At 36.2% G+C, this 72,089-nt stretch overlaps 3 protein-coding genes across 4 annotated transcripts; 2 read left to right on the forward strand and 1 right to left on the reverse strand.

Annotated features, from left to right (window-relative positions):
- The first annotated feature begins 4,980 nt into the window (after window positions 1–4,980).
- Window positions 4,981–8,764, forward strand: LOC110879242. The gene is made up of 5 exons (XM_022127668.2): window positions 4,981–5,116; window positions 5,228–5,618; window positions 6,325–6,574; window positions 6,829–6,906; window positions 8,624–8,764. The coding sequence occupies exons 2-5, from the start codon at window positions 5,314–5,316 to the stop codon at window positions 8,672–8,674; spliced, it is 684 nt and encodes a 227-aa protein (XP_021983360.1). The 5' UTR covers window positions 4,981–5,116; window positions 5,228–5,313; the 3' UTR covers window positions 8,675–8,764.
- Window positions 8,765–27,752: 18,988 nt separating this feature from the next.
- LOC110879228 (eukaryotic translation initiation factor 2 subunit beta) lies at window positions 27,753–32,606 on the forward strand. 2 transcript variants are annotated; one of them, XM_022127648.1, is made up of 10 exons: window positions 27,753–27,828; window positions 28,961–29,083; window positions 29,885–29,993; window positions 30,104–30,159; window positions 30,688–30,727; window positions 30,822–30,916; window positions 31,006–31,151; window positions 31,524–31,666; window positions 31,785–31,870; window positions 32,347–32,606. In XM_022127648.1, the coding sequence occupies exons 2-10, from the start codon at window positions 29,036–29,038 to the stop codon at window positions 32,422–32,424; spliced, it is 801 nt and encodes a 266-aa protein (XP_021983340.1). In that variant the 5' UTR covers window positions 27,753–27,828; window positions 28,961–29,035; the 3' UTR covers window positions 32,425–32,606. The 2 variants fall into 2 exon arrangements, with proteins under 2 accessions (XP_021983340.1, XP_021983348.1); XM_022127656.2 differs by having other exon boundaries at window positions 27,763–27,828; window positions 29,008–29,083.
- Window positions 32,607–39,344: 6,738 nt separating this feature from the next.
- Window positions 39,345–46,013, reverse strand: LOC110879217 (casein kinase 1-like protein HD16). The gene is made up of 17 exons (XM_022127639.2): window positions 45,652–46,013; window positions 44,670–45,124; window positions 44,411–44,536; window positions 44,249–44,322; window positions 44,090–44,159; window positions 43,948–44,003; window positions 43,801–43,872; window positions 43,631–43,725; window positions 43,438–43,504; window positions 43,224–43,353; window positions 42,927–43,145; window positions 42,702–42,832; window positions 42,126–42,300; window positions 41,917–42,007; window positions 41,127–41,284; window positions 40,827–41,015; window positions 39,345–39,777 (listed from the first exon to the last, which is right to left on the reverse strand). The coding sequence occupies exons 2-17, from the start codon at window positions 45,066–45,068 to the stop codon at window positions 39,718–39,720; spliced, it is 2,112 nt and encodes a 703-aa protein (XP_021983331.1). The 5' UTR covers window positions 45,069–45,124; window positions 45,652–46,013; the 3' UTR covers window positions 39,345–39,717.
- Between the last annotated feature and the right edge of the window lie 26,076 nt (window positions 46,014–72,089).

The following is a 72,089-nucleotide window of genomic DNA, read 5'->3' on the forward strand; positions in this document are numbered from 1 at the left end:
TTATGTTTACACAGTAATTGTTGCCTGACACCTTAGCAACGATAATACTATGGTTTGGACTCAGCACCTGTCGTGGACAGGGGTTGTTAAGGGTATTTCTTCACGTGTCACTGTGGTGATATGTGTTGCGCATTCTACAACTCGCAGTCATGTTTGTGCATATTTCATTGTCGATAACCTACTTGCTTCGCATTACTACGTGTTACATGTTGGTTATGCGTAAACTCGCTTTCGCTACTATTATACTATTAAACTTGTATGCTCACCTTTACACTATGTGTATTGACTTTTATTTTAATGTATGTGACAGGTGTTTAGGATGCTTGTGCTATGCTTTGCTTTTGTGGAATCAAGACTAGGGGAGTCTAGAAACAAACAAAACAATTTATGAGTTGTCGAAACTATGATTTGTCTTTGAGAACATCTATGTCTGTAATAACTGCTTTTATTTGATATGTTATGGTATGGGACGTAACGTTGAATATCTGGTAATTTTAGCTGTTATGGATTCTCTTGGACAATCTGTTTCGCTCAGTGCCGCGCCCTGATGTTTCCGCCATCGGTTGGGGTGTGACAAAAGACACTTAACAAGCATGGTGAGAGAATCTTGAACTCTAAAGTCTCTTGCACGTAAGAACTTCAACAGGATGACGTCAGCTTTTTCAATACTATCGGTGGTTGTTGGTGATGGTGGTAGCAATGGGATGCCCCACATGGATGCATTATTGTCGAAAGTGGTGGTGAGTTTGTCATTGAGTTCTTGTAGTGCGTTCTTTTCGGAGGGTTTAAGGTAGTGGAGGTGGTAGGTGTCTTCCTTAAACGGCGGCGTACAGTGGGGAGTGGTGACGGAATCCATTAACGGTTCCATTTCTTGAATTTTTGAAGATGTTTTGGAGATCTGAGAGACAACCAAATGGAAATTTTGAGATTTGAGTGACACCTAGATGGAAATTTTGAATCTTTTTGAGATTTGAGTGATACCCAGATGGAAATTTTGAATCTTTATGAGGTTTTGAGAGATATTTGGGGATTTTAAAGAAGGAGAATTCGGGGGTGCAGTTGCCCATGGTGGTGGTGGTGGTTTAGTACGGTGGTGTGTGATGGATTAGGGTTTGGGGGAAGATGATAATCTTTGCATCAAAGAGATTATTTGATTTTATTATTTTAATTAATAATGTGTTATAATAAAAATTATAATGACCATTTTGCCTCCGAGGAAAATGACAAACTACCAGGATTTTATTAGACAAATATGAGTTGATTTTACTTTTGGATCAAAATGGCAATAAAACTGAATCCACAGGAACCCAGATTTAAAAAGTTTGAGTTTTGAACTAAAGTGACAAAAGTGACCAAAAACCACAACGACCAAAATGACAGTTCTTACATCCTAGTCATTGAATATCTATATATATTCTAAAGTTTAGTTATATGTTCTATTTTAAAACCAAAATTTATGGTTGTTTTAAATGCATCATCCTATAAAAATCCTATTAATTGCATTTAATTTATATTAAATAAATAAGAGATAAGATAAAAAATAAAATAAAATAATTATATATCAATAATCATTAAAATTAATATCATCAATAACACATTATACTAAATAATATATTATAGATAAAGGTAGATTAGTTTAAAGTTAACTTTGATCTTAATTTGTTTTAATAATTGGTTTAAAGATAATTATTCCAAACTTATGATTATTCTATAAAATGATCTTTGACAAGGTAACCATAAATTTAAATTTCGAAGTAACTAATATATTAAAAGTAGCTCAAATATAATTCGTAATAAAAACACAACAATATATTTTCAAAGAAAACATATAATAAAAAAATTGGGCAGCAAACTTTAAGGGCTCGGATGTTTTCAACCCGCGCAAAAGATTTAAATTGATTGCGTTTATCTATACTATCGTATAAAGCATTTCACAAGGGTTCCAACCATATTTAAATAATTGCAACATATTATGCTTACAGTACAACAACTCAATGAAGTTAGTAAAGGCAATTAGTCTTTCTACATGAGTATAAATTGATAAATACAATTAAATTGATAAATTGATAAATTAAGTATTGTTAAATACTTGATAAAGAATTAAATCATTTGACTTAGTTGAACATCATCACCTTCCTCATATTTACATTGCTTTTCCATTTCAAGTTCTCCGTAACCGATTACTTGATTGAATTTTATAATTAAGTCATTATTATTTGGTTTAGTAATTGCTAAACATCATACAAATAAGGTTACAACCTTTTTTGCAATTTTATCAGATAGTTGATGAACATCATATGAAATAAAAATAATAATAATAATAATAATAATAATAATAATTAAATATAAAAAAACTTAATCAACGTTATTATGAATTTAATTATAACTATAAATGGTTTTAAAACTTAAAAGATGCTAACCAATTAGAAACGAAAATTACTAAAAGGTAATTTCATGGGGTATTATTATCTATAATACCTAATAATTGCAACAATAATGATTAAATAATGAACTTAATTACAGATGGTTTAAAACTCAAAAGAATGCTCTTTGCATCTTACCTCAAGTCTCATGGAATAAGGTTCAAATGATAACCATTGCATAATTAGGAACCACTTTTTAGCCCTTGGATCGTATTTTGATGGTTGAGACCTTTAAGTGCAATATCTATATCTCTAAGATGAAGATAATGTATGGTAATGAAGATTTGGAGCAGCAAGAGGTAAAAACAGCCCGAATTTTTCCTTTTATAAATTCGATTCGATTCGTGAGTGTTAGTGTGTGTGTTTATATTGATTAGGGTTTCATCAAATGCAATGTGAGGGTTTCCAATCGGTGTTTATACAAATAATATAGAACCCAATTTTTATGTATGTGTATGTAGTGTGTAGTATGGGGTCTTGCTTACCTCATTCAAGGAATAACAATGAAAGACAGGGGTCATTGATTTCGAAAAACTCCGCCCCTTTGTTCGCCTTCTTCCTGATTTTAAGTTACGGTGAGTCACTTTCCTTTTTTCTGATTCTAATCGATTAAGAACTATACGTGATTAACCAACGAATTGTGGTAGATTTTATGTTTCTATTGCAGTATTTGGATTGAATTGACTGTTGCAATTTAATAATCGTCAGTTATAGTTCGTTTTTTGAATATAGAGAAACACTGACTTATTTAAGGTGCTTGATTTGGGTGAATAGTAGCAATATAAACTGCTATTGTAATTTGGTGTGATATTCAATTCAATATCAGCAACCTAATTAAATTGTTCCCTAAACATAGAGTAAATGTGTTCACCAGCAAGGTAATAATATGTACTAATTTTCAATTATAAGAGACTTCTAATAAGGAAATATAGCTATTAGGTTATGTCAAGGTAAGCATAGTTTATAAAGAATATGTTGCAGAATAAAGTTAATACAACATTTTAGTAATAAATAATAAACTGCTTTCTTATCTATAAAAGGGAACAAAACCTGCAATTTGACTTTTAGATGTCAAAACTGAATTTATATGTATATGTGTATGTAGTATAATATATATATTTAACATCTATTTTACACCATCTAAAATAATGAAAAAGAAAAAATAAAAATAAAAAAATTTGAAAAGTGTGACGTCTTTTGAAGAGGGTTGAGAAACCACACGTCCATAGAATTGAAGTTTTGTGAGACCACATGTGGTGGGGCGCAAACCTCTCTCAAAGCGTCTTAAAAACGCGGGGGAACACTGTACCCTCGGGCGTTTTGGGCCTTTTTTTGACTGGTAGTGCTACCACAAAGCGCCGAACGAGGAGTGGACTTTGGTCAAAATAACCATGGTCAAACGGCTAACTTTAAAAAAAAACGGTTTTTGTTTTAAAAATCTATACTATATTCGCACTTTCGTACCGTGTCACGCACTATCTATATCAGTCGTCGTTCCAGGAAAAAACAATAACTATTATGCATGTCGTGCATCGCACGGGTGTTCCCCCTAGTATATAAGTAAAAACAAGAAGTTTTAAACGTTTTTATATCCTAGTCATTTAGTATATATTAAGAATTTGTTATCCTCGCCTACGTCTTAACTAGTCATTGAATGTTGAATATATATAAGTAAAAACAAGAAGTTTTAAACGTTTTTATATCCTAGTCATTTAGTATATATTAAGAGCCTATTTGTTATCCTCGCCTACTTCTTAACGTTTTATTTGATATTATCATGGACGACCCTTTGTGGCACCAATAGCGATCTTCAACTAAGCTCTAACACATAACTTTAACATATAAAGAAATCAACTCAATCTCAAAAATGGCACAAACATATAAAGAAATCAACTCGAATTTAAAAAAAGGGCTCACGAATGAAGATCGAGCTTTTAAAAAAGAAATTTAAACAAGTCGAAATGGAACCTGAGTTCCATTAAGTTAAACGAGACATATCAAATATATCAAATATTGACATTTGACAAGTCCGGATTTAACTCGACTCGTTTATTCCATACTCGTACACCCACTTTAATGGTTAAAATACGTATACAAATGTGGTGGAGTGGTAAGGGAGAGTCTTGGTGTTCTAAGGGACCCAAGTTCGATTCCTGCCCTTCCCATTATTTTCTGTGGCACCTGGTGATGATGGGAGACTAGGCGAACAAGTGTGGAGATCGCTAGTTCCATCCTTGAACTGATCGGGTTTTATCTCACCGCACTGTCGTGCCTTCGGTTGAGTGTTCACGGGCTTCAGCCCTAGGTGAGAGTTTTCCTCGATTCAGAGATGGGTGTATTCCGATATTATGAATTTCGCGAGTAGCGTATTTGAAGGATCTATTGAACGTTAAATAAAAAATACGTATACAAACGTAAAAAGAAACCCAATAAAAGAAGAGAAAAGCTAGCTACACACCCAATAAACCGTCTTTCACTCTTTCCGATGCCAAAACGACGTCGTAACCACCATCCACCGTTGATCAACAATCCAAGGGTCAGAATTCATCACAACTTATCCCAGAGCTTTAAATACCAAAAAACAGAGCATTCATCTTCACAAACCCATTTTTTCTTCACAATTCTCTCCATCTTCACACAACACACAATGCTTTTCAACCAAATTTCACAATAATCAATCCTATCAATCCTCAGTAAGTTCTCCTCTTCACAATAATCATCACAATCAGATCTAAACTTCTTCTTGTTCTTCAACTATTCTTCAATCAACACTTGTTTGACTAAATTCCGTTTCAATTTTGCAGGTTTCTCAACAATTTATTTTCAACAAAGAGTTAACTAATTTTGCTACTGGTTGATGAACCTGTTAGGGCTTGTATCTTGAGAAATTATGGATAGATTAGAGAAGAGTGGAGTTGTAGGGTTTAAACAACCGGAAACAACAACAGATTTGTTTCTAAAATGGGGGAATAAGAAGAGGCTTAGGTGTGTAAGGATGAGAGATCCGGACGATGCTGCAGATCCGTCGTATGCCGTTTCCGGCCGCCGGAGGATTCGCCGGAGAATTAACTCCAGATTTGTTACGTTTCCGTCCGATAATAACAACAACAACCACAGCCACAATAATAATTATAATAACAATAATAATATTAAACAACAAGCTTCTGTTCCATCACAACATACTCGTCTCACAAGGTAACACTAATTTTCAAAAAAAAAAAAAAAAACATTCACAGAAACTTACAAATTTCCGAAAATCTGATCTTAATTTTGATATTTTATTGAGATCAGATGCGGATTTGTTTATAATTTGTAATAACATTTGATGGTTTTAGTAGAAACAAGATTTTCCCCAAATTTTCAGATTATTTGATCTGGCTTTTGTTTTTTATTCAATTTTGACCTATTTTTCTGATACAGATGATGATTCTTGTAAATTGTACTCGCGGTTGAAAAATTTCAGTAGAAGCAAGATTTTTTTTCCAAATTTTCCGATAATTTGATCTGGATTTTGATATTTTTCAATTTTGACCTGATTTTATAGTGTTATGATGATTCGTTTGTAAATTTCAGTAGAAACAATATTTTTTTATTCTTCAAATTTCTGAAAATCTGATCTGGATTTTGAAGGTTATTCAGTTTTGACTTAATTTTATGATAATTTCTGGAGTTCAGTTGATGATTTGTTTGTAACTTTCAGTAGAAACACTCTTTTTTTCCAAAAATTTTTGATAATCTGATCTTAGTTTTGATGTTTATTTTGACCTAATTTTCTGATAATTTATGTAGATCAGATGATGATCTGTTTTAAATTACACAACGTTGAAAATTTTAGTAGAAACAAGAATTTTCCCCAATTTTTTCGCAAATTTTGACATAATTTTGATATTTTGGATGACAGGAATTCTGAAACGGCGGTTAATCTGAGATCGGAGAGTCACCGGAAACCGTCACCGGAGAAGGAGGTGAGTAGGCCTACTGTATCTCCGGTGGACGGTGGTGTAGGGGATCAAAAGGTGAAACACGTGTGGCCAAAACTGTACATAACATTATCAAGCAAAGAGAAAGAAGAAGATTTCATGGCAATGAAAGGTTGTAAGCCTTCTCATAGACCTAAAAAGAGACCCAAAGCCATTCAAAGAAGTTTGCTTGTAAGTTATTCAACAGTCCGGATGAGCTCGGTATCAACCGGTATTGGTATCGAAAATCTTCAAAAACAGGTACCGGTATCGAAAATACCTGGTATGATTTGATACAGCCTTACCAAACCGTTAAATACCGGTTCGATACCTGTATCCGGTACTATTTGCTCATCCGTGTTTATCACACACAAAACACTATTATTTTGTGTTTTTGGAAGATGTTTTTATGGGTTTATGATTTTTGTTTTGTGTTGTTGTTTCAGTTGGTGAGTCCTGGAGCATGGTTGACTGATATATGTCAAGATAGATATGATGTCATAGAAAAGAAGAATACCAAGAAGGTAAGTTATTAAATCAAGCTGGTGGCTTGTAACTTGTGCATTAAAAGTTGTACTCTTATACTCTTTTTGGGATTAAATTTTTATTTTACAAAAAAATGAGTAATTTTTATAGCAAATTTTTGTGGCATGCTTTGATCACTTGTAACTTGTGTTTTAAAAACTGTACGTTCGTCTCGGGTTACCGTTCGTATCTTCTAAGAAAAATGGGTCTTGTTTTTTACGCTACGTTCTCGAGTTTCATTAAATGAGAGAAAAGAAAAGATTTGGAAGGAAATAATTTTTTGTTGTGTTCAAGAGTTTCATTAAAGGAGAGAAAAGAGGAGAAAATGAGAGATTTTTTGTCTAAAATTTATCTTTCTAATTTGGAAAGAACTAGAGAGAAAAGAAAAGAAAATGAAAGAATCCTTTCTTTTTCTCTCTTTAATTTAACTTGGGAACACATTGTTAGAGTAAACTGTGAAAATGGTTCCTGAGGGTTGGTCACTTTTGTTATTTTAGTCTAAAATTCAAACCTTTTAAATCTGGGTCCCTATGGTTTCAATTTTGTTGCAATTTTCATCCAAAATCAAAATCTAGTCAGGTTTATCAATTAACATCTAGTTTTTTTTTTGTCTTTTTTTCTCCATTTTAGTGAAGAACAAAATGATCAGATTTTTTTTAATTTGTTATAATAAAACATTAAAAGACCATTTTGCCCTTCATTAAAAAGGGGAAAAACAAAAAAAACTGGATGTTAATTAAAATATCTAACAAGATTTTGATTTTGGATGAAAATGAAAACAAGAATTGAAACCACATGAGCCAGATTCAAAAGGTTTCACTTTTGGATTAAAGTGACAAAAGTGACCAAACCTTAGGGACCATTTTGTCAGTTTATCTGTTTTTTATATTAGATCTTTGTGTCATGGTTTGAAGACTTGTAATTTGTGCTTCAAAAGTTGTACGTGTGTCCAACACTATACACTCGTTTTGGGTTTTTTTTTATTTACCTTTCAAGATAAATGGATTCAATTATTTATAGAAAAAAATTGGGTCATGTTTTGATAACTTGTTCTTTAAAAGCTGTACGTTTGTGTCAAATTATACACTTATCTTGGGCTCCATTTTTACATTCCAAGATTAAAAAAGCTGTACGTTTGTGTCAAATTATACACTTATCTTGGGCTCCATTTTTACATTCCAAGATTAAATGGGGTTAATTTTATATATCGACTCTTTGGGGGTATGCTTTGATAACTTGTAACTTGTGCTTTATATTCTGTTGCTCTACATTGTCATTTAGTTTTTTTTTTCTTTTTAACTAATTTGTATTTTATAAGGTTACTTTTTTTTTTATCTCTTTTGACAACTACATCGCGTATCAGGACATACCGCAATGCCCTATGTTTTTTTTTGAGGGCATGCTTTGATAACTTGTTCTTCAAAGCTAGTTTTTTTGACACGGTGTGAAGAGTCAATGAGAAGTGGCTTGTAACTTGTGCTTTAAGCGTAGTACTTCTTACCTAACTTAGGTATTTGGTACAACTGTTACTATTGGGTCATTCTTTAATGACATGTAACTCTACTTTAAAAGTTGTACGTTTGGGCTTGTTTTAGACCATTTCAATGCATTAAAGGTTTTTTTTTTTTTTTTTTTTTTTTTTTTTTTTTTTGTACATGTTATCGTTTCGAACATGTTAATAATAATTAAAAATGTTAATGTTGGTGTTATGTGCAGAGACCAAGGGGATTGAAGGCCATGGGAAGCATGGAGAGTGATTCAGAATGATGAATGTGTACACACCCATCTATTTTTGTAAATGTGTTATTTCATTTTTTTAATATTAATTAAAATGAAAATTTATTTCTTCATTCATTATCTCATTGGTAGTTTTGCTGGTGTCATGATGATACTTTAGTGACTCGTTAGTGGTCCAAATTTAGATGGATAATTCATTAAAAATAACTAACCCATATTTCCTTAATGCAAATAAAAAGAATTTTAATTAATTATTTTGTGTAAACATTAATATAATTATAACATAATTAAAATATATTTACACAAAAAAAAAATACATTTTTAACCAGAATTTACGGCTTGGCTTTCTAGTTCGTTAAATTATTCTGGTCAATATTGTCGTTCAAGATGGGCCATTTTCTCATTATGTTATTTTATCCCGATATGAAGAAACCTCACTCTAGCCACCTTTGTTGACCTCAAACAACACACTACTCCACAAAGATTCATGATATGTTCAAAAGAAAAAAAAAAGATTCACGAAACCTATGAAGGATAATTGATAATGAATCGGTTAGGTTAGTGTTGACAAATTTTCTTTTTACTGGGCCCTTGTTTCATAAAATGACGAACTGAACCGGATGAGTTGGGTGGGTTGGCCGGACTAGCTAGTCAGACTGTTTGAACTATTATGTTTTTTCCTAAAATCTTTAATTTGTATTAAAAAAATTAAATGGTAAAGATGGTTTCCGGTTATGATACATGTATGTAACAAAATATTTAAAACTGAATAGTGTGGATTTCATATCGACCAACTTGCTTCTTTTAGACGTTTGGTTCAATAAGTGCTAACAGTTTATGAACATCCCTAATCAAACCACATATATCATCAACCCTTCAGGATTTTGGATTATTAGGTTGGGTGGACGACTTAAAAAAGTAATTTATAGCACCATCGCGTATGTTATTTGAACTTGAGACCTGTTTTAGAACATGGTGAATCCTTTTTGTTCGACCAACTCTCCAAACATTGCATTGAAATCGATCATCCCCATCACGAGAGATTTGTTTAAATCGGCATTAAGGGAGAGATGAATATGTCATTTGATAATAAAAATGGTATTTTTCCAAATAACAACAGGTGCATAATATGATGGGGGTGAAGTTGAGAGATTTGGTATAGGTCAAATGGCTTAAATTGAAGATGGGTGAAAGTCAAATGGCTTAAATTCAACTAAGCAAATAAGTGGATGGTAGAATGATCATTGAACTATTATGACCATATTTTTTGTGTGGTAGGGGTAGGGCTGTTTACGAGCCGAGCCGAACCGAGCGGACCTTTGCTCGTGCTTGACTCGTTTACAAACCGAACAGAGCGGAGCGGCTCATTTAAAACCGAGCCTCAAATCAAACGAGCATTGTTCGAGCAATAAAAATTCCGAGCGAGCGTCGAGCAAAGTTCGAGCGATTTGGACAACCGTATCGCCCGATTTAAATTTGCTGAGAGAGGTAGTGACAATTGGGTCTCAAGCTTTTATGTCTTTAAAAACATGCACATTTAATGGCACAATATTTTTCTTATTAATAACAATGTTGTGGCCGACGAGGCGATGATCATATGGCACGAACAATTATGTTGAGAGCAGAAAACGATCGACTTAGGGTAACGACTTGAAACATTGAGGCGATGAACAAACTATCTTTTATCGGTTTAGGGTTTAACTTTTAGTTTTAATATTAATTTTTTTATTGGCGTGGTTGGGCTAGTACGTATAGATATTGTTGTAAATTTGTATACCGCTGATCTAAATCTAATACAGTGGTACATATAAAACTATAAATTTAATTTATAGTTTAAGTATATATGTATGTGTAAGTGTGTATTATGTATAATTTATATTTGTGTATATATATGTGTGTGTAAATACATATTAATATATGTATGTGTATAGGTATAAGTATATGTATACTAATTAAAATAATAATTCGAGCCGAACCGAGCAGAGCGGCTCGTTTTCAATCGAGCGTCAAATCGAACGAGCATTTTTCGAGCAGTTTCCGAACGAGCGTCGAGCGAGCGACGAGCGTCGAGCGATTTGAACGGCCCTAGGTAGGGGTTTGAAAGGACTTCTATTTACTACTCTAAGATATATGTATAGAGAGAATAAACTATTAAAGAATGAGAGGAGTAAATCATGGAAAAAATTCTGTCTCAAATTTGTACCAAATTAGACTAAACCAAAAGTGGCTTAGAGATAAAAACAAGTCGTTAAATTATGGACAACACGGGTGATGCACTTTTGTTTTACACAGGGTATGTATCTTTTGTCAATATATGCATTATCTTGTAAAAATCATTTAAAAGAAAACTTAACTTGAAGGGTGTAACGGGTGTATGCCTAATGAGATGAGGGGAAATTTCTACTCACTTAATCATATTGTGCCATGTCATTTTTCCTCTTGTCCAAAAACACAAGGGGTGGTTTTCCTCAAACCATTTAAAAAAATAAGGACATTCGTAGTCATAAAGCCCTTTTGTGGGCGTTATGCGACACGTGTCGTGCCACGTCACACAGGGGCTTTATGTGGCGTTATATCACTAGAGCCCGTAGTCATAAAGCCCCTACCTATCATTACCTAATTATTAATTTTCAATTTTATTAATTAATTATAAAAACCCTTAACTGTTTTTTATTGGTCAAAGTTTGAAAACCAAACACAAATAGCGCCGCTATAAGCATCGCGTCACCCACCAAAAAAGCCCCCATAGCTCCGCCCGTCGTGGTGTTCGGGGCGCTATCCTTCATAAAAATGCAAAAATGGCGCCCCACTACAAGGGGTCTAAAAACAAGAAAATACAATACATGATTGGTTGAATACTATTGGGCCACTCCTTTACACCCTCTCTCTCCCCCTTCCCCGCATGCGACAATCATTCACCGATTTCAACCCCCCCCCCCTTCTCCGCGCGGCAACTTTTCACGGCGGCGCTCACCCCGTGCGGCAAAACCTCTCCCTGCTTCCTTTGCCGCAACCATCCTGGACACCCTAACATGTGTTATGTGTCCATTTCAAGTGCTTAAGAGTTAAACTTTAATACTTTAAAAGTTTAGCGCAATTTGTGCTCCAACATAATCAGGTTTGCTGCCTTATAAATAATACATGGGTGTTAAATAATGATGTAGTACATTGATGCAACTTGCACTATGAGAAGTGAAAGTAATCGTCTTGCAGCAGCTAATTCTATGGAAATGAACAAATCATGATCACAAATACGAGGAGGTATGCAGATATCTCGTAAGTTACTCTGTTAACCATTCCAGTTCTATACTTCTAAATCTAGCTTAGATTTGTTCGTTTCCAACTACTTGTTTTGGGTTTTGAAGTGAAAGTTCATTTGTGGTATGTTGTAGTTTGTAGGGTGTTGTATTTGGGGGAGGTTTGTTACGGCTGATTATAATTTATATAGATCTTGGTTTCCTTACCAAACTTATTGAACTATGATGTTTTTTTTTTGTTTATAGAACATGTGGGATTTAACCCGAATACAAATTTGCTAATGGAATTACCACGAGAATATACTTTTGAAACCGCACTGGCTACAATAATTGTGAGTAATTATACGTGTTTATTAAATTCCTTAACAAATCCAGGTTCAAGGTTCGTAATGTTATACTCTTTTTCTTAGAACAATTCTTTACAAGCGGTCTTTTTCTTAGAACAATTCTTTACAAGCGGTGTAGGCAAATGATGAAAGTGATAGGAGGTTAATAAGGTACCAGGATCAACATATGGACTTGACTTTGTTGCTTGTAGTTTTTGAGATTTTGGCTTCTACTAATTATTACCACTTTCTTCTTTTTGTAGTGTTGAAGCTTCAAATCAGAAGATATCGATTTATGATCTGTTGTTTTATTGTCTGCAATCTTATGATTAAATAGGTTATTATTTGTATTGTAGCTGAAAAAAAAATCGTTGATATACTAGATGTAAAACCCGTGTTATATATACTAGATGTAAACCCGTGTAAAAAAAGAGTAGTTTTTAGAAATTTTACATACGTATGTAAATTTTCTAAAAACTACCCGTATTTTTACACGGGTTTTATATCTAGTATATAACACGGGTTTTAGATCTAGTATATCAAAATAAGGCTTTTGTAAACTTATCTCATTGAATCATGTCTTAGAATGTTTGAATGTACTACTAGGGATTAGGATCAAATACAAAGGATCCTAATTGTAAGAAGTGTAAAAAGGATTTATAGAGTGACAAATGTCCAATAACCTAAAAAACCCATTACACAAAAAAAAACCCACTATAAAAAAAAAAAAACCTTAAACATCCACCACCACCAAAAACCTAACCCCCCCCCACACACACACACACACACATCACCCACCAAAAAAAAAAAAATTTTTTTTTGCCGAGGGGGTGGGGGGTGGGGGTTTAGGTTTTTGGGTGGGGGTGGGGGTGGGTGTTTAGTTTTTTTTAGATTTTTTTTTAGGTTTTTGGGGGGTGAGGTGGGGGTTAGGTTTTTTGGGGGTATTTTTGGTGAGGTATAGTTTTTTTTTTTTTTTTTTTGCCGGGGGTGGGGGTGGGTGTTTAGGTTTTTGGTGGTGATGTAGTGGGTTTAGTTTTAGCTTATTGGACACTTGTCACTCTATAAATCTTTCTTACACTTCTTACAATTAGAAGCTTTTGTAGAATAACTTGACTCGTACTACTAGAACGTATCTTAGCATCATCGTGTCGACTGTCGAAGACAGATGCCACCCAATCCAACATAGGTGATAAATGTACAGAGTGGGATGAGCTAGAATATTGGTGATCATTTTAGAATATTACAAGACTCAGATCATTTATTTATGTCCCAAGTTACGTTGTATTTAAAAGAGTTAAATACTTAAATGTCATTTTAGTCTATGTGGTTTGGCCTATTTTGTTAGTTTAGTCCAAATGTTTCATTTTTTGTCTGTGGGTTCAAAAAAGTTTCACCGTTGCCATTTTAATCCACCGGGTTAACTCCATCCATTTTTTCTGTTAATGAGAAGGGCAATTTGGTTATTTTATATGACCGAATTACCCTTCTACTTAACATAATTAAATATAAAATGATCGAATTGCCCTTCTCGTTGACATAAAAAATGGATGAGGTTAACCCAATGAACTAAAATGACAACGTTGAAACCTTTTTAAACCCAAAGGCAAAAAATGAAACATTTGAACTAAACTGACAAAATAATTCAAACCGCATGGACTAAAATAGCCCATTAAAAAATATTATATGTAAATTACTTTTTTAGAAGTGGTTTACTTGAATTTTGGATTTTTAAATTTGGATTAAATATAAACATTTTACATTGGAATAACATACTAGAAGATCAGAAGATGTTGACTTCAAGAAAATTCTGGTTAAATCTTGTGATGTGTAGTTAAGTCATTGGTTGGGCTACGTAGGACTATTGAGGTACGCTTGTCTAGGACTCGATCTTAGTACTAGTCCATAACGATCAAAGTCGAATCTTTAAGTCTTGTTTGTGGTTCATATAGGTTAAGGGTAACAAGAGTTATAGCTTATCATTACAAAATCATGGTCTTATATTTGCTCTAATACTTGTCGGGTTCAGGAAGGGCGATCTTAAGAATTCAAGTACCCAACACAAGCTGAAAAAAAAAAGGTCCTTAAGCCCTAACGATTTATATACAATATATTTTAATGACGATTAACGTTATTGCAATAAATATAGCAAAATCACCATATTAGAATATAAAGTGCCCAATAAGTTTTGAAGTTTTAATATTTTACACAAAGTTGGTGATGGAATAAGAACTTTCCAAACGAGGTAGTAGAATTTTGAAATAATTTTTTTTTAATTATTTTGAATTAGTTAGGTCGATTAATCATTTTTTATTAATATTTTTTTTCAAGATGAATGCTCAATGCTTGATTTGAGATTTTTACCTAATTTATCTTCTAAAAGGCCTTTCTTAATTACAATCATATATATATATATATATATATATATATATATATATTTTAAATTACTAAAAGGCCTTTTCTTAATTACAATCATATATATATATATATATATATATATATATATATATATATATATATATAGATTACCATACAAAGAATCTGAGTGAATTTCAAGGATTGTCCTTTATCTTTATACCCATTTGCAGACGCTGTCATTTATGTTCAAAATTGACGAGTTTTGTCCTTTATGTTTTCATATCATACACGTTTTGTCCTTTAGGCCTAACGCAGTTAGTTTTTTAGTAAAATTTGGTCATGTGCTTTGCAAACAAGGGAAGTTTTGTCAATTCAAAGGTTGCAGAAGCTTTGAGCTGTAAATCTGCCGTTTGAACTTACCTTTGAATTGACAAAAATGCCCTCACGTGCAAAGCATATGACCAAATTCAACTGAAAAAAACTAACTAGGTTAGGCCTAAAGGACAAAAAGTGTATGATATGAAAACATAAAGGACAAAACTCGTCAATTTGAACATAAAGGACAACGCTTGAAAATGGGTATAAAGATAAAGGACAATTCTTGAAATTCATGTGTGATTAAGAGCGTGAAACCGCGTACATGATGTCGTACAATGGTGAATGTGAAATCAGCCTTTGAAACAAAAGGCAAATTTAGATTGTTGGGTTGTCGTCGAACAAAAAGCAGGTTGAACACAGGTTATAGTGAATCCAAAATCAGCCCTTGGGTCGATGATGTTGTGGGCTGTTGGTGCACTTGTGTCTGTACTTTGTCTGTATTCGGTCTGTATGTAAACGATGTTCAAAGTCAGTCTGTAAGTTGACCAAGTCAACTATCCTCCTAGTTTGACTTGGACAACATGATGTTGTCTGGATCGAAGGATAGCCTCGAAGGATACAACTGATCCTTCGAGGTGCTCGAAAGATATGGTTCGACCATAGTTCAACCATTAGACATCGAAGGATGATCCTTCGATGTCCATGCTGATCGTTCGAGCTCCCTGTCATCGATAGATGATCCTTCGGACCATCTATCGAGTCCTTCGACCAGACCTGCTATGTATGGGTATAAATACCCATGCAGTGTGTTAGTGTTACATAGGGATGCACACAGACAAGAGAGATGCACACAGACAAGAGATAGAGAGCTTGAGAGCATTCTGCTGGAAACACACACACACACTTGAGAGTTTACATCTTTGGTTTTGTAAACATTGTGCTTGTAACCGTAAACCTTCATACGTATTAATACAGTGGTGTTAATCGGTGAAATCTTGTGTGTTCTTATGTTTGTTCTTGCTTCATCCCGGTTTGCCTACTAGCTTGGATTCCGCACTCGCTAGTGGGTTAGTATAACAAGGTTTAGGTTTGTTCTCGATCCTCCGAGAAAAGGGACCTACAAGTGGTATCAGAGCCTCGCTCTTTACCTTGTTTAAAACCGGTTTGTTCAAGTTCTTTGGTGTGTTTGGACACTAGGTTTAGCACCCGTTTTGGTGGTTTTTCTTGCTTTTCTAAACTGAAAAACGGCTTCTAAACCTTCGGGAGTGTTCGGGGTCGGTTTGGGTAACATAAAAATCGTTTTTGTGAAACTTTGATTTTTCCGGCCGTGTTCCGATCATCTTTCCGGTGACTGGACTTGGGGATAAGGTTGCTTGTTTTGGCAAACTTTTTGAAAGTCAAAAAGTTGGTGAAGATTTGTGTGCAGAACATACTTTCTGCCGAAAGCAACTTCACCTACCTGTCACCTTTCCCACCAACCTGTCCTTTCGTGTCAGTGTGTCAGTAAGCTTTCGAAGGATATCTTTCGATTTCGAAAGATCATCTTTCGATTGGAGACAGCTCGAAAGATTAGCATCCTTCGAGTAGTCTTTCGAAGTCTGAGAAGTATCCTTCGTTGTTGGAATCTTTTCGAAAGTTGGTTGTCCGAAAGATAAGGATTCATCTCGAAAGATAAGGATCTTTCATTGTGAATCTTTCGAGATCAGTATTCGAAAGATATAGATCTTTCGAACTGTGAATCTTTCGTGATAATCAGTCGAAAGATAAGGATCTTTCATTGAGAATCTTTCGAAGACTTCGCTCGAAACTCAACAGTAATCTTTCGATCACTGTTGATCCTTCGAACAAGTCTTGATCTTTTGATCAGATTGTATCTTTCAATTGTTGTCTGTTTGTTGTTAACAGTTTGTGGTGTGTAGGTTATTTGTTATTTTTTTTTATCACAATGAGTTGCACAAGTCCTTGGGATTGGAGTACGGATCCACAACCAGATCTGAAACAGATGTCGATGGCTGAATATATGACGAGTGCCATACCTAAACAACAACAGTCAATAAGTTCATGTCAATGGGCTTTGGTATCCAATCAAAGTCAAAGTCTTCAAAATCTTCTGATTAGTGAGAGTGAAACAGGCAGTAACAATCGTCCACCAAAGCTGAACCACATGAACGATTTTCCGTCATGGAAAGGCCGCTTTCACACATATGTTCAAGGACAAAGCACCGACCTTTGGATGTGTTTTGTCAATGCATTCAATGAAAGTCTTGAAAGTAGAGCATCCACTTCTGAAGGTTACGCCAACATGCTTGAAAATGACAAGAAGGCTTATGAATTGGAGAAAAAGGCCTATGCCATACTTACTCAAGCACTCAACAAAGACATCTACCATCAGTTTTCATATTGCAAGACCACGAAAGCATTGTGGGATGCCTTAGTTGCTAGAGGAGAAGGCAATGCAGCTGCTCGAAAGTCTAGGCATGATTTGTTGAAGAAAGAATTTGAATCTTTTCAGTTTTTGGAAAACGAGACTCTGAATGATATGACCACACGTTTCTATCATTTGATTAGTGAAATGTGTGCTTATGGGGTGGCAGCTACTCAACAAGACATGGTGAATAGGTTTGCTGACGCCCTACCCCCAAAATGGAGTTCGTTTATTGAGTTGTTGAAGCATACTAAAGCTCTAGATGAGATTAACATCTATGAGTTCATTCAGAAGCTGGAACATAAAAATGATGAAGAAATTAGGAAAGCAAGGCGTGCTCCAGCTCTTCAGAATACAGAAATGTATTTGCCTGGTTTTGGTCCTTCAGCTAGTTCTAGTTCTGTTCAGCAACCGAAGCTTCAAACTGCTTTTGTGTCCAATACGAGTTCCTTTCCATTTCCTCAATCAACAGCTGCTCCACCACAACCTCAATTCGATCCGAGGTCTTACATTCCTGTTCCAACACAGCCACAACCACAACCTCAACAACAACAACAGCAAGCTCACTATACAAGCAATCCTCAACCTCAGCCTCAAAGTCATCACACAATCCGAGTCGACAACTCAAATCTTTCACACCTTAGCATTGAAGTTGCTAAGGAACATATGGAAATTATCAACACCATGGTCAGTGCTTACTGTGGTTTGGTAGCTGGTCAGCTTGGAAACATCAACATGACCAATGAAGATTATGATCAGATCGACAAGGAAGAAATGGAGTTGATGGATATTAAATGGGCTTTTGCTAGTGCGGTTAGAAGGGCAAAAGATTTCATGGCACGAACTGGAAGAACTTCGTTGGAAGGAAAGAAAAACACGAAGTATGGGTTTGATATTAATGCCGTCACGTGCTTTAACTGTGGCGAGAAAGGGCACTTTAAACGTGAGTGCACTCGACCAACAAAACACGGCAATCACAACCCGTTCAGAAACCAGACTAATGTGAATGCCCAACAAGAAAACCGTGAACGGAGGATGGTGGCAGTGAATAACAATCAGGGACAGCCTGGAGCTACCAATCACAATCGGGCTTTGGCTGTTCAAGCTGATGAAGGATGTGACTGGTCAGTGCAGTTTGGTGAAGGTGATCAAGGAAGTGGAACTGCATTGTATGCTAAGGTCATCGAGCAGGTTCATAAAGAAGAATCTTCTGGAAGCGATGACAGTTCTGGTTATTCGGGCAGTTCGGATGAAGAAGGCTCTGTTTCTGGGGATAATCACTCAGAGCCTGATGTGAATGAGGAAGGAGATGATGATATACAGGAGCTACTGAATGAAGCTGATGAGCTTAAATGTCAGAAATCAATTCTGATTAGGAAGGCTGCTGCTACATCAATGGAAATGGAAAAGCTATTCTCTGAAGATGGAGCTTTTTCTTTTCAAACTGCCTTTATGGCAAATGGTTCAGCCTCTACTAGTCAGGTAACTTCTGAACCTCCTGCTCCTAGTATTTGTAAATCATGTGCAGAGATGAAGCTTGAATCAGAAAAGCTTCATAGTCATAATCAGAATTTGGTTATTGAACTGTCAAAATGCCAAGAGGCAAACATGGCTTTAACCCGGAATGAAAAAGAATTTAAATCTGTAATAGAAACATTAAAGAAAAATGTGTCCGAGGTTAACAAAGTAGTTTACCACAAACAAGTAAGTATAAATGAATACATTAACCTTGTGGAAGAAACTAAGAAGTAATTAGCCATTGCCCAATGCAAGCATGATGCGATCAAACAGAAATTGGATAGTTACTCTAACTCCCGATTTGTGCTTGATCACATCATAGACGTTCAACAACTGAAAGGTAACGTGAAAGGTGTAGGGTATAAGGCGTGTCCACCCCCTTTGATGGACAACTATACCAAGATGCCCGATGAAGAGGAAATGCCTCGGTATGAACCCAGTGTGCCTTTGAACCTTGAGGAATTTTCTACTGGCCTAGGGTTCAAATCGGACAGTTCTTCAAACACAGCCCCTAAGGAACAAGAAACTTCACCATCCATGAAACAAAGTCCTCCAATTATCGAGGACTATGAGACATCGGATGATGAATCAGAAGTGGCTGTAAGTGATCAGGATAAATCACTTAGCAAGATGAAAGGAGTAGATATTCCACGAGAGAATCACATCCTTTGTGATCCTGATACTCCTGAGGCTTCATCTGTTGAGAAGCAAGTGATTGATCCAGTCAAGGTTGATAAGACAAGTGTGTCTACTGTTAAAAGCAGTAATGTGTTGTACACCTTGGTTGGAGATAATAAAATCTACTCAGATCATGTTTTTCCAATTAAAAATGTAAATAAATCTTTGATTGACAAAGTCTTTGAAGACAATACAAACAAATTTTTGGGAAAAACACTGCCGGGAATTGTGGTAACACAATGTGATCCAATTCCTAAGGCTGAGATTAGGAAACAGTTTGGCAATCAAAAATCTCCAACCACTCAACAACCGACTGCTTCTAAGGGTAAACAACAACAACGAGCTCCAAAGCCAAAGGCTAAGGTTGAATCAAAAGGAGCTCGTTACACGAAGAAAGGAAAAGATGTAAAATTTGTAGCATCAAGAGGTACAGATAAAATTGAGACTTTTGAAAACAAATCAAACACTGATTTTGTACAACAAGTCAAAATTTTGAAACGTAACAGTGATAACAATTACACCCAACACACAAACGGGTGTGATGAAAGAGCAAGTACCTCAGGTTCTACAGGTTCAACATCTGGTAGTCAATCAAGTTCTCCTAAGTCTGTTGAAAGGAGAACTTGTTTCAAATGTGGAGAAATTGGGCACATTATCAGAAATTGCCCAAATGCTCCAAAGAAGAAATTTGTTGAGAAAACTCCACCTGAAACAGTTCACCCTCAACGTCGATCAGTTTCACCTAAACAAGATAAACGAACTGTAAAAGAACAAGAAACTAAACAACGACGTAAGAACATAAAAACTGTTGAAAAAGCTTTAAAATCTGAAGTTAAAACAGTGCTAAAGGAACCAAGTGTGTCACAAACTGTAAAACCAGAATCTTCAAAAATTGGTAGGCACAGACAAACTTGGTTACCTAAGTCGGGTGACAGTTCAGGGGGAGCAGTTGTACTTGAAAACCATCAAGAGATAGAGCTTACGTATCGTGATGCCAAGGGACGACCCAAGACCACTAAGGCTTGGGTCCCCATTCTCAACTGATGTGTTTATTTGACATGTGCAGGATGTTCTAGGAGGAACTATTAATAGTCATTGGATTGTTGATAGTGGAGCATCCAGGCACATGACTGGCGACTTACGGCTCCTGTATGACGTGAGAAATATCAGAGGAGGGTATGTTGCTTTTGCGGGTGATAAAGGAGGGTACATCACTGGAGAAGGAAGTATCTCCAATGGTATCGTGTGCTTTGATAAGATCAATTATGTGAAGCAAATTGATCACAATCTTCTCAGTGTGTCGCAAATCTGCGATAAAAGGTTCTCAGTGATTTTTGATGATGCTGGCTGCTATGTGCTGAAACCTGGATTCAAAATTCCACAAGAATGGATTCTCTTATCGGCTCCGAGAGTTAATGATCTTTATATTCTCGACATGAGCCAGGCGATAACAACATCTGCACAAGTTACTTGTTTTGTCTCAAAAGCCACAGAAAAGGAGTCTATATCTTGGCACAGAAGAATGGGACACATTCACTTGAGAAAGATGAACCATTTGGTGAAAAATAATCTTGTGAATGGTGTGCCTGTGAGAAGTTTTCATCTACAAGATATCTGTGTCTCGTGCCAAAAGGGGAAGCAAACGAAGAAGTCTCACCCTTTGAAGAAAATCAACACTGTTAGCATGCCTCTCGAACGTCTTCATATGGACCTTTTTGGACCTATGAAGCACAAGACAACGTTTGGTGATGCTTATTGTTTAGTAGTTACTGATGACTACTCTAGATTTTCTTGGGTATCTTTTATGGCACACAAGAGTGAAACTCCTGGCATCCTCAAGGATCTTCTTACAATGTTGGAAAATCTCTATACGTTGAAAGTGAAAAGGATCCGAAGCGACAATGGAACTGAATTCAAGAATCAAGTTATGGATGAGTTTTGTACTTCTAAAGGCATTCTTCATGAGTACAGTTCTCGTTATACTCCACAACAAAATGGTGTCGCTGAGAGGAAGAATCGGACTATTATTGAAACTGCAAGAACAATGTTAGTAGAGTCGGAACTCCCTATTCAATTCTGGGGGGAGGCTGTATCGGCTGCATGCTACACGTTGAACAGAGTTCTTACAGTTAAGAGACATGGCAAGACTTGCTTCGAACTCCTTCAGAGAAGGAAACCGGATCTTTCTTACCTTGAACCGTTTGGTGCTCCTTGTACTATGATTGAGCCGGATGGAAAGTTTGGTGCAAAAGCTATCGAGGGTTTCTTTCTTGGATATGCTACTCCGAATTTCCGTGTTTGGAATCTAGCTACTAAAAAGATTGAGCTTTGGAGCGAAGTTAGGGTTCAAAGGTACACGAGTCCTGTTAGGGCTCCGGGTGATCCGTGGATGTTCGATTATGATGGGCTATTTGACTCCTTTAATCTGCCAACCTTTGACGAAGAATCAGCAGCGGCTCGAATGTTGTTGGAAAGTGACAACGCTGCTGTCTCGCCATTGGTTAGACCTATTGTTGTTGACCCTCAAGCTTCTTCGTCAGTCAACAATATGGTTCAAAATGAGGTTTATGAAGATGCTGCTGATTATAATGACTCTTCTGAAGATGATGAATATCATGATGCAGCCGAAGGATCTTCAGCTCCAGCTGCTCCTGTTCAAGGTGCCTCTGGTGATACACCTCATACGCAGAATATAGATACTGCTGAAGGGAATGCATCCACCTCTAACCACATTCCTGGTGTGGAGTTGGTTGTTGATCTTAATCTTACCAATTTGGGTATCAATGCTCGTGTGCCAGATAATCCTGAAATGAGGATTCATGATACCCATCCCCAGCAGAACATCATAGGAGATGTCCATCGCGGTGTGCAGACGCGTAATCAGCTGAGAAACAACCGGAATGCTGGTTTGTATTCAGCTATAAGAGAATCTGGTCAACAAAATGACTGGTCCTTCGCGTGTTACGTGTCACAAGAAGAACCAAAGTCGTGGAAAGAAGCTTTGAAAGACAGTGCTTGGGTTGAAGCCATGCAAGAAGAATTACAGCAATTTCACAAGCTTGGTGTTTGGAAGCTTGTTGAAAAACCTGAGAACTACAAGAAGATTGGAACTCGATGGGTCTTCAAATGCAAGAAAGACGACCGTGGAGTGGTTATTCGGAACAAAGCTCGTTTAGTCGTTCAAGGTTTTCGTCAGATAGAAGGGATCGACTACAACGAAGTCTATGCACCAGTTGCACGTCTGGAAGCTATTCGGATCTTTCTGGCTTATGCCTCATTTAAAGGATTCAAGGTTTACCAGATGGACGTCAAAAGTGCATTTCTACATGGTGTGGTTGAAGAAGAGGTATATGTCGAACAGCCTCCAGGTTTTGAAGATCCTGTTCATCCCGATCGGGTTTGGTTGCTCAACAAAGCTCTCTATGGTCTTCATCAAGCGCCACGAGCTTGGTATGCAACCTTATCTACATATCTGCTGGAGAACGGTTTTCGAAGAGGTCTTATCGATTGTACTCTCTTCATCAAAGAACAAGATGGAGATCTTCTTTTGGTACAGGTATATGTTGATGACATTATTTTTGGTTCTACTAATGATGTTTTGTGTAGGAATTTCGAGCGCATCATGCAGGATAAGTTCGAGATGAGTGCTATGGGGGAAATGAATTTCTTTTTGGGCCTACAAGTGCAACAAACGGAGTCTGGGATATTCATCCATCAGACTAAATATGTTGGAGACATCTTGAGCCGGTTCCAGATGTCCGATGCAACGCCCATTGGTACCCCATTGCCAACTAATCATGGAATTACTCCTGACTTGAAGGGTGAACCTGTTAGCCCTTCATATTATCGTGCGATGATCGGATCCCTGATGTACCTCACAGCATCAAGGCCAGATATAATGTACCCAACGTGCCTACTTGCCAGATATCAAGTTAATCCGAAGGCCTCACATCTTGCAGCTGTCAAAAGGATTTTTCGTTATTTGAAGGCTTACCCCCGACACCGGTCTGTGGTATCCTAGGGATAATAACTTTGACTTGGTCGCATTCAGTGATTCTGATTTTGGCGGATGTAAAATCGACGGCAAATCCACAACGGCTGGATGTCAGTTTTTAGGAAATCGCCTAGTCACCTGGCAGTGCAAGAAGCAGACGTGTGTCGCTACATCAACATGCGAAGCTGAATACATTGCTGCCTCAAGTTGTTGCTCACAAGTTCTTTGGATCCAACAACAATTGCGGGACTACGGTTTTGAATTCCTAACTACTCCTATATACGTTGATAATTCTGCTGCTTTAGATATCACTAGAAATCCTGTGCAGCATTCAAAGACCAAACACATCGAAATCAAATATCACTTCATACGTGATTGCTTTGAGAAAAGGCTAATCGATGTTGTTAAGGTCCACACCGATGACCAACGTGCCGACTTATTTACCAAAGCTTTTGACAAATCTAGATTTGACTTCTTATTATTGGTAAACGGCATTAAGGTCAAGCAAGAGTAAACCAACATCGGAAAATCATTTTTGTAAATATCTTTGTGTGTTTTTAAATTTATCTTAGTTTGTTGATTTTAGGGGGAGTAAATTCAAAAATCGGAAAATACAAAAACACCGAAAAATTTCAAAAACACAAAAACAATAGAAAAACAAAAATGAGTTTCCTGGCGAGCAAAAGAGAAAATGATAGTACATCAGTGGTCTATCCAAACCTCTTTAAACCTTAAATGCAAAACGATAAGCAGCTCTATATAAGATGTATTGGTAGGCTCACAATCATTTTAAAGTGTGCAGGGTGATATAAATCTTAATCGACTGAAGACCAGGTGGGAACCATTCATTGGCATATGGTCTTAGTACCGAAATTTCGTTTGATAGATTGCCGAGGTTCTGAGATATTCGGTCTTTATGCTGCTTATCATCTGGGTATCATGGTTGTATCTTTTACCGAAAAATAACGGGGACGCAAGTCTAGATCTTCCATGATACTATACATACGTGTACATATTTACATACTGCATTCGACCTCAATAAGTGATAAACAATCACATGTCCAAATCAAATAAGTGATAAAAATATCACATTTATCCGGGTGTCAAGTTCGTCTCTCTGCTGTACGGAAGTACTGACCTGTTCACGGACTTGCACCTGTGCCCTCATGCATACGAAAATCAAGTTCCTCATCAATAAGTGATTATATCACATAGGACTTGTTTTCAAATCAAAATAAGTGAGTATCTCACAATTTATACGGTCAAACAGATGATAATCGGTATACTCACCGGTAAGATGAACTCTCGTGCATACCTTAATACGGGAATGTGTCGTGATGTGGATGAACACCGGTCGGTAAGTATAAATCATACCTTAACGTATCCTCTCGCCATAATTACATCTGATAAGTTGAGCTTAAGTGGACAACAATACCGATAATTGTTATAGGATGCTTATCTTAATGATAACTAACTGAACAACAAGAGTGTTTTGGCATGACCGTACACTGATATGATTCTCTTACCCTCGAAACTCGCAAAAAGAATGTCTGTATATATTTATTTACTGCTTAACTTTTATTGTTTTTCTTTTAAACAGTTTCGTCGTTTGGTGCATATCAGCACGACATTAGCGGTGATGTCGTTTGATAACACTCAAAGGATTTCAAATTGTTGTCTTTTACTTTCAAAAATACCAAAAAGATTTTAGGTGTGTTTTAATATAAACTTTATAAAAGCCAAAAAGATTTTCTTTCTACTTTATTTTCGATCGTACGATGTTGGAGCTCAAGTCTTCGTTACCTGAAACCTGAACGAAAACCGAATTGACTAAATCTTCATAAACGGTCGAAATTTGCATGTTTTGAAAGTTAAAGACTTAAAATTGACAAATTTGTTAAACTTTCAAACTGTCGGACGGTGTTTGATTGTGACATGGTCATTTGTGTGTCATTTGTTTATGCTATGTTCCAAGCAGTTGTTCTCATTACGCGTTTAGATTTCTTGCATGTGCAGATTCTAAAGGCTAGGAGAACATGGTCGATGACAAGCTTTGGAATGAAGACACGACGAGAAGGCGCTCAAAAGAGGAATATGATCGAGTTGCCGCTGGCCATCATCATCACCACAAGGATCTCACTTCATAAAGTTAAAGTATTTCACGAGCATAACTCAAGGGGGAGCTTATGTTAAGGGGGAGTTTGTCAACACACTTCCTACATGATACGGGTAGTTTGTTGATACACTCTCTGCTTTCAAGACGTGAAGACTTTGAAGATCCACCGACATTGAAGACTTGAAAGGACATCAGAGTTTTGGTAACTCGAAGACCAAAGACCGTCGAAGTTCAAGACGAGTCTGCAACTATAGAAGATAAAGACAAAGCTACAGCCAAGGGGGAGTTTGTTGGTGCACTTGTGTCTGTACTTTGTCTGTATTCGGTCTGTATGTAAACGATGTTCAAAGTCAGTCTGTAAGTTGACCAAGTCAACTATCCTCCTAGTTTGACTTGGACAACATGATGTTGTCTGGATCGAAGGATAGCCTCGAAGGATACAACTGATCCTTCGAGGTGCTCGAAAGATATGGTTCGACCATAGTTCAACCATTAGACATCGAAGGATGATCCTTCGATGTCCATGCTGATCGTTCGAGCTCCCTGTCATCGATAGATGATCCTTCGGACCATCTATCGAGTCCTTCGACCAGACCTGCTATGTATGGGTATAAATACCCATGCAGTGTGTTAGTGTTACATAGGGATGCACACAGACAAGAGAGATGCATACAGACAAGAGATAGAGAGCTTGAGAGCATTCTGCTGGAAACACACACACACACTTGAGAGTTTACATCTTTGGTTTTGTAAACATTGTGCTTGTAACCGTAAACCTTCATACGTATTAATACAGTGGTGTTAATCGGTGAAATCTTGTGTGTTCTTATGTTTGTTCTTGCTTCATCCCGGTTTGCCTACTAGCTTGGATTCCGCACTCGCTAGTGGGTTAGTATAACAAGGTTTAGGTTTGTTCTCGATCCTCCGAGAAAAGGGACCTACATGGGCGTATAGTAGGGTTATTGACGACCAGAAGCAAAACCGAAAACAACCAAGTCATGCAGGGTTGTTGACGTTGTGTGTAGGATTATTGTTTGTGTTGTTGTCGTTTGCGAAAAAAGGGAAGATTATGGGGATCATTGTTTAAAATTCATTAGATTGATTAAAAAAGGGATTACTAAAAGGGTAAATGAGTAATTTCATAAGAAAATGGGATATATGTAATATAATTTAGGGGTGGAGCGAGTACTTCTTCGAGTGGACGTGGGATTGGTCTCGGGTCCTCGTTCGCCCGAAGAGATGGAGGAATACGAAAATCTGTTCAACGTTCTTAGCTCTTCACGTGGAAATGGTAAAAAAGATTCATGGAAGTGGATAAAAGATAAATTTGATTCCTTTTCGGTGGCGTCCGTTAGGGGGCGGATGTATGACACTATGAGGATCTGGAGGTTAGTAACAACTATGTGATGAAATGGTCTTAATGGGTTCCAAGAAAATGTAGCATTTTCATGTGGATAGCGGAAATGAATAGACTTCCTGCTTTGGACACTCTTATAAGAAGAAACATCCAGGTTGATTCGAGCACATGTAACTTTTGCGCGACGAAAGACGAAATGGTGGAGCACTTACTTATTGGATGTGGGGTTGCAAATGTTGTGTGGGCTTCTGTGGCAATTTGGTGCAAGGTGCCTCCTATTTTTTGATTCTCTGTTCGTGACATTATGGAGTTTCATAATCATGTAAATTTATGCCCCATCATTGTGGCGAATTGGAGCATTTGGAAGGCTAGGAATAAGAGGAATTTAGGCAAAAAGAGGTTAAAGTTAAAGAAATTATTGTAAATATTAGATCCTTTAGTTTTTTATGGTTTAAGAATAGGTCAAAATGTAAGTCGATATCTTAGGCCGACTGGTGCTCATTTAGTCTGACATAGTGTGGTGGTTGCTTTTGTTCGCCTGGCCTTTGGCTGGTGCGGCTGTGTTGGTTTTTATTGAAATTCACTGTTCAAAAAAATAACGGTAAACATGTAAAAATCCTTAAATAGTTAAAACGTTATGTATACTTTAAAAAAAGCAAGGACTAAACGTACAAGATAACCAAATTACAGGGGCCATGCGTGCGATTAACTCTACTAGTCTTATATTATTATATATATATCTATAACGCATGCAAAACGATCAACTAAATTTCGCAATTATTCTTGATAATACTCGCAGACGAAATTAGGGTTTCACCAACAAATATTTGAATCTCGAAGGTACTTCAATTCAATTCACCCTTATCATATTCGCCTGTGTTAATCCTTGAATCCTTATTGTTTACTCAGTGATTCGTTCAATTTTGACGTTACTAACTAGGGTTTACCTATACACAAAACTATTTTATTTTGTTAATCGTTGAGTTTTTCTTTACAACCAAGAATTTATCAATCATCATATGCACAAAACTATCAAATTTAGAGACGGTTTTTTTCTTACAAACTAGGGTTTATCGTATGCACAAAACTAGGTATTTTTTTATCGGTGTAAATTTTCGAGGGCTTTTTTTTTTTTTTTACAAACTAGGGATTTATCGTATGCACAAGACTTAGAGCACCCACAACGTTGTGCTTTTTGCTCATCAGTTCTAGCGTGGCATTGTCCGGACATAGCCACATTGTGGCACACGTCCGGTTCGTCTCACGTTCGCGGCTTCATATACATACATATATATATATAATTTTTTTTAATGGGGTTTGTGGAGGTTTGTACATTGTGGGATTTGGGAAAAGTGGGAGTGTTTTAGGAAAGTTTGTAAATCTTATGTGCGAGTTTGTAGAGGTTTGTGGGGTTTGCACATTGTGGACACTCTTAGTATTGTTTAACTGAGGGTATTGTTTTCTGATTTGATTTTGAGATGGAGTATTTACATTACTACAAATTTTGTTCTTAGTATTGCAAACAAACCGAACGACCTTGTTCGTGTTCGTTTGTTAAGAAATGTATGTGTTCACGAACTGTTCATGGACGCTTACCAAATGAGATTTTATGTTCGTGTTTGTTTGTTAAGAAATGAGCTTGTTCGTTTGTGTTTGTTTGTTAATTTTAGGCAACGAACGAAAAGCAAACATTGATGAACACAAACGGAAACAAACAAACACAAACAAGCATTCATGAACATAATATATAATCCACTGACACTTATTAAATATTTTATTTGTCAGAATTTTGAAGTATTTAAATAAAATATAAAAACTAAAAACACTAATGAATTATGAAACGCACGAACGCGTTATTTGTGGGAATTACAAAGGTAACTGTTAATATATTTGATCTCTGATGGTTGTGTTACTTTGAGGCTGGTGTATCCATGTGTCTTTATAAAAGTGATAAATTTTAATACATTTGCAGTTAGGATATCATCTTCACACACGTTCTTGTATATCGTTGTTGAGCAGAAGGATCAATAATTCAGATCTTGTAATCATGGCTGAGGAAGAAAAACAAATTGAGTTGAAGGATGAAGCTGCAGATGTAAGTTTTAGTTGCTGATTTATATCTGTTTGTTTTTTTTTAGTTTGTATTTGATGGCATCATGTGTCTAATTGTTGCTTAGCAAATAATTACATGTCATCCTTGAGTAGTTAGTATAAGAATTAAACTGGTTCTTATACATTAATATTTTAGATATGTAATTAGGGAACTGTTTACATACTGAAAATTGAAATAATGCCAAACAAATTACAGAATTTTAGTCTTTTTTCCATCATATTCTGGTGCATAGTTATTAAAGGCGCTAGGCGCACTCAAGGCGCATAGGTCTTGCTTGCGGCCTAGGCGCAAAGCGCAAAAAAAGCGAGGGCCTGAGAAAAATAAAGCGCATAATGAAAAAAAAAATTAAAATATATTATGTATTAGAAAAAATATACTATTCTTTAAATAAAATAACCAAAATCTATTATATAACACTTTATATCGTCTATTTAGTACAAAAAAAATTAAAATATTAGTGTATTAGTGTAGAAAAGTAGTTTTCCTTGGATAAAAGAAGAAATCTGGCTAGAATCTTGTCGGAATTTAGAGAATTTGGCTGGAAACTCTCCGGAATCTAGGAATCTCGCCGGAACGTGCGCCTAAACCATCACCTGGAGAATTAAAGCGCAATTTCTTTGACTTAAAGCGCAACTGACTCGCCTCGCCTGAAAAATGGCTCTAGGCGCAAGAGGCGATGGCTTTTAACAACTCTGTTCTGGTGTATCCAAATTCAACCTCATATCACTAGTTGTTTCTTTTATTAAATTAAATATGAAATACTGATGTACTACCATGATGCAGCTTGCACCATTCGACCCGGCAAAAAAGAAGAAGAAAAAGAAGGTGGTCATTCAAGATCCTGCGGAGGATTCTGTTGAAGAGTTGGTTGAGAAAACCGATAGCTTATCTGGTAATCGAACAACTCATGCTTACATTTTTTTTTTTTTTTTGAATTTGAATGTTTTACTTCTTGGATTTTGTCACTCACAAGTTTTACCAATATCTAAACTTGGCATGCAGTCTCTGAAAGCCTTGAACCCTCATTTACTGGTCTGAAAAAGAAAAAGAAGAAACAGGTTAGTTGTATATATAGTTATATATATATACCCTATATATAGGGTTGAGTTCATTTCAGAACTCTAAATAACTACAGAAGTTTCAGAACTCCTAATAAACAATCATTTTATATATAAGGTTTTGTATTTAGGATCTTTTTATCATCTATTATATGGATTTCTTTGATTACATACATGTTAAAAGTAGTTTACATATGTTTAATTGTCAAAATTATATATATGTGTCATAACTAATTACATATATGTAAAAAAAACTAGTTTACACATGTGTAATTAAAAAATTACATATAAAAAATGATAAAATTACTCTTAACATGTATGTAATCGTAAAAATACACATAATAAATGATAAAACTATCCTAAACATAAAAATATATAAATAAAAAGATTGTTTATTAGGAGTTCTGTGAGTTCTGTAAATATTTATGGTTCTGAAATGATCCTGACCCTATATATATATACTATATTGTATTGTATACTATACTTCTACAAAAAAACATGAATATAACTTTTTTGTGATCATGTTAGGTACAGACAGATCTCATGGATGATGAAAAAGATATAGATTGTAAGTAATTTTCTTTTGTTAATGAACTTATTGTTCCCTATGATGTTTTTTTATAACTATCTTGGATGAATGTTGATGCTTTTGTGTTGCGTAGGTCCCACTGGAGAGGACGAGAACGGAGAAGGGTCTGACTCGCAGCAACAAAAACTTCCATGGGAAGGAAGCGATCGCGATTACACGTATGAGGAGGTACACAATCTTGTGTCTCAAATATTTGATGACATGCATCTTTGGATTCATCTGAAAAATCTAACTTTTGGTAAACGTACTTTTTTCAGCTTCTGGGCCGAGTGTTTCATACGATTCGTGAAAACAATCCGGAGCTTGCTGCAGACAGAAGGAGAACAGTCATGAGGCCACCACAAGTTCTCCGTGAAGGAACAAAGAAAACCGTCTTTGTGAATTTTATGGATCTTTGCAAAACGTACGCACTAAAGTTATTGACATTTCCAGTTTACACTTGTTCGGTTAGAAGTAGAGGTTACGGCCTTACGGGTCTAGTCGGATCAGGTTGAACCACAAACACTTTTACGTTGAAGTCTTGACTTTTAATAAGTAATAAACCTTTTTCTTATAAATTCAAAACACTTTTAAATGTAGTATGCATTAAAAATACACTTCACGCTTTGCCCGTTTGACCCATTTCCATTTCTCTATTCTTTGTTTTATTGGTACCCTTTTGACCTGTTAGCGATAAAGGGGTCGAAATTGACACATCTCATATAGAGAATAACTTACATGAATATCTATTATATTAATTTAGAATTATAAAATGTTTTCTGTTTTTGTACATTAGGATGCATAGGCAACCGGATCATGTTATGACCTTCTTGCTTGCTGAACTGGGTACTAGTGGATCGCTTGATGGGCAGCAAAGACTGGTAGTGAAGGGTAGATTTGCACCCAAAAACTTTGAAGGGATTTTGCGTCGATATGTCAGTAAGTTACCTCACCAAATCATGATTTTTTTTTTTGTTATTGTGATCTTTTTATTTCTTTGGGGAGCATGATGATATGGCTACATACACAAATTTTAATTACAAGTTTTCTTATGCAGATGAGTATGTTATCTGCAATGGTTGCAAGAGCACGGATACAAACTTCGAAAAGAAGGACCGTCTGTCCTTCCTCATATGTGAGAAGGTACATTTCACATCCTACATTTTTTTGAGTCATGTAAATCCGGACGCGTTTATAAAAAAAGTTAAAACATTACTTAAGAAGTGAATGTGTGTGCTCTCGTTTGCTACTAAAGGGCGACAAGTGGCCGTATGGGTAGGTACAGCGGGTTGAGTAATGTGTCGAAACGAGTAATTTTTATTAATGGACAGATTGACTCACCGATACTTTTTTCTGGCAAACTTTTTTTAAATTATGCTAATAAATATTATATGATTACAAACACTATATTATGAAACTAAATAACTAATACATTAATAATCTTGTTTGATGAATAAAGTCAAGTTTCAATCCTCTCGAACCGATTTCTTTTTTAGCTATATTGTATTGGTTGGCTCGTTTTATTATTATTAGTTTGTTCGATATAAGATGTAACCCAAATGATCAAACCATTCATATAGGTCAAAGTTAACTGACATTTGTCTTTCTATATTTTCTAGTGTTGTTCTAGGAGATCTGTTGCTCAAATCAAGGCCGGGTTCGTGGCTCGCGTGGGCCGTAGAAAGGCTGGAACTTAGTTTTGCTAAACTGTATCAGGAAGTCATGCTAGACGCATCGGATGTTGGTTTTCATTTCTGCAGGAATTATATTTGGAGTCAAATAGAGTTTTTATAAATATCCATGTTACGGTTGTCTCGTTTGTACGTGCTTTTAAATTTGATAAAACAATAAAGCGTCGATGCGATCGTTGTGTTTTAAACGTAGCTTGTCAATCAATACGTGTTTGCAAGAAACTCTATTAGAGAAAGGAACAGGTGAACTCGTAATTAATTTGATTACCTTCAAATCCTTCGATTTATGCCAATGCTAGATTGATCTCCTTCTCGAGTCCATCGCTCCTAACGATAATACATTAAATTTCGACTTTCAAAAACTAGAACCAAAAATAACAATTTGGACTTCCAAAACTTAAAACTTGGAGAACCTATGTAGCAAAGCATCTCACCTGAAAACAAATATTCTCTACAGAAACTACCCTTAACGAGTCATTAGTTATCATTTTGCAGATTCTGAAGACCATTCAAAGAGGCAACATGCAATATTGTATTTTTGTAGAAACAAGTTAAAAATGCCTATGTTATTATTATTTAAATTTAAATTAAGCATACTACAAATATACAATAATAATTGTTACTGTGATTACTTAATTGCATAATAGAGCATTTTCCCACTTAGACGACTCAAGTAAACGGTCAATCCTTTGAACCGATTGTGACCGAATGAGAGATATAATTTGCAAACGTTTGGAGACGCCATAGGAAGCCAAGACAATATGAAAAAAATGTTGCTGATACAAGAGAACATGAACCAAACGTCCAGGGGCGTAGCTTTCTTGTGGCCCGGGCTTGCCCCGGCCCCCACTGATTTTTCACTCGTGTTAATCTTGCAGAAAATTTTTGAATTTTTTTTGTAGTGTAAAATCTAATTTGGCTTTTTTGATGACATGGCAGCTGATGTGGCTTTTTGATGACGTGGATGCTGATGTGGCACTGGTTTGATGATGTGGCAGCTGTTGTCAGAAAAGTGGGTTAGCGTCAGGTTAGTTTGGGAGTGTTGTAGGAAAATAAGTTGAAAGTTGGGAGTAGTGTGGTACAAATCAAAAGTTTGGTGTGTTATCGGCCTATTGGTGAAAGTTAGAGTTATTTAAATCTAATATCCTCTAGTTATTTAATATTGTTTGTGGTTCGGTTATAAACAAAAAACATATTGATTACACATAATTACCCTCCTACAAAATTGCTAACTGTGATAACTATCGTTTTATACCAATGAGCTTGATGGCCATTGACAAAGGCAAAACCTTTAGGAACACCTAGGTTTGGAAAGCTCAGGTTCAAATACCACACACGATAGGATTAAAGAAATTCGCCTTTCAGAAGAAAAAAAAGTTATCGTTTTACGCAGCAATATTCTCAACAAATTTTCATAATAGGATTTGAAATGAATACATGCATACATATGTAAAAGGAGCTAAAGACTAACGTTATGCAATTTCAAACTTGATGGTCGTTTTGATTCAAAAACACAAAAAGCGTGTTTCTTTGTCTTTCTTAATGCCATTGCCAACTTGAAACATATCCAAAAACAAGATGATTAGCAATCATTATCAAAAAGGTGAATCTGCTTTCACCAACTTTCAACATATCCAAAAACAAAATAATAACTTGTAGTTGAAGGTTATTTGGTTGCAACAAGATTTTAAACTTTTCTAATTCATTTGAAACGCTTGACATATTTTCTTGATTATTTGGCACTTTTTATTTGTCAAACAATGTTAATCTGCCATTTTTTGTTGTTCAAAAAACCTATTTTAAAATGCCAAATAATCAACTTTATTCAATAAGAAATACAAAATAATCAAAGAAAGGCCACTTTCAAGGTTATAAGATGAGCCCAAGCATTTTTTAGTGACCTGGACAAATGAGAAGGATTATTGGTAGGTATTCCATCTACCACCAATTTCCTCTCCATATCAGCTCCTCATTAGGGGACTAGGGGTGGAATCACTAGTGATGGATTCCATCACTCCCACTATCCAATCAACTAATGCCACGTCATCAATCCAATTTCCATCACTAGTGATAGAAATGGACTAGGGGTGGAATCACTAGTGATGGGGATTCCAATATACAAGTATTAATGCACAATGTACAAGTCATACCCTATCAAACTCAAAAGTTTAACGCGTGCTGGGTTTAACGCGTTTAAAATTCCACGCGTTATGAAAAGAGAGGCGGCGGTGTTGCGTTGTAGTTTAACGCGTTAAACTTGCTGATCACGGGGGTGCCCCGAGTCCTCTTAGATTTCACTCATATTTCAAAACACCAATTTCCTCTCCAATGCTACGTTAACTTTCAAACACCATTTAAAAAAATTAAACTAAAATAATATTTATTGTTTGCGTGTAGACGGTCCCACCTCAAACCCAAGGTCACATTTGGATATCCGGTCGTGAAAACGAACACCACCAACGATCGCCCACCTCCAATGGTGGATTGGTGGTGTCCATTTTTAAAAGCCATATCAGAACTAAGTGGTTCATCCGTTTATTTGCATTGGGAATGGTCCAGAAAAAATAACTGTAATAGTACTAGGCAAAATAACATTACAGATGCCAAAACTTGTAAAGGGCTTCAATGAATTAATGGTCACAACCAATAACAAAGAAATAATCAAATTTCATAAATAGAATTTTATCCTGCATCTTCATCAGGCTAGAAGATCAAAGACTCCATGCTAGAAGATAATAATAACATATTTACAGATAATGCTCATGTGAAGTGCATCAAGCAAAGGAACAGATAATGCTACTGTCAAGTCAGATATATTACAACTTCTAGCATCATGGTTTCGCCTGTTAAAGGGAATTCGATAACATCCAGATGTAGCGAATTGAAAACACATACAAAGATCTTGCCTCCATATACAAGATGATAATCTTCGCTAACAACTAACTGATTGCCTGAACCACTAACTAAATAACTAACTTGCTTACACGTCATTATGAACACGCGATCAGGAGATAACAGTGATATGTCAACATCAATTAACTGACGTGTAATAACTTGTCAGCGGCAACATCTTAACAAATTAATCTCTCTCTTATATAGCCCAAGAAACCTTCATTTATATCAAGCTTCTCACTCAAGATATCATTCTTCCTTCAAGCAAGAATATGATGAGGATTATAACCAAACAAACCAAGATTCCACGAATTCTGATGTGTATTGATTGTGCGTCTGATAGAGTCGTACATATAGCGAATAACATTACACTCTTGATACCTTCTAGATACGATAATTATATAACTAGTCTAGCATAAACCCCGGGCCAAAACTTTTCTAATTTCTATTAAAAACACAAGCAAATTAGGTCCAATCAGTATGTTAACAATGTATATTGATTGTGTGCCTGATAAGAGTTGCACAAATAGAGGCTTTATATACAGATAATAATATTACACCCCTATACCGATACAGGGATACCAGTATCTATATATGAAAAATATATAACTAATCTAATATAAACTGTCGGCCAAATCATTGCTAAATGCTATCAACAACATAAGCGGGCACAACAACTAGAAAAAATTAGGTCAAATCTGTATGTGAATAATGTTATAAATTTAAAATAACAATGTAGCTAAAACAAGAACAATCTCAAGTAAACCTTTATCATTATCTATACAAACAATAGTACAACAACCAATAAACAACATCAATTTCAAATAAACCTTTACCATTATTATGACAACACATCTATCAAAGTCTACACATTATATTATATTTTAATCATATAAAACTAAACAAGGATCAAAGAAATATACACTGAATGACGTCACATTACACATGAACCAGACGATTCATCGACCGATCGATCAATCTGAGTGCGAATCTTCATCCGACGAGAACGAAGAAGACGATGACGAAGACGAATAGAAATGATTCGTCGGAAAGCAGAAAAACGTCCACAAACAAAGTGCGAGTCGGCGAAACTGTTGAAACGGAAAGCAGAAGAGGAGATGAAGGACTTGTTCGCTGCTTAATCGTTCGGGATTGCAAGCGATGTATTGGCATAGATCGGCGGAGATGTTGGCCACCGTCACCACCAGCGGGCTGTTCATCACCATCGTTGATCGGAATTTGATCGGAGATTGTGGATTGAGATTAGGGTTAGGGTTTGCAAAATGATGATGGTAAAATTGGGGGAACAATGGGTGACGTCAGGAAACCGCTGCGAATTAAATTGGGGGATGGTATAGAAGATAAGAAGACCGAAGACGTGACCATTGGGTTGATTGACTATGTAGTAATATTATTATTATTATTATTATTATTATTATTATTATTATTATTTTTGAACGGCCAACAAACTCAATCCCGAGCATTCTCAGGACGCCCACTGGATAAACGGAGTACTCCGAGAGTAACCCGAGTCCACCACCAATTCCGGAGAAAACCCGGTAACCCACCCGCCCGTAGACACGACAGTGAAATTACCGGTAAAACCCGTTTGGCTCAAGGATCCAACCCAGGTTTCCCTGGGTCTCCTATCATTGTCCACCAGTGTCTCACTCTGCACCAAGTGGGAGTCGAACTTGCATCTCTCAAAAGAAATGCAAGCTCTCCACCAATTGATCTAGAGATCATTGGCATGTAGTAATATTATCTTTTAACTTTTTTTTTTCAACGGTATCTGTGAACTCATCCTATTCGAGGCTATGTCCAAGGTCGACTTCTCGACCTCTATGAGACCATGCCCTCTAATGCTCAGGAACCAGATGAAATCCATAAACTCTCGCCCCCCATCAGATTCGAACCTGGGATGAAGGCCTGATTCGTCCCTTTACCCAGATGTCTCTTGAAAATGTTCCAAGCGGGAAAGGGAATCGAATATGTGTCTCCACGAGGGAGCACAGGCCTTTAAGATTTGAATTCTTGTAACGTATTTCACCATTTTTGCTTTGTAGAGGTGAGGTGATTTTGATTATAATCAATGTTTTTCAACGGTATCTGTGAACTCATCCTATTCGAGGCTATGTCCAAAGTCAACTTCTCGACCTCTATGAGACCGTGCCCTCTAATGCTCAGGAACCAGATGAAATCCATAAACTCTCGCCCCCCATCAGATTCGAACCTGGGATGAAGGCCTGATTCGTCCCTTTACCCAAATGTCTCTTGAAAATGTTCCAAGCGGGAAAGGGAATCGAATCTGTGTCTCCACGAGGGAGCACAGGCCTTTAAGATTTGAATTCTTGTAACGTATTTCACCATTTTTGCTTTGTAGAGGTGAGGTGATTGTGATTATAATCAATGTTTTAAATACCGGTATGAACCGGCCGGTTATACCGGTTAAACCGGATACCGGACACGTATCCGGTATGATAAAGGCCGGTAAAACTCAAATACGGTATGTCTGATGTTCCATTTTGGTAATTAACATAGTGTCTTTCATTGCAATATTTCATCGCTATTGAAACTGTTACTCATATCATCCAATGTAATATTGTTTAGGGTAAATTACTTTTTGAGTCCCTGTGTTTTAGTGGTTTTAACTAGTTGAGTCCAAAAGTAAAAAGTTTAACGACCTGAGTCCCTATAAGCATTTTCATTAACCATTTGAGTCATTTTGAGTCCAAATTTTAACCTTTTGAGTCCAACTTTTTGGACTCAAATCGTTATAAAATGAACAAAATTGGACTCAAAACGTTATAAAATAAATGGCTAGGGACTCAGGGCGTTAAACTTTTTGATGTTGGACTCGGTTGGTTAAAACCACTAAAACATAGTGACTCAAAAAGTATTTTACTCTATTGTTTATAAGTAATAAAAATACTCTTAAAACATGCATAACATTTTACAAGAAAATAATTGTTTTTAGATAAAATCATAATCAGTTATATAAATCTTATTTGAGATTGTACTGGTTTTTTAGATTAATTTGTATTTTATGGAATTATATTGTTAACTAGTGACCCGGTTGAACAGCCCGGTACAACCCGGTTCAACCGGTTGAACCATTTCAGAGTCTAACCCGGTATGAATAAAAAAAACCAGTTTTTAAAACATTGATTATAATAATGATTGATTACTAAAATTATTAAGGAATAATGGATTTTTATAATCCCAAGCAACGGTCAACTTCAAAAATTTCCACTGGCGGTCCCATCTTTTCACATTTTGTCTTCAATGGACCCTGACTAACAGAACGCTAACGCCGTTAGTCTCCGGTCGTCGGAAAAACGTTTTTGGCCGGAAAACTCCATTTTGACCGGAAAATTCAACATTTTCTCTCAAACCTCTTTGTAACCTTATTACACACCTTTAGGAACTTTTTCTAGTAAAAAGCCCCAATTATTAAGGTCGCCGGAAAAACTCTTTTTTCGCCAGAAAACTTCTTTTTGGCCGAAAAACTCAACTTTTAGCCGGAAAACTCAAAGTTTTCATCCCAAACCTGTTTGTAACCATAGATCGGACCTTTAGGAACCTTTTTCCAACGAAAACGTTTTTACGGCGACCGGAGACTAACGACGTCAGGGTTCTGTTAATGAGGGTCCATTGAAGGCCAATATGTGAAAAGATGGAACCGTCAGTGGGAATTTTTAAAGTTGGGTCTGTTGTCGGCCAACGGACTATAGTTGGGATTATTAAAATCCATTATTTCATTATTAATACTGATTTATGGGCATAGTATTGGTACCTATGATTCTTACTAAATGCCAATCTTGAGGGCCTAATACGTATAAGAAAATTAGGTAAGTTAAGGAGAGGTGATTACAAAAGATAAGTGAAGCATGCTAAATAGAATAAAGGATCCGGAGAGAAGGTAGAGAGGACGAAGTCGAGTATTAAGTTGTACTACTATCTGAGTATGCAACATCACCGTCACCTTCATGTTGCAGTTCATTTGAACAGCGAAAGAATCATAAACAATAGGCTAAATCAAAAACATGTTTTGCTCATAAAACCAAACATAACAATCACAATCACAAACACAAACAACAAAACATTATAAATAGTCAAACGACTTAATTTTTGTCATCCCATTAATCATTTCAAGTACAGAAGTTATGAACCAAACCAAGCCAGACTACAAATCACATATTGTGAGTTTATGGCACACATTTCTCTAGCTTCTATCTGAGTTCTTTCTTCCTTTTCTTTCACCTTTTTTGACTTCAATTATCAATCAACTTTGTGTCCATTTTACACCACAGCAGCACAGCTTTAATGATTTACATTTGCCAATTAACCGCTCATACAACAAAATCCAGCCAATATAAGCCCAATGAGGTGCACTTCCGACACCATTTAACAAACGGTTCGACCATAACAAATGGCCGCAATGTAAAGATTCTTTGACCATTTTTCCTGCAAAATGAATAGAAAACCGTCATTAGAAGGATTTCTACTCTTGGTTCAGAAATAGGTGAGGTGTTCCGAGGCATTTAGGTAGCAAAAGCTGAGGCACGAGTAGGGATGGGCATTTGGTACCGTACCGGTACCCATTTTCCCCCCTTTTCAGGAGAAGTAATTTGACTCATTCACATCCAGATCCAGATCATGAATGTTTGGAATCCATATTATGCAAGGAGACATTGCTAATTCAAATTGAACGGTGTTTTTCCGAACTGGTACCATGCTCATCCCATGGCAGAGGCGTTGCTCAATGTACAACCAAGTAAGTTTTTAGAGTAAAAATGCCATTTTCATCCCTGGTTTGGCCAGTCTTGTGACTTTCGTCCAAATGTTCGTTTTTCGAATCTGGATCAAAAAGGTTTGAAATCTTGCCATTTTCATCCGGCTCGTTAACTACATCCATTTTTCTCCGTTAAGTCAGGGGTATTCTCGTCTCGTTTTGTTAACTTAAGGGTATTTTCGCCTTTTTAACTTAAGGGTATTTTCGCCTTTTTAACTTAAGGGTGTTTTCGTCTTTTTTGAATACTTGTACATAAAGTGAAAAAAACCGAATTGCCCTTTAACTCTTTAAGTTAACAAAAAAGACGAAAATACCCCAGCCTTAACAGATGAAATAGATGAAGTTAACAAGTGGCAATATTTCAAACCTTTTGGATCCAGATGCAGAAAAACAAACTTTTGGACGAAAATCGCAAAACTGCCAAAATCTCAGAACGAAAATGGCATTTTACTCGAGTATTCATTCACAGTCAGAAGCTGCGTCTGTCTCATATGTCAACCTTTTTATAAAGTAAATATTTCATAATCTTATCATCCCTTTTATTGTTTTTACATATAAGCCTCCTACTTACCCTACCTTTGACCAACTTTGACCCAGAATTACATGAGGTACCGCCTCATGCACCTGATGTGATTTCTGAGCACCTCGCGCCTCAGCCTTTTAAAACCAAGTTTGTACTAACAAAAAAAAATTATAAAAAACTGATATATGTGTAGTGTACCTTAACATGGGTGCTTGGAAAGGCGGATGTCCGTAAAGTTTCTTGGGTTTCATCCATCACTTTGCGTCGGGGAATGCTGAGAATGAAAGCAGCTTGATCAGGTGTAGCAGCCATAGACGTTATCCTGTACCCGTTCTCCCATCTACGGTGTATTCCTTCACTCGGGTATAGAAAATCAAGTTCCACAACCTGGGGTAAAATCAGCAGCACGTCAAAACGTTTTTCATTTGGCACGTTTAAAATGAACACGACCCAAGTGAACCAATTAGCAGAAAATGCTTAAAAGTTGTGAAAGCGAACCTGGTCAGAGTATCCGGAGTTTCTGGACATAACAACACCCCAACGACTGCCAGCTGTCGTCATAGAAGTCACATGAAAACCTTCTTTCCACTTTTTACTGATCCACTTGAACGGAAACGACTCGCTCACTTTATACGACTGTTGGGTGTAAGGTGTACCTGATATGATAAATAAACACACAACGATAAGAAACATGCATTCGTTTAGTTTTTTATAGTACATGTAATTAATTTTGGTTTTACAGTCCATTCATAATCGTAATGATAGTCCAACAAAATTTGATATTAATAAAAATGAGCAAGACAACATTCATACAATAATGACAAATGCAAGAAGCTTGTGAACCAAAAACAATCAGGCGAATAATTTAATACTAATGAAAAACGCCAAAATGGTATATTTAACATGAAATTTATCAAAAATAAGAAACTTCCTAAATAGAATTAGTTTCATATATATATCCTTCTAAAAGTTCAAAATTGCATATATCCTTCTAAGTTTCTTAACGAGTACTAAAATATCATATTTATCCATTCTACAAACAGTTACTTATATTAAATAGGAAAACGACAATGTTATTGTAGGTTACCTCAAGGCATAATTTTTTCTCTGTTAATCTAGTGAAAACAGACCGTTATAAGTAATTGAATATATTTTATTTGCTATTAAATGAACAAATAAGATCTTTCAGTGTTTTTAAGGAGTAAATATAATATTATCAAATCTAGACGGATATATACGAAGGATATATACAAATTGTCCCTTGCTATAATATATGAAACTTTCTAACCTTTAGACATAACAACTAAAGAGCTTCCATTGGCTGCACCAGCAATTGAGCTGATGTAATAATTCTTTTCCCACTGTTCCATGATCCAGTCCTAAAGAAAGTATAAATTCTTATTAGTTATTCAAGTCATCAAATATTGATAATATTGATAATACACACACACACATATATATATATGTATGTATAGTGGCTACAGAACCAGCCAAAACCTTGTTAAGGAAGACAGATGATAGTTCATAAACTTGAGAACAAAAACCAGTTCCCGCATCCATAATTAGGGCCCACAGATTTGAAGCAGATGCCACACAGCTGATGTATAAACCGTCTTCGTTACCCTTTTCTACATGTTGACTAAGTCTCAAGTCTGCAACATTGTAATGATATCTGTGCAAAACAAGTATGAAAATTAAGGTATTCTTGAAAAATCAAATGATTACCATTAACTAATAATGTCTACATCATAGCAATTCATATACTAACATCATTTCAACATGAAATATAGAATGCTGATGTACAATAGCAGATAAAGTAACAAAACTAATAAACAAAAATAAGGTAATAAGCTAATATGTATTTAAATAGCAAATAAAGTAAACCAACTACGAGACTTAATGACCTATTAAAGCTAAGACTACTTCAAGATTTTAACATCCAGATATTCTCAATGAGAATTTTTGTTAATTGCCTAACAGTTAACTGATATATAAGACTAGATTTAGGTTATAAAATACTTAATATCAATATACAAAAACATAAAACGCATACGTTACTAATTACCAACCTACCTTTGCTTCATTGGGCGCCGGGCATTGTAAACCGATACCCATTGTGAAGCAGGGCTACCTACGCGTACTTTTTTCTTCGGTTGTTCATCTTCTTCTAAGTTTATTAGCAATCTACCCCGTTTCTGTCCAACCTGGTAAAACAAAAACATGGCAAAAAAATAAGTATACAATAATATAAGAAAAAATAAGGTCATTTACAATTTACAAAAAAGTAAATAAACAAACCTTGAGAGCTCCATCAATCCTGATTGGTCTCAATGACGTAACGGGTTCAATCAGGGTATCAAAGAAGGAAATAAGCTTAGCATAATTCGGTTCTTCATCAAACTTCATATTCGTAACCGCTTCAAGAAATTGTTTAAACGGGGCGGGACAAAAGCAGCACATAAGCTCAGGTGACGTAGCCATTTTCTTTTTACAAACAAGGAAACTCTTGTTGTCTCCCTGCAAGATTCAAAATAATAACTATTGAGTAAAACGATAATTGATAATAAAAGAATTTAGTTAAAGGGGCCCACTTACCTGGTAGCCTTGCCATGGTAATCTTCCTTTTATGAGAAATATTAATGTGTACGCTAATGATTCCAGGTCATCCCTTCTACTGCCCGTACGACCTAAATGTGCATGTACACTTGCATATCTTATTGTACCCCTGTCAAATAAGTTAATCAATATAAATTTGGTCTTTATTAACTAAAAAAATATAAGATAAATTCAACGTTCAAAATCCACAAACCTGAAAATATCCGGTCGTTGATCATATTCAACATGCTGACTAGATGACGACTCTCTCCACTTCGAAGCTGAAGAAAAAAAGTATTACATGTATTAATTATGCTAATTAAACTCAAACAAAAAACATAATCTAATTTAACACATTACAACGAAATTTTCTTTTTACTAGATTCACATCAGTTAGAAAAGCATACCTAAACCAAGATCAATAAGATAAAGCTTCTTCTCATCAACCGATCCAGGTTGACCAAGTAAAAAGTTTTCCGGTTTCACGTCTCCATGCACAAACCTTAACATAAAACAATGATTTAGTTAAACTCTATAAATTATGTTTTGAGATGTAAGGCATATAAATATATCTTACCCCTTTGAATGAAGCTTTTCAAGAATTGATATCGCCTCAACAGCAATGCAAGCTACCATATTCGGTGCCATCCTGCAGAATAAAACGATTAACAACCAAAAGAAAACTTAATGCACAACAATGGCATCATAATTTTATTCGTCTTACGATTGGCCTAATGAATTCCAAACATCCCAAAGACTCGGTCCAAGCATATCCATGACCTGAAAAAGATTTGAGTTTTTATCATGCTACACTATCGGGAAATTAAGCTGTCCGTAGAAGTGAAAAGATTCGAGCGAAGACTCACCAGAATGTAGAAATCACCTTGTCGGCCCTTGTAGTGGACCCATGGAATACCATAACATCCATTCAATGAACTTTTTGCATTGTAAATGTACACAGATTAGTTCATAAAATAATAAGAACCTAAAGAACTGTTTTGAGACAATTAGGGTTTGGAACTTACCTGTATACTTGCCACTCGTAAGGAGGCCCATAGTTGCAACCTTTACTATTACGATGCTCAAACTTCAACGCTACCTATAAAAAAAAGCAAAAAAAATATAAAACAATAGCTCGACATGATAGGTTATCGTGAACAAACAATGCATGTAATGTGTTAACATACCTCAACTGCATCCGGGCCAGTTCGACCGCTTCCACCTGTCACCCTCCTACCAACGTAAACCTGCCCAAAACCACCCTTGCCCAACTTCCTTTCGGTCTTATAAATAGGAGAATTTCCCACTTGTACCTGCGTAAAATTAACATATTAAACCGAGTTTACAGGCTAGACAAACGAAAAGAAGACAACCTTCACGACAAATGTTAATTAGTTATGCGTTATTAACATATTCTTTCCATATACGAAAACGCAAAAGTATTACCCTATCAGGTACAGGAGTTGCGTTTCCTTCTTCTTCAACTCCGATTATTCTATCAGCACTTCCGCCCTCCATAGCAATATCCTTATCACCAACACCGTTAACAACAGGTTCCGCAACACCAACAACAGCGTTTGGAGCAAGCTCACAAGGTGATTCCGGGTCCAAATCAATCAGCTTAGCGCCGCCTCTACCTCTACCACCGCCACCAGCTGGCCTCCCTTTTCCTACAGCTGCAGCATTACCCCTTCCTCTTCCTCTTCCCCCACCAGTTTTCCTTCTAGTCGTTCTGTTTTGAGCTGGCGCAACAACGTTTTCAGCTTGTTCAACAGGTTGAGCTGCAGGCTGCTGAAGATCTCCAAGCCGTTTTGATCTACGAGCCCCACTACGCAGTTGTGGCATCGTCACCCATGCAAGTTATATCCAACTCATTTCCCCCAAGCAACCCTTTCAAGCTTCTAATCAACCATACAAACAAAACTCATCAAATACACAAACCTATGAATTTTTAGAAAAAATCTAGAAACTTGCCAGAAATGAGTGAAAAGTTGCTTACTTTGAAAGCATATAATATGTCAAAAGAAAGTAGTATATTTAGCAAAAACTAACATATAGATATTTATGCAGATTCTACACTCTATGCTCTACAGCTCTAGGGTTTTGATTCTATTGGGGACAACAAATCTATCTACTAATCAACAACATACATCACATTTCAATCCACCAAAAATATTACTTACACAGCTATCTATGTCAGGTGTAAAAATAGCAATAAAATCAAAAAAAAAAAAAAAAAAAAAAAAAAAAAAAAACAATATCTAAAAACACAAATCATTTCCTTTACTAAAAAGGTAAAATCAAATCATCATTCATCAGTATCAAAATCAGGTAAAAAAATGAAAACTAAATCACACAATCTGAATCAAAAACCTAATTTATCCGATCATGAAACAGCATCTACACTCAAAACACAAACAGATCGTACCTCGGGAACTGCAAAACCAAAACGATCGGCTTCAAATGCTTCCAATCGGAAGATTCAACAGACGAAAACCTAATTTTAACACACGAAACCCTAATTTCGCGAACCGATCGGCTGTCAGATCGTTCAGATTAGCTTATCTAATCGAATCAAAAATTAATCAAAGAAAAACAGGAAAAGATGTGTGATGAATTTGTAGGAAATGATGGATTGATTTGTGATTTTAGGACAAAAAGGAGAAGAAACTGTGATTGTGGATTTAGGTAAGAGAGATTCGAGAGGAATTTGCGATTTATTTGTGTGATTCTTGCGGCTATCGGTGTGTGTTGTGTCTTTTCTCTCTCTTCTTTTTTTTTTTTTTTTGGGTTAAAAGATTATTGTTTTTTTATTTGAATATATATTTGATGAAACTGCCACTCAAAAGTAGAGAACATCAAGCATGCAACACATGTGGCCTTGTAAATGCTCAAATTTTGTTGTTGTTTTTTAATTTTAACTAGCGGGAACACCCGTGCGATGCACGACATGCATAATAGTTATTGTTTTTTCCTGGAACGACGACTGATATAGATAGTGCGTGACACGGTACGAAAGTGCGAATATAGTATAGATTTTTAAAACAAAAACCGGTTTTTTTTAAAGTTAGCCGTTTGACCATGGTTATTTTGACCAAAGTCCACTCCTTGTTCGGCGCTTTGTGGTAGCACTACCAGTCAAAAAAAGGCCCAAAACGCCTGAGGGTACAGTGTTCCCCCGCGTTTTTAAGACGCTTTGAGAGAGGTTTGTGCCCCACCACATGTGGTCTCACAAAACTTCAATTCTATGGACGTGTGGTTTCCCAACCCTCTTCAAAAGACGTCACAGTTTTCAAATTTTTTTATTTTTATTTTTTATTTTTCATTGTTTTAGATGGTGTAAAATAGATGTTAAATATATATATATATTATACTACATACACATATACATATAAATTCAGTTTTGACATCTAAAAGTCAAATTGCAGGTTTTGTTCCCTTTGATAGATAAGAAAGCAGTTTATTATTTATTACTAAAATGTTGTATTAACTTTATTCTGCAACATATTCTTTATAAACTATGCTTACCTTGACATAACCTAATAGCTATATTTCCTTATTAGAAGTCTCTTATAATTGAAAATTAGTACATATAATTACCTTGCTGGTGAACACATTTACTCTATGTTTAGGGAACAATTTGATTAGGTTGCTGATATTGAATTGAATATCACACCAAATTACAATAGCAGTTTATATTGCTACTATTCACCCAAATCAAGCACCTTAAATAAGTCAGTGTTTCTCTATATTCAAAAAACGAACTATAACTGACGATTATTAAATTGCAACAGTCAATTCAATCCAAATACTGCAATAGAAACATAAAATCTACCACAATTCGTTGGTTAATCACGTATATTTCTTAATCGATTAGAATCAGAAAAAAGGAAATTGACTCACCGTAACTTAAAATCAGGAGGAAGGCGAACAAAGGGGTGGAGTTTTTCGAAATCAATGACCCCTGTCTTTCATTGTTATTCCTTGAATGAGGTAAGCAAGACCCCATACTACACACTACATACACATACATAAAAATTGGGTTCTATATTATTTGTATAAACACCGATTGGAAACCCTCACATTGCATTTGATGAAACCCTAATCAATATAAACACACACACTAACACTCACGAATCGAATCGAATTTATAAAAGGAAAAATTCGGCTGTTTTTACCTCTTGCTGCTCCAAATCTTCATTACCATACATTATCTTCATCTTAGAGATATAGATATTGCACTTAAAGGTCTCAACCATCAAAATATGATCCAAGGGCTAAAAAGTGGTTCCTAATTATGCAATGGTTATCATTTGAACCTTATTCCATGAGACTTGAGGTAAGATGCAAAGAGCATTCTTTTGAGTTTTAAACCATCTGTAATTAAGTTCATTATTTAATCATTATTGTTGCAATTATTAGGTATTATAGATAATAATACCCCATGAAATTACCTTTTAGTAATTTTCGTTTCTAATTGGTTAGCATCTTTTAAGTTTTAAAACCATTTATAGTTATAATTAAATTCATAATAACGTTGATTAAGTTTTTTTATATTTAATTATTATTATTATTATTATTATTATTTTTATTTTTATTTCATATGATGTTCATCAACTATCTGATAAAATTGCAAAAAATGTTGTAACCTTATTTGTATGATGTTTAGCAATTACTAAACCAAATAATAATGACTTAATTATAAAATTCAATCAAGTAATCGGTTACGGAGAACTTGAAATGGAAAAGCAATGTAAATATGAGGAAGGTGATGATGTTCAACTAAGTCAAATGATTTAATTCTTTATCAAATATTTAACAATACTTAATTTATAAAGTTATCAATTTAATTGTATTTATCAATTTATACTCATGTAGAAAGACATATTCCCTTTACTAACTTCATTGAGTTGTTGTACTATAAGCATATATGTTGCAATTATTTAAATTTGGTTGGAACCCTTGTGAAATGCTTTATACGATAGTATAGATAAACGCAATCAATTTAAATCTTTTGCGCGGGTTGAAAACATCCGAGCCCTTAAAGTTTGCTGCCCAATCCTGTCAAACAATACCTCCTCAAATATTTCCTCTGCATCTATATTGCCTATATATAGTATCAATTAAATCACACAAAAGCATCATATGTTTAAAAAAAATAGTAAAGTAGAAATTAAAAAAGGAAATACCAATAGGCCAAATAAATGTCTATCTCCAAATGAATAACTTTTCTCGTACCCACCCTTTTACACCTCCATATACATGAAGCTGCAAAAAGGAAAAAGACTATAAATTTATGAACAATTAAACAATACATTGGTAAATGGTTCCAGATACTATAGTCATGCAAGGGTACCTTGATGAAGTATGAAGTGTCTGTCTTTTTGTATCCAATAACCTGTGTGTATACTTTATATGTAATATAAAATCATAATTTGAAAAAAAAACCACTAAATCACCAAAAACATAATAAAACATCAATATAAACTCATAGATTATGTAAAAGAAAACTGTTATCCCATTTGAATATTTTAAGAAACAAACCAAAGTTTTTTCGAATAAATGTTGAAATGGGTATAAAAGAACACACCATTCCACCAAGATAAATAAATTTCATATCAACTTATCTCTTTCTTTTCGACTCTAACTCGCACAATAGTAGACAAAGGAGTTGATGTTGAGTGAAATGATGAATTATAACAATGATAGGAGATTCCTTAATCGGTCAAATTTATTACATATTGATTGAAATTGGACATTTGGAGTGCTTTTGCGGTTTATCCCAATAGGTTTCGTTTATTAATTGCATTTAAGAACCGAACTTATTATTGTATTATTATAATTAATTGTGATTATATTTTCATTTAATTATTTTTTATTTTTTAATATTAATGTAGAAAGACCATTTCACCCCTTACTAACATCATCATTAAGTTGTTGTACCATAAGTATAAAAGATTGTAATTACTTAAATTTGGTTGGTATCCTTATGAAATGCTTTATAATATAGTATAGATAGATAGATATAGATATAGATAATTATTTTTTTTATTTTTTAATATTAATGTAGAAAGACCATTTCACCCCTTACTAACATCATTAACTTGTTGTACCATAGTATAAAAGATTGTAATTACTTAAATTTGGTTGGTATCCTTATGAAATGCTTTATAATATAGTATAGATTAGGTTCTAGCATTAATGTACTGTACTATATGTTAATATGGTGTTTCATGCATTGCTTTGTTGCAAATTGTGTTGTTTTATTTGTAAATTATTATTATTATTTATAATAATCTAATTAATTTAGCCAAAATCTTGTTAATAATATATTAGAATATATATATATATATAGTTATTTTAATACTTTTATTATTTTAATATTATAATAATAATTCCTTTTTTTTACTGTTTAACTTTAATTTAATGATTTTTTAGTATCACGGGGTGGGATAAGCTTGGTGTCAACCGGTACTGGTATCGAAAATACCGGTACGGTCTTGTTTGGTATCGGTACAAATAGTAATTTTAATATTTTAATAATATATATAGTTTTTATATATTTTTATTATTTTAATATTATAATAATAATTCTTTTCTTTACTTTTTAACTTTAATTTAATGATATTTTTATGATACTTATGATCTTTCGGTTTAAATTTTATCTTAATCTATTAAATTCTGATACTAATATCATGGATAAGTTCTTAATATTTGATATCATTTGGATCCCTTTACCTATTTTTTTTTATTGTATGTTTTCTTTGAAAATATATTGTTGTGTTTTTATTATGAATTATATTTGAGCTACTTTTAATATATTAGTTACTTCGAAATTTAAATTTATGGTTACCTTGTCAAAGATCATTTTATAGAATAATCATAAGTTTGGAATAATTATCTTTAAACCAATTATTAAAACAAATTAAGATCAAAGTTAACTTTAAACTAATCTACCTTTATCTATAATATATTATTTAGTATAATGTGTTATTGATGATATTAATTTTAATGATTATTGATATATAATTATTTTATTTTATTTTTTATCTTATCTCTTATTTATTTAATATAAATTAAATGCAATTAATAGGATTTTTATAGGATGATGCATTTAAAACAATCATAAATTTTGGTTTTAAAATAGAACATATAACTAAACTTTAGAATATATATAGACTTTGAAAATATATTGTTGTGTTTTTATTATGAATTATATTTGAGCTACTTTTAATATATTAGTTACTTCGAAATTTAAATTTATGGTTACCTTGTCAAAGATCATTTTATAGAATAATCATAAGTTTGGAATAATTATCTTTAAACCAATTATTAAAACAAATTAAGATCAAAGTTAACTTTAAACTAATCTACCTTTATCTATAATATATTATTTAGTATAATGTGTTATTGATGATATTAATTTTAATGATTATTGATATATAATTATTTTATTTTATTTTTTATCTTATCTCTTATTTATTTAATATAAATTAAATGCAATTAATAGGATTTTTATAGGATGATGCATTTAAAACAATCATAAATTTTGGTTTTAAAATAGAACATATAACTAAACTTTAGAATATATATAGATTTAGGGTGATAAAAGTTATTTTGATTTTTATATTTTTTTGATAGAATAAACCTTTTGTAATTTGGAGAAATTATTTTGTTCTATAGTTGTTGATTTAGTGGATTCGGGTAATGATTCCTTTGATATACACCAAAATAGAAAAAAAAATAAAAAAATAAGGGTAAATTACTTTTTAAGTTCTTGTGTTAGTGTGTTATAGGGGTTTTAACCACTTGAGTCTAAAATCAAAATGTTTAACGTCCTGAGTCTCTGTAGCCATTTTTCTTAATCATTTGAGTCCAATTTTCCAACTTCATCCACCATGTCTGTTAACTACAAGGGTAATTTAGTCATTTACACACAAAGTACAAGTCTTATATGCACATGAGTACAAGTAATAAGTCTTTAATGCATAAAGTTTTAACATATAATATATAAAAATAAAATACACATATATAATATAAACACACACACCCCTTACACACTTTATCTCTATCTTTTACGCACCTTGTCTCTCTCTCTAAACACCACCGCCACCATCCCCGCCACCTCCGAACACCCACCACCACCGTCTCACCCCTACTACCGAGAACTCTCCACCACCGTCTCACCACCACCAACCCTTTAACTTTCTCTCTCTCTCTCTCTCTCTCTCTCTCTCTCTATAAACATTACAAAATGTTTTCCAGAGATGATGAAAGGCAACGGATGTGCGTTTTCCAATGTGGTGATGAACGGCGAAAACGTGATGGTGGTTCTGAACCATCTAAACCATCAGATCTGGTGATAAACGACGGATGTGAGTTTTCCGATGTGGTAATGAACGACGGGAAACGTGATAGTGGTTCTGAACCATCAGATCTGGTGATGAACGACGGATGAGAGTTTTCTGATGTGGTGCAGCGGTGGTGGATATGCTACGGTGGTGGTGGTGGTGTTGTGGTATTGGTGGATGTGGTGGTGCTACAGTGTTGGTGAGACAGTGTTGGAGAATTATTTTATAAAAATTGAGATAATCTGCAACTGGTGGGAGTTGAATTTGTGATTTGGAAGTTCATAGATTGAAATTGAAATTTTAATCGAAACTGAAAATGAAAGTAAAGGGAATTGGAATTGAATTGGATTTGAATTTTCCCTTTTTTTATTTGTGATTCCAAAAATGGAAAATGCTTGGTGATCTCTTCAGTATCATCTTCAAACTTTGTTTTTAGCTCTCACTGTTTGAAGGAAATAATAATCACAATTGGGAATAATCGTTGGTTTAGATTTAGACTTTGTATGAACTATGATGACTCATGGGACAGAGTATTTATTAAAGGAATCTATAGAAAGAGTGTGGATGTTATACATGTATCTATATATATATAATAAACAAATAAGGTTTGGGACACTTGTCGCATTGTGGTGCAACCACACTAGATTTTTGGCGGGAAAATGAGGGAAATGTCTAATTTTTACACGGGATCCGTTTATCGTATCCAAACCCGCATGGATTGACCCGGGTATATAAAGAACTAAAAAACCCTGATTTGTGAAACTTGTCATTCTTTTCTTCCGTAGTCTCTCAACCCTAACCAATTTTCAACGTCGTTCGTCCCTGATTCTTCATCAGACTTCCATCATCAACCTCTTAATTCGAAAAATTTGTACGTGTAATATGTTCGATGAACGTGTTTACGAGATTGAGCGTTTGATTCTGATTGTTTTCTGGTTTTATAACATGAAACAGTGGAGATTTAAGGAAGATTGGGGGTTTGAGAAGCTAGGGTTTGTGGTTTTGGTAAGTTTTTTCGATCTATAATCTAATCCATGTCTGATTGTTATCAGTATGATTATAGTTACGATTCACAGTGTTTTAGTCATTTTAGTCTTTTTATTGTTTCACATAGATCTCATCTACATTCTCCACCATTGGCTTCATTCTATCTTAAATGGTAATCAAATATGACAAATCGATGGTTTTTGTGATTCAAAGTTTGTTCATCTTCCAAACACTAATTTTTCCCTTCCATCACCAAATTCGCAGATTTAATAACCCGTTTCAAGTTAAAAACCCTAACTAAGAGCATTTCATCTTCAGATATGTTGTTGCTTTGGTTAATCTAATATTAGGAAACCCGTTTCTGAATCTCATTTCATTCAGGTACGGTGATTCTTCATATATTGTATTTTGGGTAAATCTTGATGAATGGGAAGATTGGTAAAGACTGTTAATGTGGTGTTTTCGATTGTGAAGCGAATCGATTAATCGTCTTAATTATTAGGTTAGGGTATTTGGTAAACTTACCACATTTGACTTGACCGGTATGTGTATAGCTGATGCTTGATAGTTTATTTTCTGTAATTTACGAATTTGGTAGTATTTAAAAAGCAAACGTCTGCGTTTCGCTTTTATTGTTTTCCTTATATTGAGCCGGCAATAATAGATGTTAAACCGTCATTTATGGAATAGTTTAAATATTTATGACCTATTTATTTGTCAAACTTGTTTACGTTTACCAATGCATGTGTGTAACTTTGGAGTGGGCTAACGTGTGTTGTTAGTCCTGTCTGTTTATTAATAATAAACACGTGTACCTGTGATCAGGGATGAGCAAATGGTATTGGTTTGGAGTACCGAATTTCCCGAACTAAAAATTTTCAATATCAATTCGGTACCGACGTTTGATGTTTTTTGTACCAGGCTAGTGCAGGTTTTTACCTTCATGTACTGAGACCGAACAGGGTCGTACCGGTATTTTGATAAAAGATGGATAAATGAAAATGAAAAAAAAAACTTGCCACGTAGCAAGCTTTGAATGAAGAAGATACTATTCATTAAACGAAAAAAAAACTTATCATGTGGCAAAATTGGAATGGAGAATGTACTGTTCATTAACTTGTATTTTTAATATATAGGACAATTATTAATAAAGTTATGTTTTGTGGTCGTTCAAGAAATAAAGTTAATTTACATTAATTGAGTGCATCGTTATATAGCCCGTGATGTTTACAATTTGGATAAAAGGTCAGGTATGCCTCATGCTAAAACTAAAAGTGACTTGAAGACCGTGGAGGATGTTAGCAAGAAATATGTTAAGCTTCACAGTTCAAAAGAGCGACAAATAGTTAAACTGGTCGATTTCGGCTATATTTTATCCACCATGAGCGATAAAAGATTTAGCAGAGAACGGGTCAAATGGCTTAGAAGTCGGCAAAAGTTTAACTCATAAAGTGTGCTATTCAAACATGTAAACTATCATTGTAACTATAATTAGTGCATTAGTTATCTATAACCAAATTTTAAAATGGATATAAAAGGTGTTCGTGGGTCAGCCCAACCCGTTCTAGTTGAATTTGACCCGGTCAACCACTTACCCAACCGTGTTATTTTTATACCACACCATATTATGGTTTTATGAGTTGACTAAGTTGAGCTTAAATGGTGTCACAGTTGTTATGATTAACATGAAAGGGGTAAATCATGTGTCTTAAGTAAATTAGATAGTGTTAAAGTTTGAGCTTAAATTTAACCTGATTTGAAATTATAACTAAACTTCTGAATTTTGTTGGTAGGTAATTTTATATGTTTAGGCTCTGCTTGTTTAGTATTTTTTTTAGTACTTTTTTTATATAAATTTGTGACTATCTTTAAATATATTCACAATTAAATTGTATATATATATATATGTATATATATTACTTTGATATAACGTTTGTCATGCCAAAACAATGCCCCATTTTTACTTTTGTTGATAGAAACTGAGTTTCTTTGTATGTAAACAAGTATTGATTATCACAATAATATTCACAAATTGGAAGTCATTATCAACGATTGTTTTTCATTAATCATCAAAGATTCAAATGTTTTACAATTGACTCTACAGACTCCCCTTCAGCTGATTACACAAACAAATCAGTTCGTACAAGAGAAAATATGATGTGTGTGTGATAAATAGATCACTAACAGGTGTGATCTATTTATACAAGTACGAAAGCTCTGTTCCATGATTGGCTGACGTCACCCTGATAGCAACATCTAACATTCCTAACAAAAAAGATTCTCAGATGTTTGCAAACATTTGAGCAAATCTTATCATCTGATCTAAAATATTCCAAACACTGATGAGATAAAGTAGTGTTACCTTAAGAAACCACTGTCTAAGCTATCCTCTGTTGCAGTTCTCCAAACATCTGTTTGGCCTAACAGATGTTTGGTCTTGTTCATCAGACCTTTGGCTTGATCAGGGCTTTGGTCTTCAACAGATGCCAACCTTCAACAGATGATGGTACTCTTAAACAACGGTTCCAAGTTTTCATCAGATGTTAGTCATGCTCTTGAACAAATGTTCTGAATAGGTATTCAAGATTCACTATCTTTGTGGATAGGCTGGTTTGATATTTTACTTATTTCTTGATCAGTGGATCATGCTTTGGCTTTTGGATATCATCTGTTCTTTTGTAGGTCCAACAATCTCCCTTAGAACAAATGATGCCAAAACAGATGTTTATTGGATCAACTTGTATTCCCCTTCTTTAACATTATCTTGATTTGAGCCTTTAATTGTTTTTAAATCTTTCAGATAATGAGTCATCAGCATCCCTTTCGAGTGGAAGATTTAGTAAATCTTGCATATATTTAATTTTCAAGCTTATAATGTTGTTCATTGAAGTCTTTTGCACTTCCTCATTTGCCTTAACCAGAGTCAATTCATGGTTGGCTTTGTTTGGGGACCATTTTTGAATTTTAGAGGCAATGGGGTTTACTAGGAGTGATGTTATTGGAAGAGGTGATGGGATTTGCATTCCCATGAGTTGACCTATCGGATCGGCTTGATTGGTATCAGGAAGTTCATACGTAATCATGTTTTTGATCCCTTCCTTAAAAATGTCTTCTTCAAATCTTTTTGCATCCTCTGCAGACATATCCCTCTGTCTTTTAAGATGGCTTCTCACCAATGAAGAGGCTTCTCTTGCAGATGGAAGTTCTGATCTGATGGCCTTTGAACTGATAGGTAAGTCTTCATAATTTGGCTTTTTGGGGACTGAGGGATCTTTGGCTCTTAAAGCTTATAGCTTCTTGTAAGTTACTTTGATTGTTGGCTCGTCCCCCTTAGCTATTGATTGCATAGAGCCATATTTTGTGACAACTGGCACAAAACCGGTAACTTCCGTACACTTTAATTATTATTTAATGACTACAATTATGTGCTTAATTGTCAGCAATGTCTGAACACATGTTAAACAAGTGAATTCATGCACGTTGTATACTACAAAATACTGCTTCATGCATAAACAAGAGCGTTGCGTCAAAAATACTAAGAAAACTCACCGGTAAGACACAATGTGTCAACAGAACTGCAGAAAGCAGTCAGACATTAGAATGGAGGCCTAGGTGTAGGTCCTACGACAAGAATACATTAAAACCCAAGGATACATATAAGGGTTTAATTTATAGACATTGTGAAAGCAAAAATAAGCACCAAAAAGCACCCGAAACGCACTTTAAGTACACAATTTATATAATTCAGCAATAATTCAGCATTTTGGCACTGAAATATTATGCAAAAATGTCGTTTTATTATCCAGAATATTTCCCTAGGTGTTGGGAATTGAAAGGGTACAAGAAGGGTACTTAAAAGACACTAAAAAGCGTAAATTAGCACTTCAACGAAACGGTGTCTAACCGAACAACCGGGCTTATTCCGGAACATAAAAATAATGTCAATAACATTGTGTTTCTTTTTCTGAGCTAGTTAGGGTCCCCGAATACCCTAACACCCGTTATAAATTACAACACACTAGTAACTAATTTTTATTTCCTAACTAAACTAAATACCACTAACTAAATGGTTGAAATCCCATTTGAAAATCCCACCCCCACCACCGTTCGGTTCCCTTAGGGGAAACCACCCATACAATTTTGATTATTTAGTTAAGGTTTGCCTAATATCTTCCCTACATTTTATACAATGGATAATTAAAAGACATGTATTATATGTATGCATGAGGGATCACCACTTTCATTTATTCAAACACTTAACCAAAATTGTTTTCCTTCCCTCTTGTCTTGCCTACGGCCGAACACCACAACCATCATTCCACCATCTTTCAATATTGATCAAGGCATTTTACATACAACCAAAGGTGAAGGATCATATACGAGGAGACCCGGTGCTTACGATTTGCCAAGGACCTCACCATAACGCTTTTAACCACCCATTTTTCGTCTAGTTTCTTCCCTAGCCTCGAGCTAGTAGTAAGTGCTCTAAAACATCCTATTAATCTTGTCTAAAGTGGTTAATAAGAGATTTGTTGGATAAAAATTATGAACACTAGAGACCAAAACTAAAAGTCTACTAAAAATAATAAAAATGGTGGTCAATGGATGAATGTTAGTGTAAAACTTTTGAAACTAATTTTGTTATGATTATTTATTGTTGTGGATTGCTAGTGTTGGAAGGGATCGTCATCAAACCACGCTAGATCATGTTCTTGGAACATGAACTAGCCTTATGTTAAGTCGTAAAATTATTAGATGATGAACCCTTTCAAACATAAACATGAACTTGTGTAAAAACGATTTTTCTTACAAAATGGAGTTCTAAACTAGTAGATCTAAAGATCTACAAGTGGTTTTTCGGAAGAACCAAGCAAAAATATTAGTGTTGTTAAAACCCGGATCTTATCCGAACTAAAAGCGTTTTTAGTAAATAAACAAGTGTGTGGACACTTGTGTCACAAGAAAAATTTAACAAAGAAATATTTTTGCGAATCTCGACTAGAAGTTGTGAGACTTCATATTCTTTAAAAATAAAGTTTTTAAGAAACTAAAATTATTTTTAAAGATAACGAGACTTACTAAATGTGCTAGTAAGTTACTACACATTTTTACACAACTTGCAAGTTCATGTGATTGCGATATATGTTTATGTTGGACTAGTTTGTTGATGATTGGGAAATTGATTGGTTGAGTTTTTAAAAGAAAATGATACGCTAGTAAGCGTGGCCACCTCCAGTTACAGAGGAAACTCTGGCGAAATTTTTCCAGAAAATAACACTTAAAATATTTTTTTGTGACAAGTGTTATGAATATATTTTTGGCTTGTTTTCCAAACAAACTTCGCCATGGTTTTTATTACAAAATTTCTAAATACCGGAGGAGGATTTTCATAAATAAAACTTGTTAAATATATATTTAGAAAATATATATATATTTATCTCTTGTATGATTATGTGATTATTTTGTGAACTAGATATATATTATTTTTAGAGTAAAAATAATATGAATTGGAGATACTCGTAACGAGTAAAAATACAAAAAAATACACATACAACATACAAGATACACAATTCGGGTGCAAAGTGCAAAACACGAGATACTTATATTAATTTGCGAAAATAATATAAGTAAGATAATTAGTTAAAAATATGAAATATTTTTAACACGACAATACGAATACAAAAGTGAGTGACTGAACTTGTACGACGCGAGTCTAGTGACTAACGTTAAGAAAACACGTATAGGTTACGACGTTAAATAAGCAAACCGGTGAAGTTTACGACGCACAGGAACGCAAAGTTGTGAGTTCATGCTCCCCCTTTTCTCTTAACTGTTTTCAGTTTTATAACTTCGGGGGTGAAATACATGTTACAAATATTTTTATGTTTAACAAATGGTATGATAATAAAAAGCACACTTGGTGAGAACGAGTACCAAGTGTGTAGCAATATAAGAATACAAGAAACACACTTGGTGAGAAACGAGTACCAAGTGTAATGTGATATAAGAATACGGGAAGCGCGCTTGGTGAGAAACGAGTACCAAGTAGGATGCGCTATGAAAAATGATGCGAGAAATCGTGTCACGAATAGGGTACAGAAGCACCATTAATCAACAATATACCTAGACCGCAGAACAAAAGGTTAGATCTAACGGGTGCCGGGCAGCCACACTCTCGATGAGGGCGAGTATCGAGTAGTGCTTTTGTGTCTCAGAATATACCAATTAAATGCCTAAGGTTTGGTGACTTCCTATGTCGTGTCACATGTTAATGGCTTTGCAACCCATTAACAATCCTGATACATACAGGAATACTTAATCTACATAAAAACTCATACCATTCTAAAACTTGATGAATACTTGAGTACGTGGGGTACTCAAGAAAGGCATGGATTATACTTGAGTACGTGGGGTACTCAAGAAGCATTTGAATCATACATGAGAACGTGGTGTATTCATGAAACTGGATTTATGAAAACTCGATTTATTCACAAACTATGTTTTCATACAAAGTATACAAAAATGAAAACCAAAACGGCATGAATTCACACCAACATTATGTTGACGTTTTTCCAAAACTCACATGTATTTCAGGTAACTAGGATGGATGTGCGCGTGGTCTCACTTATGCTCGTGGATGTCGCTTGTGTTTGCTTTTAAATAAAGTGTAAACCCTTTTAAGACAATGTTTTATGTTAACTCGCGATGTAAACGCTAACATTTCAAATTATGGTATTTGAAGTTATTTTCATGAGCATGTAGTATGTTTACCTTTCGTATGCAATGAGAACCTTTCATGATCACACCTCGTGCTTCCGCCGCAGAAAGGGGTGTGACAGATTGGTATCAGAGCTGCGATTGTAGTGAACCAGGATTCCTTCTCGAGTCTAGTCTACAATCTCTAGGATCCTATCACGAAAACAATTTTTTCAAAGAGTTTTCATTGCATAAAACGTCCCGCGACATCCACTGCCTGAAACGGTTTACATGGGTTTAGAAAAGACACTACGAGACTTAGGGTGCACAGGAGTAGCACTTGTCTTAACTGAGAAATTACTTGCAAGTATGTGTGATAATTAGCATGTACTAGTAGTAGAATGTCACAAGTATATGTGACTTTACCTGAAAACAAGGGCCTATCTGAAGGAAGAAATACGAGGATGAAACGAACTGTGCGGACTGTGCAAGGAGTTACGTAATTATGGATGCATACATAATTATGGAATTCAGTGCACAGAAATCACAGCAAGTCTTGTCACGTATAGATTCCCTCAGTACAAGCCTACTAAGTACTCTGCTAGAGTAATAATTATTTGATGTTAATTATGTGGTATATACCTGAGAATATATACTACTACTGTCCAGTATGACGACGTCAAAACAAATGCCTAACCCTGCTGTGTTATGTTCTGTCAGAACATGGCACCCAGGAAAGCTGTGAATGCTCGCAATGATGATCAACCTCCTCCTCCCCCACTACCAAAAACTGCTGAAGAGCTGAACGCTCTACTGGAAGAGAGAATCTCTGCTGCTATCGCCCAGTACGAGGCGAACCGTACCCAAGACAGTGGAGGGCCAAGCAGTGCCAGGCGTAACGGACATGGAGATTCGTCCGGTGGAAACGCAGTTCAAGGCTGCACCTTCAAGCAGTTCCTCGACTGCAAACCTATGAACTACGATGGCACTGGAGGAGCAGTAGCCTTTGTGCGTTGGACGGAAAAGACTGAAGCCACAATCCGCATGAGCAAGTGTACCGCAGATCAGCAAGTCACTTTTGCTACTGGGCTGTTTGTCGACGAAGCACTGACATGGTGGAATTTACAAGTCCAAACCCTAGGCGATGATGCTGCGTATGGCATGACTTGGGATGAACTGAAAGAGAAAATGCGAGAGAAGTATTGCTCTCGTGCCGAACTCCAGAGGTTAGAGACAGAGTTCTGGCACTTGACTATGGATGGTGCTGATATCACTGGGTATACTCGAAGGTTCCATGACTTGTCTAGGGTGATTCCTTACATGGTAACCCCGGAATTTAAGCGCGTTGAACGCTACATTTGGGGTCTGGCCCCAGAATTTCGTGGCATGGTAACTTCAGCTAAACCCCAAACAATCACCGAGGCTGTAACTCTGGCTGTCAGCCTTACTGAAGATTGTGTTCGTATGGAGAAATTATCGCTGAACCCCACTGAAAAGACCGTGACGCATGCCGAGTCGTCCGGTGACAAGAAAAGGAAACATGCGAACCTGAATCAAGTAACTCGCAACAACAAGGGTTCCAACAAGAAACGTGACACCAACCCCTCTAAGGAGGCAAAGACTTCGGCCAAAGGATACCAAGGCACCATGCCTAAGTGCCAAAAATGCAAGTATCATCATGATGGAGCTTGTCGCATTCCAAGGTGCGACAAGTGTGGTAGATTGGGTCATCGAACAGAAGACTGTTGGAGTAAGGGAAAGAATCAAAATGGAAACGGTGCTGGTAACAAGAATGATAACGGGAAAGGGCAGAACCAAGGATGCTTCAAGTGTGGAAGCAACGATCATTTCATGAGAGACTGCCCAAAGAAAGACAATGCTCAGGCTCGGGCATTTGTGATTGGAGCAAAGAACGCACGCGAGGACCCTAACGTGGTCACCGGTACGTTTCTCATTAACAATCACTTTGCATCCATATTATTTGACACTGGCGCCGATTATAGCTTCATGTCTGTGGAATTTAAACGCATACTCGGAATAGAATCTAGTAGATTAGAAGTTCCATATTCCATAGAATTAGCCAATGGAAAACTTGTTGAATCAGGCGAAGTTGTTAGAAACTGCACACTAGAACTTGGTGAGCGAAGGTTTAGCATCGACCTCTTACCTATTCAATTGGGTAGCTTTGATGTAGTAGTCGGAATGGACTGGCTGTCCAAGAACAAAGCTGAAGTTATTTGTCATGAGAAGATCATTCGCATCCCTTTGGCGAATGATGAAACTCTCATCGTGCATGGAGAAAAACGAGACGCGCCTCTTCGAATCATCAGTTGCATGAAGGCACAGAAGTGCTTAAGGAAAGGATGTGTTGCCTTCCTAGCACACGTTATAGATAAGAAGGCTGAGGAACCGAAACTCGAAGATATTCCTGTGGCGAAGGAATTTCCTGATGTGTTCCCTGAGGATCTGCCAGGACTACCTCCGCAACGACAAGTCGAATTCCGTATAGACTTGGTTCCGGGAGCTGCTCCTGTAGCCAAGGCACCGTATAGACTTGCGCCATCCGAAATGCAAGAACTATCTACACAACTCCAGGAGTTGTTGGATAAAGGATTCATAAGGCCAAGCTTCTCGCCATGGGGAGCTCCAGTTTTGTTCGTGAAGAAAAAGGATGGAACCATGCGGATGTGTATCGATTATAGGGAACTGAACAAGCTAACGATCAAGAATCGGTACCCACTACCGAGGATTGACGACTTGTTTGACTAGTTACAAGGGTCAAGCTATTATTCCAAGATCGACCTTCGGTCTGGATACCACCAGCTGAGAATCCAAGAGGAGAGCGTACCAAAGACTGCATTCAGAACACGCTATGGGCATTACGAGTTTCTTGTGATGCCATTCGGGCTGACGAATGCACCAGCGGTCTTTATGGATCTGATGAACCGCGTATGCAAACCATATCTCGATAAATTTGTGATTGTATTTATCGATGATATCCTGATTTACTCTCGGACGAAAGAAGAGCACGAGCAACACCTCAGAACCATCTTGGAGCTACTGAAAAAGGAGAAACTTTATGCAAAGTTCTCAAAATGCGAATTCTGGATTCGCGAAGTACAATTTCTTGGTCACGTTGTGAATGAGAAGGGCATTCATGTAGACCCGTCCAAGATAGAAGCAATAAAGAATTGGGAAGCTCCCAAAACCCCAACTGAGGTTCGCCAATTTTTGGGCTTAGCGGGCTACTATAGGAGATTCATCGAGAATTTCTCGAAAATAGCTCAGCCGCTAACTGCCCTTACGCAGAAAGACAAGAAGTATGACTGGGGTGTTAAACAAGAGGAAGCTTTTCAGCTACTCAAAAGCAAGCTATGCGATGCACCGATATTGTCACTACCCGAAGGCACGGAGGACTTCGTGGTATACTGCGACGCTTCGCGACAAGGCTTGGGTTGCGTGCTCATGCAACGCCAAAAAGTCATCGCTTACGCTTCAAGGCAACTGAAGGTGCACGAAAGAAACTATACCACTCATGACCTGGAGCTGGGCGCAGTGGTATTCGCCTTGAAAATCTGGCGGCACTATCTATATGGTACTCGATGTACAATCTTCACAGATCACAAAAGCCTGCAACACATATTTGATCAGAAGGAATTGAATATGCGCCAGCGGCGATGGGTCGAGCTGCTAAATGATTACGACTGTGAGATTAAGTACCACCCAGGAAAGGCAAACGTTGTAGCAGACGCATTAAGTCGAAAAGAAAGGGGTAAGACCCTAAGAGTTCGAGCGTTAGAAATGACCATTCGAACGAACCTCACTGCACGCATTCGTGATGCACAACAAGAAGCTCTTAAAGGAGAGAACCGTAAAGCTGAATACCTCCGAGGTGCATTGAAGTACATGGCACCAAATGAAGAGGGAGCCTTATACTTCAAGAAGCGTATTTGGGTTCCACTCTATGGTGGCATACGAGAAGTCATCCTTAATGAAGCCCACAAATCGAGATATTCGATCCACCCAGGATCGGACAAGATGTATCAAGACTTGAAAGAGTACTATTGGTGGCCGAGACTCAAAAGCGATGTTGCTATCTATGTTGGAAAATGCCTAACCTGTGCTAAGGTTAAGGCCGAATATCAAAAACCGTCTGGTCTACTACAACAACCAGAGATTCCCGTGTGGAAGTGGGAACAAGTCTCGATGGACTTCATAACGAAATTACCCAGGACCCCGAGAGGGCACGACATGATATGGGTAATAATTGATCGGTTGACGAAGTCTGCGCATTTCCTACCAATCCGTGAGAAGGATAGCACTGGAAAGCTTGCAGAAATATACTTAAGAGAAATTGTGGCACGTCATGGAGTGCCTATCTCAATCATTTCCGACAGAGATGGACGCTTTATCTCAAGAATCTGGCAATCATTCCAGGAAGCCTTTGGATCTCAGTTAGATCTAAGCACGGCATTCCATCCGCAAACAGACGGCCAGAGCGAACGGACTATACAAACGTTAGAAGATATGCTTCGCGCATGTGTCATGGATCTAGGCGGCAGCTGGGATACTCACCTACCCTTAGTTGAGTTTTCCTACAATAACAGTTATCATACAAGCATAAAGGCCGCGCCGTTCGAAGCTCTGTATGGCCGCAAGTGCCGATCGCCCTTATGTTGGGCAGATGCCGGAGATAAACGTATGGTTGGCCCTGAACTTGTTCAAGAGACAACCGACAAGATTGCGCAGATCCGAGAGCGCATTAAGGCGGCTCGAGATCGACAAAAGAGCTACGCTGATCCAAAAAGAAAATCAGTAGAATTCGAGGTGGGAGACAAAGTATTGTTAAAAGTCTCACCTTGGAAGGGCGTAGTCAGATTTGGAAAGCGTGGAAAGCTGAACCCACGATACATCGGACCATTCAGGATATTGAAAAGAATTGGTACCGTGGCATACAAGCTGGAGTTACCGGAAGAACTTAGTGGAGTACATGATACGTTTCATGTATCCAACCTGAAGAAGAGTCCAACACAAGAAAACGTGATCATCCCGATGGATGAAGTGCATATTGATGAAGCCCTCCGATTTACAGAACAACCCGTTGAGGTTACCGACTGGAAGGTCAACAAGACCAGGAGGAGCAGTGTGAAGCTTGTCAAAGTACGTTGGAACTCTAAGCACGGACCCGAGTACACATGGGAACGTGAAGACCAGTTCAAAGAAAAGTATCCCCACCTATTCAAGAAGACTCCTGCGAGAGTTAGTTCAACCTGAATTTCGGGACGAAATTCTTTTAACGGGGGGAGACTGTGACAACTGGCACAAAACCGGTAACTTCCGTACACTTTAATTATTATTTAATGACTACAATTATGTGCTTAATTGTCAGCAATGTCTGAACACATGTTAAACAAGTGAATTCATGCACGTTGTATACTACAAAATACTGCTTCATGCATAAACAAGAGCGTTGCGTCAAAAATACTAAGAAAACTCACCGGTAAGACACAATGTGTCAACAGAACTGCAGAAAGCAGTCAGACATTAGAATGGAGGCCTAGGTGTAGGTCCTACGACAAGAATACATTAAAACCCAAGGATACATATAAGGGTTTAATTTATAGACATTGTGAAAGCAAAAATAAGCACCAAAAAGCACCCGAAACGCACTTTAAGTACACAATTTATATAATTCAGCAATAATTCAGCATTTTGGCACTGAAATATTATGCAAAAATGTCGTTTTATTATCCAGAATATTTCCCTAGGTGTTGGGAATTGAAAGGGTACAAGAAGGGTACTTAAAAGACACTAAAAAGCGTAAATTAGCACTTCAACGAAACGGTGTCTAACCGAACAACCGGGCTTATTCCGGAACATAAAAATAATGTCAATAACATTGTGTTTCTTTTTCTGAGCTAGTTAGGGTCCCCGAATACCCTAACACCCGTTATAAATTACAACACACTAGTAACTAATTTTTATTTCCTAACTAAACTAAATACCACTAACTAAATGGTTGAAATCCCATTTGAAAATCCCACCCCCACCACCGTTCGGTTCCCTTAGGGGAAACCACCCATACAATTTTGATTATTTAGTTAAGGTTTGCCTAATATCTTCCCTACATTTTATACAATGGATAATTAAAAGACATGTATTATATGTATGCATGAGGGATCACCACTTTCATTTATTCAAACACTTAACCAAAATTGTTTTCCTTCCCTCTTGTCTTGCCTACGGCCGAACACCACAACCATCATTCCACCATCTTTCAATATTGATCAAGGCATTTTACATACAACCAAAGGTGAAGGATCATATACGAGGAGACCCGGTGCTTACGATTTGCCAAGGACCTCACCATAACGCTTTTAACCACCCATTTTTCGTCTAGTTTCTTCCCTAGCCTCGAGCTAGTAGTAAGTGCTCTAAAACATCCTATTAATCTTGTCTAAAGTGGTTAATAAGAGATTTGTTGGATAAAAATTATGAACACTAGAGACCAAAACTAAAAGTCTACTAAAAATAATAAAAATGGTGGTCAATGGATGAATGTTAGTGTAAAACTTTTGAAACTAATTTTGTTATGATTATTTATTGTTGTGGATTGCTAGTGTTGGAAGGGATCGTCATCAAACCACGCTAGATCATGTTCTTGGAACATGAACTAGCCTTATGTTAAGTCGTAAAATTATTAGATGATGAACCCTTTCAAACATAAACATGAACTTGTGTAAAAACGATTTTTCTTACAAAATGGAGTTCTAAACTAGTAGATCTAAAGATCTACAAGTGGTTTTTCGGAAGAACCAAGCAAAAATATTAGTGTTGTTAAAACCCGGATCTTATCCGAACTAAAAGCGTTTTTAGTAAATAAACAAGTGTGTGGACACTTGTGTCACAAGAAAAATTTAACAAAGAAATATTTTTGCGAATCTCGACTAGAAGTTGTGAGACTTCATATTCTTTAAAAATAAAGTTTTTAAGAAACTAAAATTATTTTTAAAGATAACGAGACTTACTAAATGTGCTAGTAAGTTACTACACATTTTTACACAACTTGCAAGTTCATGTGATTGCGATATATGTTTATGTTGGACTAGTTTGTTGATGATTGGGAAATTGATTGGTTGAGTTTTTAAAAGAAAATGATACGCTAGTAAGCGTGGCCACCTCCAGTTACAGAGGAAACTCTGGCGAAATTTTTCCAGAAAATAACACTTAAAATATTTTTTTGTGACAAGTGTTATGAATATATTTTTGGCTTGTTTTCCAAACAAACTTCGCCATGGTTTTTATTACAAAATTTCTAAATACCGGAGGAGGATTTTCATAAATAAAACTTGTTAAATATATATTTAGAAAATATATATATATTTATCTCTTGTATGATTATGTGATTATTTTGTGAACTAGATATATATTATTTTTAGAGTAAAAATAATATGAATTGGAGATACTCGTAACGAGTAAAAATACAAAAAAATACACATACAACATACAAGATACACAATTCGGGTGCAAAGTGCAAAACACGAGATACTTATATTAATTTGCGAAAATAATATAAGTAAGATAATTAGTTAAAAATATGAAATATTTTTAACACGACAATACGAATACAAAAGTGAGTGACTGAACTTGTACGACGCGAGTCTAGTGACTAACGTTAAGAAAACACGTATAGGTTACGACGTTAAATAAGCAAACCGGTGAAGTTTACGACGCACAGGAACGCAAAGTTGTGAGTTCATGCTCCCCCTTTTCTCTTAACTGTTTTCAGTTTTATAACTTCGGGGGTGAAATACATGTTACAAATATTTTTATGTTTAACAAATGGTATGATAATAAAAAGCACACTTGGTGAGAACGAGTACCAAGTGTGTAGCAATATAAGAATACAAGAAACACACTTGGTGAGAAACGAGTACCAAGTGTAATGTGATATAAGAATACGGGAAGCGCGCTTGGTGAGAAACGAGTACCAAGTAGGATGCGCTATGAAAAATGATGCGAGAAATCGTGTCACGAATAGGGTACAGAAGCACCATTAATCAACAATATACCTAGACCGCAGAACAAAAGGTTAGATCTAACGGGTGCCGGGCAGCCACACTCTCGATGAGGGCGAGTATCGAGTAGTGCTTTTGTGTCTCAGAATATACCAATTAAATGCCTAAGGTTTGGTGACTTCCTATGTCGTGTCACATGTTAATGGCTTTGCAACCCATTAACAATCCTGATACATACAGGAATACTTAATCTACATAAAAACTCATACCATTCTAAAACTTGATGAATACTTGAGTACGTGGGGTACTCAAGAAAGGCATGGATTATACTTGAGTACGTGGGGTACTCAAGAAGCATTTGAATCATACATGAGAACGTGGTGTATTCATGAAACTGGATTTATGAAAACTCGATTTATTCACAAACTATGTTTTCATACAAAGTATACAAAAATGAAAACCAAAACGGCATGAATTCACACCAACATTATGTTGACGTTTTTCCAAAACTCACATGTATTTCAGGTAACTAGGATGGATGTGCGCGTGGTCTCACTTATGCTCGTGGATGTCGCTTGTGTTTGCTTTTAAATAAAGTGTAAACCCTTTTAAGACAATGTTTTATGTTAACTCGCGATGTAAACGCTAACATTTCAAATTATGGTATTTGAAGTTATTTTCATGAGCATGTAGTATGTTTACCTTTCGTATGCAATGAGAACCTTTCATGATCACACCTCGTGCTTCCGCCGCAGAAAGGGGTGTGACATATTTGGCATCTACCAATTCTTCCTTCATTCTTGTGAGCTCAACTGCTTTTATGCCAACATGTTTTCTACCTGCAGCCCAGTTGGGAAGAGTGGGCTTGGTATCTGGATTGAGTTTTAAGAACTCAATTCTAGTTATTTCTTCCAGAAAGGCCTCAACAGACCATCCAGTGAATTGAGCTCTTGAAGCTTTGTAGGGCTTATTCTTCATTTTGAGGCTAGGGTTGCTAACTAGTTCATGAGATGCCTTCTAACTGACTTCTTTAGCAAAATATTCAAGTCAGCTCACTTTAGTGAACTTTGTATACATGATTTGATGAGCCTCATTATCACTTTTACCCTTGCTTTTGATAGCAACGATATTTTCAGCCTGTTTGAGCTTTAAATTCAGGTACTCTTGTACATTATTAGGCTTTTTATATCGTTTGAGGGAAGAAAAGGTCACTTTGCTTATGTCAGTTGTGGCATAGAAGGACTCTATCTTTTTTTAGACATGTCTTAACTCCAATGGGTCAAGTATGTTGGGTGGAAGTGTGGTAGGTGAATGAATGGTAAGTGCAGTAATAGAGGCGGTGGAAATGTGAGATGTGGTGGTGGTGGTAGTGGTTGTATGGATACAAGATGCATTAGGAGTTTCTTCATCATCATCTTGGATAATGAACTTAGTTCTTTTGGTTCTTGTTGGTAATTTTGTATTTTTGGTGATAGTTGCAGGGATAATGATGTAGTTTTTCTTTTGAGAAGTCCTTTGGGGGACAGAATGATGAAGGTATTATATGAGTAGTTGTAACCTGTGTTGTCACTTTTGAAGTCCCAACAAATGTTTTGGCAGTAGACGTGGTGGTGATTTGAGTAGTGGATGTAGGAACAATGGTTTGGGTTATGATATGTGGAGCAGTGGTTTGGATAATTGCAGCAGTGCTTTGACTAACCTCTGTTAAAGAACCTTGGTTGTCTTGGATTTATTTTCTTTTGATAATCTCCTACACTGTTAGCTGGATATTTGCCTCCCTTGTATCTTTCCTCTTTTCTTTTTCTACTGCCTTTGCAATTTCTTCTTTTCTTGCCTTTTTAAGAGCAGCAATGTCAGGCCGTTTTCCAGCTTTTTTTACCAGAGGTGGGAGCTTCCTCATGCAATCTTCTTCCTCCCCCTTTTTTGGCATCATCATACTTAGGGAGAGTGAGAGCTTTACCAATGTTTTTAAAGATAAAGTCTTTGATGGCTTTAAATTATGCCTGTGTATCTTGATACCTGGCATCCACTGTTTGGCGAATAAGCTCTACCTGCATGTTATATCATTCTTCTGCAGCTTGCTTTTGAAGATGTAGGTAAGGTTGCACATGTGCCCACATTTCTTTTGCAATGACTGCATTAGAAGGTTTAGGTGTGGAGTTTTTGAGCAGGATTTTCATCATATCCTTGATCTCTCCAACAGATGTTTCCAATTATGTCACCCTCTCCGTCAATTTTTGATAGTTTAATCCATCACCTGAGTTAACAGGATCATCTGAATTCCCACCAGAAGTGGTTAAACTTGGTTTTATACCAAGTGCCCCTTGTTCTTGGTACTGGGGACTTCCAACTGAGGTAGAGACTATTGTCTCAACAGTTGTTGCCTTCAAGGGGGTCTTAGAGATATACCCATTGTCCATATGTAAGACATTCGGTCTTAATAGTTGTAGTAGCTGCCCCAATTGAAATACCAACCTGTATCTCTTTGGATACAGGAGGTGTAGCCTCCTCTACTCGTGGGATAGCAATGACCTCTGAACTTGCCCTAGTCACTTGTTGGAGTGAACTCTCTTTGTTTTGTTATTGAGAGGAACTAGGTATATGCAAGTTAGGTGTATCAATTGCATCAAGCAATTTTTTAAGGGTGAATGGACTGTTGAAGTAAGTGGTGGTGCAGAAAGAGATGCAGCCATGGGAGAGGGACTTGAGAAGAGATAATCAAATGATTTATCTCCCCCCTTAATGTGTGTCCCGGTACGTACGACATTTTCCTTTTGTGAGGAAGAGTGAGGAGTTTGGATGGGTGGAGATGTTTACATCTGTTGTAAGTAAGTAACAACAGATGTTTGGGTTTGTTACTTTTGTGCTGAAACAGGGATCTCTGGCATCTCAACCCCCAGAGATACCCTTTTTTTGTGGTGTTTCTTTTTGATTTGGGGATAGGGATGGAAGTGGTTTTTATGGAAATTTCTGGTGTGGGTTCCACAGTGCTGGGATGTGCACCATGGTCACCAGGAACAGTGGGCTCAACAACAGATGTTATAACTGTAGGAACCGTTCGCATAAATCAATTAAATTAAACAAATTTTATTATATGATTACACTAAAGAAAGCTGAAAAAACTATTACAATTACAATTGAATAAACAGATACAAGAATTGGAGAAGAAACAGAAATAAAAGATGGCTGAGTCACGTGTTCAACACGCTTCCCTTATAACAAATTCCGAGTCTCCCAGGAGTACTCGTTTTGTTTCTCAGGGTACAACAGCCGGAGCAGTAGTACTGCCGGAGTTGGCCTACAACCCGAAGGCTACCTTGAAGAGAGAAAGAAGAAGATCAGTAGAGTGAAGAAGATTGTTTGCATATGTTGTGTAGTTGCCGGTGTACTTCTGCAGTGACTATGAGGCTGTATTTATACAGCCTCTGATTCGAAACAGTCAAAAGGAATTAAAGGAGAGATTTAAATTGCATTAAACGTCTTCAATGCAATTTAATATGTCATTTAATTCGCAGTTAAAACCGTCGAATCGTCAGTTTCGAATGTTGAACTGAAACTGCTTCGTCATTAAATGCTGGAAGCTTCTGAGCGCGCGCGCGCAAGACACACTGGTGCGCGCGAAGGTCTGCACGCTCATGCGCGCATGGGCCATTTTGGCTCACTGCCATGCGCGCGTGCGCCATACTGACTTAGGTCCATGCGAGTCTACGCGCGTGCGCCACGTGACCTGTGAGCCTATACGAGCACGCCACACAGTCGCGCCATATTGGCTCACTCTGGTGCGCCGTGCACTGCCACATCACGCGCCTCGAACCCGCACGCCACTTCAACCACTTGGTCCTTGCAGCCCCTGTGATCCACCATGCGCACGTGGTAAAAAATACAAAGGCGGCTCTCAAGCGGCTCGCGGCGATGCGAGCGTGCGAAGTGCGCCATCAAAGCGCCACATTGCACCTCATCGCCCATGCCACGTGCGCGCGCGCGTGTGTGAGTGCGAGTTAGGGTGCTCCGCACCCTTCGCGAGTACACTTAGTGTGTGCTTACATGAAACAATAAGGATGGAGAGTTCCCACTTAAATACCCCTTTAAGTTTCATCTCTCCTCTTATGTGGGACAAGGTGCCACTTTCCCTTTTGTTTCAGCATTCAATGTTTCAAACACCAAACTTTGAGCATTGATATTTCATTCATCTTAGCTCCGTTTTGGATGTGGTTTAGTTCGTTGCGAAGCTCTTCCAACATAGAACACAAACCCACAAATAAATATATAAAGAAACCTCTGTTTCTTATATTTATTTCTAGAATAGGAAAAAATCATTTTCCTATTTTTGTGAAAAATGTTATTTTCACCAAATTTCCAACAATCCCCCACATGTATGGAAATCGATCTTTCCTTACACTTTTCAATGATAAAATTCGACAGTTGAGTATTGCAAGGTAGGTGGGTTGTTACCTTTGAACCTTCTTTTGTGAAGCATACTTAGCTTACTAGCGGTTTGTAGACGCGATGTCCTTGAACATACCCTTATTTGTGTAAACGACAATATACTTCACACAATACTCTCCCTGGTCTGGCCAACCCCTCATTGTCGTGTCCTATTATGGTCCTGGAACACTAGCCTGGTTCTGCGAGAGCTCTAGGATTGCGCACCCCACAAAGCCATTCGAAGCGAACCTACTTCTCTCTCACATAGGTGATTCCCATGAATCATTAAAAGCATCATGGTTATTTGATTTCCCGAAATCGTTAACCTTAATATGCTTAGCCTCACTTCAAGGTCACTGATTGGAATGGACTAGGAAATTTATAACTCC

This window comes from Helianthus annuus, chromosome 1, assembly GCF_002127325.2.
Source record: "Helianthus annuus cultivar XRQ/B chromosome 1, HanXRQr2.0-SUNRISE, whole genome shotgun sequence".
Lineage (NCBI taxonomy): Eukaryota > Viridiplantae > Streptophyta > Magnoliopsida > Asterales > Asteraceae > Helianthus > Helianthus annuus.

Bases quoted from the DNA above. Each gene is read 5' to 3' on its own strand.
- LOC110879242 (XM_022127668.2), top strand. From the start codon at position 5,314: ATGGATAGATTAGAGAAGAGTGGAGTTGTAGGGTTTAAACAACCGGAA. The intron at 6,575-6,828 runs GTAAGTTATTCA...TTGTTGTTTCAG, and splicing joins CCATTCAAAGAAGTTTGCTT to TTGGTGAGTCCTGGAGCATG. The intron at 6,907-8,623 runs GTAAGTTATTAA...TGTTATGTGCAG, and splicing joins AAAAGAAGAATACCAAGAAG to AGACCAAGGGGATTGAAGGC.
- LOC110879228 (XM_022127648.1), top strand. From the start codon at position 29,036: ATGGCTGAGGAAGAAAAACAAATTGAGTTGAAGGATGAAGCTGCAGAT. The intron at 29,994-30,103 runs GTAATCGAACAA...CTTGGCATGCAG, and splicing joins GAAAACCGATAGCTTATCTG to TCTCTGAAAGCCTTGAACCC. The intron at 30,160-30,687 runs GTTAGTTGTATA...TGATCATGTTAG, and splicing joins AAAAGAAAAAGAAGAAACAG to GTACAGACAGATCTCATGGA.
- LOC110879217 (XM_022127639.2), bottom strand. From the start codon at position 45,068: ATGCCACAACTGCGTAGTGGGGCTCGTAGATCAAAACGGCTTGGAGAT. The intron at 44,160-44,248 runs GTAAGTTCCAAA...CAATGCAAAAAG, and splicing joins TACGAGTGGCAAGTATACAG to TTCATTGAATGGATGTTATG. The intron at 44,004-44,089 runs GTGAGTCTTCGC...AATCTTTTTCAG, and splicing joins AAGGTGATTTCTACATTCTG to GTCATGGATATGCTTGGACC.